The sequence below is a fragment of the Triticum urartu genome, chromosome 3 (genome assembly GCF_003073215.2).
Source record: "Triticum urartu cultivar G1812 chromosome 3, Tu2.1, whole genome shotgun sequence".
Taxonomy (NCBI): domain Eukaryota; kingdom Viridiplantae; phylum Streptophyta; class Magnoliopsida; order Poales; family Poaceae; genus Triticum; species Triticum urartu.
The window spans coordinates 663782597-663853347 of NC_053024.1; the positions used below are offsets into that span (position 1 = coordinate 663782597).

General features: G+C 45.1%; 5 protein-coding genes across 5 annotated transcripts; 2 read left to right on the forward strand and 3 right to left on the reverse strand.

The window, feature by feature from the left end:
• Positions 1-27928: 27928 nt before the first annotated feature.
• LOC125545769 (transcription factor bHLH77-like) lies at positions 27929-31089 on the forward strand. The gene is made up of 8 exons (XM_048709803.1): positions 27929-29192; positions 29286-29498; positions 29601-29666; positions 29752-29820; positions 29911-29985; positions 30095-30331; positions 30416-30506; positions 30609-31089. The coding sequence occupies exons 1-8, from the start codon at positions 28629-28631 to the stop codon at positions 30644-30646; spliced, it is 1353 nt and encodes a 450-aa protein (XP_048565760.1). The 5' UTR covers positions 27929-28628; the 3' UTR covers positions 30647-31089.
• Positions 31090-38892: 7803 nt separating this feature from the next.
• LOC125545771 (AP-4 complex subunit epsilon-like) lies at positions 38893-46349 on the reverse strand. The gene is made up of 11 exons (XM_048709804.1): positions 45547-46349; positions 44814-44999; positions 44471-44686; positions 44265-44375; positions 43637-43834; positions 43391-43522; positions 43001-43057; positions 42804-42920; positions 42062-42139; positions 41189-41332; positions 38893-40436 (listed from the first exon to the last, which is right to left on the reverse strand). The coding sequence occupies exons 1-11, from the start codon at positions 46147-46149 to the stop codon at positions 39411-39413; spliced, it is 2868 nt and encodes a 955-aa protein (XP_048565761.1). The 5' UTR covers positions 46150-46349; the 3' UTR covers positions 38893-39410.
• An 821-nt stretch (positions 46350-47170) lies between these two features.
• LOC125545772 lies at positions 47171-53326 on the reverse strand. Its single transcript, XM_048709805.1, has 14 exons — positions 53168-53326; positions 52044-52583; positions 51919-51953; positions 51758-51836; positions 51573-51651; positions 51225-51305; positions 50985-51115; positions 50452-50505; positions 50006-50165; positions 49263-49482; positions 48757-48864; positions 48491-48616; positions 48261-48312; positions 47171-47797 (listed from the first exon to the last, which is right to left on the reverse strand). The coding sequence occupies exons 2-14, from the start codon at positions 52512-52514 to the stop codon at positions 47645-47647; spliced, it is 1749 nt and encodes a 582-aa protein (XP_048565762.1). The 5' UTR covers positions 52515-52583; positions 53168-53326; the 3' UTR covers positions 47171-47644.
• A 3887-nt stretch (positions 53327-57213) lies between these two features.
• Positions 57214-59942, forward strand: LOC125547127 (ras-related protein RABC1-like). Its single transcript, XM_048711129.1, has 7 exons — positions 57214-57337; positions 57431-57619; positions 57757-57825; positions 58332-58397; positions 58800-58921; positions 59083-59211; positions 59550-59942. Exons 1-7 carry the CDS (start codon positions 57214-57216, stop codon positions 59655-59657), a joined length of 807 nt encoding a protein of 268 aa, XP_048567086.1. The 3' UTR covers positions 59658-59942.
• Positions 59943-66517: 6575 nt separating this feature from the next.
• Positions 66518-69091, reverse strand: LOC125545773. The gene is made up of 5 exons (XM_048709806.1): positions 68659-69091; positions 68469-68574; positions 67753-67954; positions 67001-67072; positions 66518-66884 (listed from the first exon to the last, which is right to left on the reverse strand). The coding sequence occupies exons 1-5, from the start codon at positions 69015-69017 to the stop codon at positions 66718-66720; spliced, it is 906 nt and encodes a 301-aa protein (XP_048565763.1). The 5' UTR covers positions 69018-69091; the 3' UTR covers positions 66518-66717.
• Positions 69092-70751: the final 1660 nt, after the last annotated feature.

Below are 70751 nucleotides of genomic sequence, written 5' to 3' on the forward strand. Positions count from 1 at the left end.
TTGTCTGAGATTCAACTCCTTCTGTGTGAAAATGTACTTCAAACTTTCATGATCTGTGTACACCTCACAATGATTACCAATGAGAAAATGTCTCCATGTTTGCAAAGCATGCACTACGGTTGCTAACTCCAAATTATGCGTAGCATAATTCAACTCATGAGGCTTCAGTTGTCTTGAGGCATATAAAACAACTCTCCCTTCCTGCATAAGCACTGCTCCAAGTCCTCGACGTGAAGCGTCGCAATACACCTCATAATCTTTGGTCTGGTCTGGCAAAATTAACACTGGTGAGGTAACCAAGCGTTTCTTCAACTCCTGGAAACTAGCCTCACATTCCTCTGTCCATATGAATTTGGTACCCTTCTTTAACAACTCAGTCATAGGCTTCGCAATCTTTGAGAAATTTTCAATAAATCTCCGGTAGTATCCTGCGAGTCCAAGAAAACTCCGGATCTCTCCAACTATTGCTGGGGCTTCCCACTTGGTCACGGTTTCAACTTTAGCAGGATCAACTGCTATACCTTCTCCGGATATAACGTGTCCGAGGAATCCGACTACCTTCAACCAAAACTCACATTTGCTGAACTTGGCATATAATTGATGTTCTCTGAGCTTTCCAAGTACCAAACGCAAATGCTCCTTATATTCCTCTTCATTCTTTGAGTAAACCAGGATATCATCAATGAACACTATGACGAACTTATCCAAGAACTCCATAAACACTTTGTTCATCATGTTCATAAAATATGCAGGTGCGTTAGTCAGACCAAATGACATAACGGTATACTCGTACAGCCCATACCTGGTGGTAAAAGCTGTCTTCGGAATATCCTGTTCTCGAATCTTCAACTGGTGGTATCCTGATCGTAGATCGATCTTGGAAAATACCTTAGCTCCTTGCAATCGATCAAACAGATCATTGATCATTGGTAGTGGGTACTTGTTCTTGATCGTTACTTCATTCAATCCTCGATAATCAACAACCATCCTTAACGATCCATCCTTCTTCTCCACTAGAAGTACTGGCGATCCCCAAGGTGAAGAACTTGGGCGAATATATCCCTTATCCAGTAACTCCTTAATCTGCTTCTTAATTTCCACCAAATCCTTTGCTGGCATCCTATATGGTCTCTTTGATATTGGCCCTGTGCCTGGCAATAGCTCAATCAAAAACTCAATATCTCTATCCGGTGGCATGCCTGACAACTCTTCTGGAAATACTTCAGGGAAATCCCTTACCACTGGTACTTCCTCCTGCACAACTCCTATTAAGAAATTTACTTGAGTCCTCTTTGGCACATGCCGGGATACATACTTGATCCTTCTCCCTTGTGGGGTGGTAAGCAAAATTGACTTACTAGCACATTCTATATTTCCTTCATACTTTGATAACCAATCCATGCCTAATATCACATCCAATCCTTGGGATTCCAATACTATTAGGTCTGAGGGAAAAACATAGTTACCAATCCTTAATGATAACCGATCACACCATAGACTAGCCACATACTCTGCTCCAGGCGAGGTTACTAACATGGGTGACCTAAGGGCTTGGGTTGATAGGTTATACTTATCCACAAATCCCCGTGAGATTTATGAATGCGATGCACCAGTATCAAAAAGAACGAGTGCAATAAATGACTTAACCAAAAACTTACCTATTACTGCATCGGGCTGAGCTTCAACCTCCTCCACGCTAACGTGGTTCACCTGTCCCCTGTTGAAAGGGTTTGGCTTCTTCCCAGAACTTCCATTGCCATTTTGGCCTTCAGGACATTCATTGGCATAATGTCCGGTCTTCTGGCACTTAAAACAAGTGACTTGGCTCAGGTCCTTCTTGGCTGGGGTTGATGGGTTGGTGCGGTTCTGGACGTTGCTTCCTCCATTGCCATTACCATTCTTGGTGCCATTGTGATTGTGCGAGCTACCTCCTCCATGGGTATGCTGAAAATGTCCTCCCGGTCTAGGGGTAAAACGTGGCTTCTGCTGAGCTCCTGAATTGTACTTTCCTTGTCCATACTTCCTCTTGCGGTTCTCAATCTGCTGTTGCTTCCCTTCAATCATAAGAGCACGCACCGGGCCTGCAGCCAAGGAATAAACCCTGCGTCCCCTCCCCCCCCCGCCCACACCCTGTCCCGCCCCCCTCAGCCCACGTTTTACCCCTAGACCGGGAGGACATTTTCAGCATACCCATGGAGGAGGTAGCTCGCACAATCACAATGGCACCAAGAATGGTAATGGCAATGGAGGAAGCAACGGCCAGAACCGCACCAACCCATCAACCCCAGCCAAGAAGGACCTGAGCCAAGTCACTTGCTTTAAGTGTCAGAAGACCGGACATTATGCCAATGAATGTCCTGAAGGCCAAAATGGCAATGGAAGTTCTGGGAAGAAGCCAAACCCTTTCAACAGGGGACAGGTGAACCACGTTAGCGTGGAGGAGGTTGAAGCTCAGCCCGATGCAGTAATAGGTAAGTTTTTGGTTAAGTCATTTACTGCACTCGTTCTTTTTGATACTGGTGCATCGCATTCATACATCTCAAGGGGATTTGTGGATAAGTATAACCTATCAACCCAAGCCCTTAGGTCACCCATGTTAGTAACCTCGCCTGGAGCAGAGTATGTGGCTAGTCTATGGTGTGATCGGTTACCATTAAGGATTGGTAACTATGTTTTTCCCTCAGACCTAATAGTATTGGAATCTCAAGGATTGGATGTGATATTAGGCATGGATTGGTTATCAAAGTATGAAGGGAATATTGAATGTGCTAGTAAGTCAATTTTGCTTACCACCCCAGAAGGGAGAAGGATCAAGTATGTATCCCGGCATGTGCCAAAGAGGACTCAAGTAAATTGCCTAAGGAGTTGTGCAGGAGGAAGTACCAGTGGTAAGGGATTTCCCTGAAGTATTTCCAGAGGAGTTGCCAGGCATGCCACCGGATAGAGATATTGAGTTTTTGATTGAGCTATTGCCAGGCACAGGGCCAATATCAAAGAGACCATATAGGATGCCAGCAAAGGATTTGGTGGAAATTAAGAAGCAGATTAAGGAGTTACTGGATAAGGGATATATTCGCCCAAGTTCTTCACCTTGGGGATCGCCAGTACTTCTAGTGGAGAAGAAGGATGGATCGTTAAGGATGGTTGTTGATTATCGAGGATTGAATGAAGTAACGATCAAGAACAAGTACCCACTACCAATGATCAATGATCTGTTTGATCGATTGCAAGGAGCTAAGGTATTTTCCAAGATCGATCTGCGATCAGGATACCACCAGTTGAAGATTCGAGAACAGGATATTCCTAAGACAGCTTTTACCACCAGGTATGGGCTGTACGAGTATACCGTTATGTCATTTGGTCTGACTAACGCACCTGCATATTTTATGAACATGATGAACAAAGTGTTTATGGAGTTCTTGGATAAGTTCGTCATAGTGTTCATTGATGATATCCTGGTTTATTCAAAGAATGAAGAGGAACATAAGGAGCATTTGCGTTTGGTACTTGGAAAGCTCAGAGAACATCAATTATATGCCAAGTTCAGCAAATGTGAGTTTTGGTTGAAGGAAGTAGGATTCCTCGGACACGTTATATCTGGAGAAGGTATAGCAGTAGATCCGCTAAAGTTGAAACCGTGACCAAGTGGGAAGCCCCAACAACAGTTGGAGAGATCCGGAGTTTTCTTGGACTCGCAGGATACTACCGGAGATTTATTGAGAATTTCTCAAAGATTGCGAAGCCTATGACTGAGTTGTTGAAGAAGGATACCAAGTTCATATGGACAGAGGAATGTGAGGCTAGTTTCCAGGAGTTGAAGAAACGTTTGGTTACCTCACCAGTGTTGATTTTGCCAGACCAGACCAAGATTATGAGGTGTATTGCGACGCTTCACGTCGAGGACTTGGAGCAGTGCTTATGCAGGAAGGGAGAGTTGTTTCATATGCCTCAAGACAACTGAAGCCTCATGAGTTGAATTATGCTACGCATGATTTGGAGTTAGCAGCCGTAGTGCATGCTTTGAAAACATGGAGACATTTCTCATTGGAAATCATTGTGAGGTGTACACGGATCATAAGAGTTTGAAGTACATTTTCACACAGAAGGAGTAATCTCAGACAAAGGAGATGGTTGGAGCTTATCAAGGATTATGATATGAAATTGCATTATCACCCCGGAAAGGCTAATGTAGTAGCTGACGCATTAAGCCGTAAGAGCCATGTCAATACGTTAATGACGGGAGAAATACCAAGGGAGTTAGCCGAAAATCTTCGTGAACTATGTTTGGAAATAGTTCCGAGAGGCTATGTAGCAGCATTGGAGATTCAGTCAACTTTGATGGATAGAATCAGAGAAGCTCAGAAGACTGACAAGGAGATTGCCTCTATAAGGAGAAACTGAGCAAAGGAAAAGCTAAAGGATTTCGTGAGGATGAGCACGATACCCTATGGTTTGAAGACCGTGTTTACGTGCCCAATGACCCGGAGATCAGGAAGTTGATTTTGCAAGAGGCACACGATTCACCGTATTCAATTCACCCAGGAAATACCAAGATGTATTTGGATTTGAAGGATATTTTCTGGTGGACCGGAATGAAGAAGGATATTGCGGAGTATGTAGCAGTTTGTGATGTATGTCAGAAGAGTAAAGGCAGAGCATCAGAAGCCAGCAGGATTGTTACAACCATTGCCGATACCCGAATGGAAGTGGGATAAGCTAGGCATGGATTTTATCATGGGATTGCCCAGGACTCGTTCAGGCTATGACTCGATTTGGGTTGTAGTCGATCGATTGACGAAAGTAGCTCATTTCATCCCAGTAAAGACCACTTACACCAGTGCTAAGTTGGCAAAGATATACATGACCAGGATCGTATGTTTGCATGGAGTTCCAAGGAGTATCGTATCAGATAGAGGAACCCAGTTTACCTCAAAGTTCTGGAAGCAGTTGCACGAAACTTTGGGAACCAGGCTAGAATTCAGTACAGCTTTTCATCCACAGACAGATGGACAGACCGAGAGAGTCAATCAGATTTTGGAGGATATGCTGAGAGCTTGTGCGCTAGATTACGGATCTAGTTGGGACGATAATTTGCCATATGCAGAGTTCTCTTACAACAACAGTTACCAAACCAGTTTAAAGATGGCCCCTTTCGAAGCTTTGTACGGAAGGAGGTGCAGGACACCGCTGTCGTGGGACGAAGTTGGAGACCGCCAGTTGTTTGGACCTGACTTGATTAAAGAGTCTGAACAGAAGGTGAAGTTGATTCGCGATAGGCTCAAGGTAGCCCAGTCCAGACAGAAGAGTTATGCAGATTCTAAACGCAAGGAGACAGTTTACGAAGTCGGAGATAGAGCTTATCTTCGAGTATCTCCACTTCGGGGAACAAAGCGTTTTGGAGTTAAAGGGAAGTTAGCACCACGATTTGTAGGACCATATCGAGTTTTGGAGCGTATGGGAGAAGTGGCCTACAAGTTGGAATTGCCCGAAGGATTGTCAGGAGTTCATGATGTGTTCCACGTTTCCAGTTAAAGAAATGTCACGCGGAGATGGCTGACATACCGTTGAGAGATACAGTGCCTTTGGAAACTATTCAGTTGGATAACGATTTGACCTACGAGGAGAAACCAGTTAAGATCTCGAGTTTGCCAGCCGAGTTACCACGCAGCAAGGTTATCAAGTTTTGCCAAGTTTGTTTTTGTTGTTATTTGTTGGTTGGTTTTGTGGTTTTTGTGTGGGGTTTTTTGTTGGTTTTTGGGTTGGTTGTGGAGGTGTGTTGTGTTGTTGGTTTTGGTTTGTTTTTGTGGGGCGTTTTTTTTGTTGGGGTTGGTGTTTTGGTTTTGTTTTGTTTTCATGAAGCCAACCACAGCAGAGGGATGAAAGCGCACCTGGCGGCAAGAGGAAGATTTTCTCAAAGACCACCCTCACCTATTTTCTAGCCAACCCGAATCTCGAGGGCGAGATTCATCTTAAGGGGGGTAGGTTTGTAACATCCCAAATTTTCAATTTGGAATGTTATACATTAGATCATCTATGCATATCATATTTTATTTTGCATTTTGGTTGATCCTAGAAATTCTACGCAACTCAATGACCCACGGAGAGAGTTGGGGATTTCGTTATTTTCATATTTGAGTTTTCTCAAATTTTGAGAATAGGATCATTTGATTTTATTTATTTTATCATCAATTATTTCTATTATAAAAATATGAGAGAGGGAATAAAATGACTTTCTCAAAATAAAGAAATATTGAGGATTTAATAATAAAATAAAATAAGATTTTATTTCGGAGTTTTCCGGTGTTTTATTTGAATTTAGGAAAAATGTGCGTTTTTAAAAATTGCATCTAGGTCCCAAATAAATGTTCACCTTGTGCGGCTTGATTTTAGAAGCCCGTGAAAATTTCATTTCAGAATTTTTGGAGTCCGTTTAGTATTTCTTTTTATTTTTCTTCGAAGCGAAATAATTAAAAAAAATGCGAACCGACCTACGGGCCGTGTCCGACTAGGACTCCGGCCCGAGGTGGCCTTTATAAGCCGGGGACAGCCCCAGCCCCAGCCAAAACCCTAGCCGCGCCCCGCCCCCGCGCCGCCGCCGCCCGCCGCCGCCGCCGCCGAGGTTCGCCGCCGCCTCGACTTCCGTGCCAACGTTTTTTAAAAATCGGTTTTCATCGGTTTTTTTTTTAGTTTCGTTTTTTTAAATAGATCGGTTTTTTCAGTTTATTTAATTAGCGAGCGTCGTCCGTTTCGTTCGTTCTAGCGAGCGTTCGTCGTTTTTCTTTTTCTCGGATTAAATCCGCGATTTTTCTGATCGCGATTCCTGATCCGATTTTCGTTTTAGTATAACTTTTCGCTCGTTTATCGGAATCAGGCGATTCAAGCGCCTAGAGTTTCGTCTCGAAACCCTCTATCCGTTTAACAACTTAAACAAGTTTTGCTACTGTAAAATTTGCCTTAGATCCAGATTAGATAGAACGAAGTTGTTTTCTTTCGCCGTTTGACTTTCGTTGCTTCGTTCGATTTGATTCTTTTTGCCAACCGGAGTTCTTAAGTTGAACCTTCTGGTTAGATCTCTTATTTGAGTTTTACCCTGCATTAGATGAGTACTTATTGTATGCTTGTTTGTTTGTTTGCGATAGAATACCCGGAGTGCGCCGCTGTTACTTCGAATCTCTAGGTTTCGCGGATCATCAGCAAGGCAAGTAACACTTTGATCATACCTTTTCTACTACCCAGTTTTATTGCATTAGATCAATCCTCACACATTGCATGATTAGGATCTAATTAAATTGTGGGATGGGAAGTAGATGAGGTAGTACCTATTACCTGTTATTATCAAACCTTTGGGAGTTACTTCTACGTTTGCTTATTATGCCATGCTATGCTAGTAGACGTGGATTGGGTGAGTGATATCCATGACAGATGTGAGATTGTTAATTAATGGTTATCTAAGGTGGCAACTTAAACACACATCTGGGTGGATTGAGGCACCTGGGTATTCCAGGACTTGCCTGTTTTCTTTTGGACCGCCACCCAGGCTCAAAGGGATCATGAGACTATTCATACTAGAAACTTCCGTGTGCAGCCACAAGCTATTATGGGCTCTAGCATAGTTGACTAAGTCGTGCGAACTCTTACAGTGGTAGACTAGCAGATGTAGGGGATGTAGGTGGTACGGTCTACCCGATCGTAAGGTGCTAGCGCTTCTGAAAGACTATGTCTCGGTCATCCGTCTTCTCAAACACCATGTAGTGCGAGAAACCAAACGGAGGCGATCGAGTCTTGTGGGGAAAAGTGCGCAAACCTCTGCAGAGTGTAATAAACTAATCATGGTTAGCCGTGTCCCCGGTTATGGACATCTTGAGTATCTAGTACTTGGATTTTCATGTGAATCTCAACATGTTACTCTAAATTAATTTTGTTGGGTTTTAATGATGATGCTTAATTGGGATTGAGAATGCTGTCAACCATTCTCAATGTTTAACAACTACCATGATAGTTAAATAAATTTATTCCTTTGAAGTAGGGAAAAATTGGCTTTACGCAAAACTGTAACCATAGAGCTTTCCACCAGCCAAATATGCATATAGTATAGCTGTTTCATTCCATTACTCTCTATGTGTTACATTGCCAGCATATTCCATGTGCTGACCCGTTTCGGGCTGCAACGTTAATGTTGCAGACTTTTCAGATGACGATTAAGGAGTTTTTAGGTCGTGGTTCTATACTCAGTGATGCCGTTGGAGTTGATGGACTCACTTATCTTCCAAGCCTTCCGCTGTTATCGTTATTAGATGGCCTTAAGCCATATTTATTGTAATAAGTTCTCTTTGAGACACTCGATGTAATAAGTGTGTGATTGCTACTCTGCTATAAATCCTCCGAGTACTGTGTGGTGTCAGCATTACTGATCCAGGGATGACACCGGAGCACAGAGATCAGACTGTTTGAGGTCTGGTCGCTACAGAGATGGTATCAGAGCACACGCTGACTGTAGGACACGACCACTAAGCTAAAGACCTAGATCACTATTCACTCTCTTCTCTTCTGACCTCTCATCTTTTCTACTCTTTAGGATGGCGGATGCAAAACGATACAAGTTCACAACCATAGTGAAGATACACCGATGAAGAATGAAATCACTTCAGATCCTGAACATAGGAGTACCAAGCTTCACCGGAATAGCTTTCAGCTATTGATCTCCTTAACATTCTAGTAGTGATTGTGGGGGATCCATGAACTTGACACTAGTGACGGCAAAGTCTTCACAGGAACCTACGACGCCAACACATATGCGGGGTCCCATCGAAGAGATGATCGGCGCCCTATTAGACTGGAGTGCGAAGTTCAAGTCCACGAAGACGTTTCATGCCAGTCGAGCCAGCTGGAACCCAAGTTTGGTCTTTGACTTGTCACCAACATTAGAGCAACTCTCCGAAGAGGACTACGAGACTAGCCATGCCCACCGCGTATGGGACGCATTTGAGACGGGTGCAATATCTCCGCACTCTAATGTAGCGTCAAGTGTAGCGAAGGGCAGTCTACCAGACTTTGTGCTGTGAAGCCGCCAGAAGCAATGTGCGACTTCGGTGTATGCTATGTATCCAACCCGACCTAGCAGCGTAGGTAAGACCTAAATACTCTCAATTGCTAAGGCTTGTGCAATATATACCTGAGAGCTTAGTCGGTGGTCGAAGAACTACTGTCACATCTCTATCGGACGCAAATCGAAGCTAGCCAGGCATCTGATGCGGCGCTGTTACATTGAAGTAGAATTCTGTGAGCGAAGTAAGGTCGTAAGACTAGATAATCAAGGGAACTAGGTGAGACTCCTAAATAACTTCACATGACTAATCATCATGCGGATGATCAAGATCATGGCTGGCGGGACGCGGACATAAGTCATGAGGCGGGTATAGTCCCATAGAGCGGCCGAACCTGGTGAACATGCATGTCCCCTGTTCCTGGTGTCCCCATTACCTTAGTCGTAACAGTTCAGGACCCCTACGGGAATTTGCGTTTTGCCACCGTGACGAGTTGATGCCTGTTAATACGAGAGTACTCACTCAGGTCACCTAATCCGTGTTGGATTGGATGCTTTCATTATGTGAGTTAAAGAGGTTCTATTTAACTTCTCGAATGTACCTTCCTACCCTGAATGGAGACTCGTTACCTTTTCCATCCGCGGGACTTGAAACAGTATTTCAGCCCGGCAGGCGCCTTCCAGCGCCACCTGAATCGAGCGGCGGGCCCAGCGCGGTTGCGAGCAACTACTTTGATGCAGATCCAGAATGTTTCGCCAAGTCGCGTATAGATGGTTACTGAGTGAGCAAGAAGATGCGTACGCTATTTTGTGGGTGCTAACCGTTGGAGTGCAGAGTATCTGTGTGAACAAATTGCGATAGACGTCCTAGGCACTTCGGTTAACGCTTCCGCCTGGAGCCTTGACTATCATCTCGAGACCTGATGTTCCTATTTGGCCAATCGAGCTGATGAACATCTCTGATACCTTTCTCGACATCTTTGGTGACTGACTGGACATTGGATTTTTATATTCGTGTGACTCCAGGACCGCATACTCAGAGGAAGTAGACTACTTCGAATGACCATTTCGAAAATAGAATAGATGGTTCACCACGAAAGAAGGCTTTGATTTTGTGGTACAAAGAAAGGTTGGCTAGTTTGCTCATAATACATTCACATGATGTACTTTAGTCTGCTTTCCAGGAGGCGTTCACTCTCTATATCACCTACTATATATATATATGATTCCTCTCTGGCAGATTGTACTGTTATACGTGAAATATCTTTTTATCACAAATGGCGTAAAAGAGACTCGGTCAGGAATGAAGCTATAGGAAACATACGTGACGTTGTAACAGGGCTTCAATAATTCGATTAATTCCACATTCAAGTATTAGATTCTATAACGGATCACCTGAGAAATTATCTGTGTGCTCATCTTGCCTCAATTAGTGTACCATATATCTCGTAGTTGTACATGCGAGGAGCGGAGAGTTGGATCTGTCACATACTCTTATATAATGTTCCTCGCTTTATCTTCTCTACTCCAATAAACTATAATTACCAAGATTCTCAAGATCAAGACCATATAAATGCAAGAGTTTACATCAGTCTATTATTCTCGATAGTGCAATAAAAAAACATTTTAGAGCCCGTGCAACGCAAGGTGAACGTGCTACATTCCGAGCGTGTACTAACTAAATCGTATCAACAATATCCTATTTCGCACTAAGCTTGTACAATGCGTCTACAAGAATAAACTTTCCTGTCTATCTTCAATCTTTTATCGTTGTGGGTACCTAGCATCCATTAAAATATGGTTCCCTTACCAAAAACGGCGTAGTGTTAGCCATCTATTACTACACCAGACGATGGTTTCAAAGTTAGCTGAAGATATAGTCCTTAAAGAAGCGCATGCCATTGATGATGTAATTCTCGTATCCAATCCCACATACTCAAATCTCCAGACATTGAGCATTATTTCCAAGTCACTAATAAAAAAATGAGTCCCGAACTTTATGCATGCATTTGCTATATATTAGATTATATACGTACATATGTATATATACTATATATATTACATATATATATATAGTGAAAATAGGTTGTATACTCCTGAGAGTACGTACTCCCGCTCCTCATATACCACATAGATGAATCTTTTATACCTCTTTATTATTTTTAATATACTTCATTATTAACTACTAGATACCTTAAAATGATTTTCATGAAAAAAATTATGTGAGTCTACATATTTTTAAAGGTTTACATATATACTGATTTGTTCGTATGTGAAAAAGGTATATTGCAAAAAGTACGTCAAAAATGATATTTTTTTTCCACAAAACTCGTATTGGGGTATCCTAGAATATTTAATGAAGTATATTGAGAATGATAAAGAGGTATAATTAATGCGTCTACAGGGTATATTGAAGATGGGAGTAGCAAGCCTGACCCTCCGCTGCTCTAGCTCACCCGCCGCCGGAGTGACTTAAAAAAGATGGTGTAGAACCACCGGTACAATTTTCAGAAATAGGACTAATACACTCCACACTAACATATCGCGTAGCCGCTCGGATGATTCCCTCAAGTAGACCGAATTCTGGTTGCTTGACTGACCGCTATAATTCCTCGACACTTTACGGATGAATAAGAGTGTCCGAATCGATAGGATCTTGAGTGTAGCTAATGTGGCCATCAGACAGCATATTAGCGCAATGGTCGACCTGGACCAGATTATTGTAGTGGCAGGCCCCAAACCCGATCGGGCATAACCTCAGACTCTCTTCTGGCTTCCTGCACGTACGGAATGGGCGCCACGACGAGACTCCGGAGCAACCTTTGCCTTTCTAAGAGATGAACAAGCTCCACACGACTATGAGATACCTTCGTCCTACGGGCCTCTGTTTGAAAATATGGAGAGCGCAACTAAGCCGCAGCTGCAGTAGGAGCCACTGTCTTACGTCCTAGATGACTTCTTAAGGTCGAGCGCAGTCAGTTCAAGCTGACCTAAAGAATATGCGGTCAGCCCGTCATGCGATTAAAAATGCGCAGTTTGAATTGATACATCTGGGTCAAAGTTGCGGCACCTTATGAAACTAGGAATTGACCTTGAGGAGCGTGTCTGGTGCATTTGTAGTTATCCCTAGGCCATCAAAAGAGTTCCATACGGTATTGCCATCGTCACACTGGTAACGAACTAGACGGTAACACAATGACACGTTCGTTTTGTGATCTACGTTAGAGTGGACAGCGCGAGTTTGCAGATGTGATGGGGTTCGACCTGATGAACACGTGTGGCCCTCCAACGTGTCGACCGACCAAAGTAAACCCTGCTCCTTTATTCGCTCCAGCCGGTTTCACTCGTTTAAAGCTATGTTTCACGCGTATGGATTTCAACTGAGCAACATTACCTGGAATAAATCTCGAAGGTGTTTAAGATGGAATCAGTCAGAAGAAAGAGTTCTGTCCTGAGTTGTAAGATGAATGTAAAACTTAAGCTCTCACCCATCTGGACGAGGGGACCGAATGTAAAGAAAAGAAAGAAGGGGAAGCTGATCCCGAAAAAAAAGGGGCGTCGAGCACACCAATGTGCCGGGACAATGGAACAGACCAAGTGGGGGGAGACGAACAAACCGGAACAGGCGACCGGCCGGGCCTTCGCGTCATCGCAGAAGGGATCCCCACCTCATCTCACGGTGCATATACCTACAGCCTTCGACATGCCTTGACAGGTAAAGCCAGGAGCTACCAATTCCTCTATGAATCTCGGTGATCGTGCCCGGCGGGTCGACACCTGCGCCCTCCATGGACGCTAGTCGCAACTACAGTGGACTGTCTCTGAAACGTTACGGGTCATAGTGCCGATGCCTCGAAGAAAAGCGATTCAGAAGCTTTGTCATAGGCTCTATACGGTATGCCATGCTGTACCGCACCTGATGTGTGCCTTGCCACATATCTGGCAAGAGGGTACAAAGGTAATCTAGGAGTAGATCACCAGATAGCGGTCTAAATTATCCTTAGAGGAATAAGGATATGTTTCTCGGTTATGGAGGTGATAAAGAGTTCGACGTAAAGAGTTACGTCGATGCAAGCTTAACACCTATCCGGATAGCTCTGAGTAGAGATACCGGATACGTATAATGGAGCAACAATTTAGAATAGCTCCAAGTAGAACAGTTATTTGAAATGGCTCCAAATGTAGCGTAGTAGTTGCATCTACAAGATGACATAGAAATTTGCGAAGTACATACGGATCTGAATGTTGCAGACCCGTTGACTGAAACCTCTCTCACAAGCATAACATGATCAAACCCAGAACTCTTTGGGTGTTAGTCACATGGGGATGTGACCTTGAGTGTTAATCACATATCGATGTGAACTGGATTATTGACTCTAGTGCAAGTGGGAGACTATGAAATAGCCCATAGGAGTGTCTTAATTTAGATTGGGTCTTGTCCATCACATGATTCTCCTAATGATGTGATCCCGTTATCAACGACATCCAATGTCCATGGTCAGGAAACCGTAACCATCTATTGATCAACGAGCTAGTCAACTAGAGGCTTACTAGGGACATGGTGTTGTCTATGTATCCACACATGTATCTGAGTTTCCTATCAATACAATTATAGCATGGATAATAAACGATTATCATGAACAAGGAAATATAATAATAATCAATTTATTATTGCCTCTAGGGCATATTTCCAACAGATTTTGTTCAATATGCTTACCGTTACTAGTCCAATCTTGATTCGGCGGCATTGTGGGATGAAGCGGCCCGGACCGACCTTACACGTACTCTTACGTGAGACTGGTTCCACCGACTGACATGCACTAGTTGCATAAGGTGGCTAGCGGGTGTCTGTCTCTCCCACTTTAGTCGGATCGGATTCGATGAAAATGGTCCTTATGAAGGGTAAATAGCAATTGGCATATCACGTTGTGGTTTTGCGTAGGTAAGAAACGTTCTTGCTAGAAACCCATAGCAGCCACGTAAAACATGCAAACAACAATTAGAGGACGTCTAACTTGTTTTTGCAGGGTATGCTATGTGATGTGATATGGCCAAAAGGATGTGATGAATGATATATGTGATGTATGAGATTGATCATGTTCTTGTAATAGGAATCACGACTTGCATGTCGATGAGTATGACAACCGGCAGGAGCCATAGGAGTTGTCTTAATTTATGACCTGCGTGTCAACATAAACGTCATGTAATTACTTTACTTTATTGCTAATCGTTAGCTATAGTAGTAGAAGTAATAGTTGGCGAGGCAACTTCATGGAGACACGATGATGGAGATCATGATGATGGAGATCATGGTGTCATGCCGGTGACGATGATGATCATGGAGCCCCGAAGATGAAGATCAAAAGGAGCAAAGTGATGATGGCCATATCATGTCACTATTTGATTGCATGTGATGTTTATCATGTTTATACATCTTATTTGCTTAGAACGACGGTAGTAAATAAGATGATCCCTCACTAAAATTTCAAGAAGGTGTTCCCCCTAACTGTGCACCGTTGCGAAAGTTCGTCGTTTCGAAGCACCACGTGATGATCGGGTGTGATAGATTCTTACGTTCGAATACAACGGGTGTTGACGAGCCTAGCATGTACAGACATGGCCTCGGAACACATGCGAAACACTTAGGTTAACTTGACGAGCCTAGCATGTACAGACATGGCCTCAGAACACAAGAGACCGAAAGGTCGAGCATGAGTCGTATAGAAGATACGATCAACATGAAGATGTTCACCGATGTTGACTAGTCCGTCTCACGTGATGATCGGACACGGCCTAGTTGACTCGGATCATGTAATCACTTAGATGACTACAGGGATGTCTATCTGAGTGGGAGTTCATAAGATGAACTTAATTATCCTGAACATAGTCAAAAGGTCTTCGTAAATTATGTCGTAGCTCGCGCTTCAGTTCTACTGTTTAGTTATGTTCCTAGAGAAAATTTAGTTGAAAGTTGATAGTAGCAATTATGCGGACTAGGTCCGTAAACTGAGGATTGTCCTCATTGCTTCATAGAAGGCTTATGTCCTTAATGCACCACTCAGTGTGCTGAACCTCGAACATTGTCTGTGGATGTTGCGAACATCTGACATACACATTTTGATAACTACGTGATAGTTCAGTTAAACGGTTTAGAGTTGAGGCACCGAAGACGTTTTGAAACGTCGCGAAACATATGAGATGTTTCGAGGGCTGAAATTGGGATTTCAGGCTCGTGCCCACGTCAAGAGGTATAAGACCTCCGACGATTTTCTTAGCCTGCAAACTAAGGGAGAAAAGCTCAATTGTTGAGTTTGTGCTCAGATTGTCCGAGTACAACAATCATTTGAATCAAGTGGGAGTTGATCTTCCAAATGAGATAGTGATGTTTCTCTGAAGTCATTACCACCAAGCTGCAAGAGCTTCGTGATGAACTATAATGTATCGGGGACATATATGATGATCCTTGAGATATTCGCGATGTTTGACACCACAAAGGTAGAAATCAAGAAGGAGCATCAATTGTTGATGGTTTGTGAAACCACTAGTTTCAAGGAGGGCAAGGGCAAAAAGGGATGCTTCATGAAACGGCAAATCAGCTGCTGCTCTAGTGAAGAAACCCAAGGTTGAACCCAAACCCGAGACTAAGTGCTTTTGTAATAAGAGGAACAACCAGTGGAGCAGAATTACCCTAGATACTTGGTAGATGAGAAGGCAGGCAAGGTCGATATAAGTATATTGGATATACATTATGTTAATGTGTACTTTACTAGTACTCCTAGTAGCACCAGGGTATTAGATACTGGTTCGGTTGCTAAGTGTTAGTAACTCGAAATAAAAGCTACGGAATAAACGGAGACTAGCCAAAAGGTGAGATGACGATATGTGTTGGAAGTATTTCCATGGTTGATCAAATATCGTACGCTCCCTCTACCATCAAGATTGGTGTTTGCGTTGAGCATAGACATGGTTGGATTATGTCTATCGCAATACGGTTATTCATTTAAGGAGAGAGTAATGGTTACTCTGTTTATTTGAATAATACCTTCAATGGTCTTACACCTAAAATGAATGGTTTGTTGAATCTTGATTGTAGTGATACACATGTTCATGCCAAAAGATAGTAATGATAGTACCACCTACTTGTGGCACTGCCACGTAAGTCATATCGGTATAAAACGCATGAAGAAGCTCCATGTTGATGGATCTTTGGGCTCACTCGTTTTTGAAAAGTTTGAGACATGCGAACCATTTCTATTGGTGTATGTGCATGAAGAAACTCCATGCAAATGGACCGTTTGGACTCACTTGATTTTGAATCACTTGAGACATGCAAATCATACCACATGGGCAAGATGACTGAAAGCCTCGTTTCAGTAAAATGGAACTAGAAAGCAACTTGTTGGAAGTAATACATTTTGATGTGTACAGTCCAATGAGTGCTGAGGCATGTAGTGGATATCGTTATGTTCTTACTTCACAGATGATTTGTGTAGATATTGAGTATATTTACTTGATGAATCACGAGTCTGAATTATTGAAAGGTTCAAGTAATTTCAGAGTGAAGTTGAAAGATCGTCGTGACAAGAGAATAAAATGTCTATGATATGATCGTAGAGATGAATATCTGAATTACGAGTTTGGCACAGAATTAAGACGTTGTGAAAATTGTTTCACAACTAATACAGCCTGGAACACCATAGTGTGATGGTGTGTCCGAACATCATAAGTGCACCCTATTGGATATGATGCATACCATGATGTCTCTTATCGAATTACCACGATAGTTTATGGGTTAGGCATTAGAGACAACCACATTCACTTTAAATTGGGCACCACGTAATTCTGATGAGATGACACCGTATGAACTATGGTTTAGAGAAACCTAAGCTGTCATTTCTTAAAAAGTTTGGGGCTGCGACGCTTATGTGAAAAAGTTTCAGGCTGATAAGCTCGAACCCAAAGCGGATAAATGCATCTTCATAGGACACCCAAAACAGTTGGGTATACCTCCCGTCTCAGATCCGAAAGCAATAAGGGATTATTTCTAGAATCGGGTCCTTTCTCGAGGAAAAGTTTCTCTCGAAAGAATTGAGTGGGAGGATGGTGTTGACTTGATGAGGTTATTGAACCGTCTCTTTAGCTAGTGTGTGGCAGGGCACAGGAAGTTGTTCCTGTGGCACCTACACCAATTGAAGTGGAAGCTTATGATAGTGATCATGAAACTTCAGATCAAGTCACTACCAAACCTCGTGGGATGACAAGGATGCGTACTACTTCAGAGTGGTACGTAATTCTGTCTTGGAAGTCATGTTGCTAGAAAACAATGAACCTACGAGCTATGGAGAAGCGATGGTGGGCCCAGATTCCGATAAATGGCTCGAGGCCATAAAATCCGAGATAGGATCCATGTATGAAAACAAAGTGTAGACTTTGGAAGAACTACTTGATGGTCGTAAGGCTGTTAGGTACATATGGATTTTAAAAGGAAGACAGACAATGATGGTAAGTATCACCATTAAGAAAGCTCGACTTGTCGTTAAGATGTTTTCCGACAAGTTCAAGGAGTTGACTACGATGAGACTTTCTCAGTCGTAGCGATGCTAAGAATCTGTTGGAATTATATTAGCGATTACTGCATTATTTATGAAATCTTGCAGATAGGATGTCAAAACATTGTTTCCTCGACGATTTTCTTGAGGAAAGGTTGTATGTGATACAACCGGAAGGTTTTGTCAATCCTGAAAGATGCTAATAAGTATGCAAAGCTCCAGCAATCCTTCTAAGGACTGGAGTAAGCATCTCGGAGTTGGAATGTATGCTTTGATGAGATGATCAAAGATTTTGGGTTTATACAAAGTTTATGAGAAACTTGTATTTCCAAAGAAGTGAGTGGGAGTACTATAGAATTTCTGATGAGTATATGTTGTTGACATATTATGGATCAGAAATGATTTAGAATTTCTGGAAAGCATATAGGGTTATTTGGAAAGTGTTTTTCAATGAAAAGCCTGGATTAAGCTACTTGAACATTGAGCATCAAGATCTATAAGGATAGATCAAAACGCTTAATGGTACTTTCAAATGAGCACATACCTTGACATGATCTTGAAGGGGTTCAAGATGGATCAGTCAAAGAAGGAGTACTTACCTGACTTGTAAGGTATGAAGTTAAGACTTAAAGCTCGACCACGGCAGAAGAAAGAGAAAGGACGAATGTCGTCCCCTATGCTTTTGTCATAGGCTCTATACGGTATGCCATGCTGAGTACCGCACCTGATGTGTGCCTTGCCACATGTCTGGCAAGAGGGTACAAAGGTGATCCAGGAGTGGATCACTAGATAGCGGTCAAAAATTGTCCTTGGAGTAATAAGGACATGTTTCTCGATTATGGAGGTGATAAAGAGTTCGGCGTAAATGGTTACATCGATGCAAGCTTTAACACCTATCCGAATGACTCTAAGTAGCAAACCGGATACGTATAGTGGAGCAACCATTTGGAATAGCTCCAAGTGGAGCGTGGAAGCAGCATTTATAATATGATCTAGAGATTTGCGAAGTACATACGGATCTGAATGTTGCAGACCCGTTGACTCAAACCTCTCTCACAAGCATAACATGTTCAAACCCAGAACTCATCGAGTGTTAATCACATGATAATGTGAACTAGATTATTGACTCTAGTAAACTCTTTAGGTGTTAGTAACATGGGGATGTGACCTTGAGTGTTAATCATATATCGATGTGAACTGGATTATTGACTCTAGTGCAAGTGGTAGACTGTTGGAAATATGCCCTAGAGGCAATAATAAATTAGTTATTATTATATTTCCTTGTTCATGATAATCGTTTATTATCCATGCTAGAATTGTATTGATAGGAAACTCATATACATGTGTGGATACACAGACAACACCATGTCCCTAGTAAGCCTCTAGTATACTAGCTCGTTGATCAATAGATGGTTACGGTTTCCTGACCATGGACATTGGATGTCATTGATAACGGGATCACATTATTAGGAGAATGATGTGATGGACAAAGACCCAATCCTAAGCCTAGCACAAGATCATGTAGTTCGTATGCTAAAGCCTTTCTAATGTCAAGTATCATTTCCTTAGACCATGAGATTGTGCAACTCCCGGATACCGTAGGAGTGCTTTGGGTGTGCCAAACGTCACAACGTAACTGGGTGGCTATAAAGGTACACTACAGGTATCTCCGAAAGTGTCTGTTGGGTTGGCACGAATCGAGACTGGGATTTGTCACTCCGTGTGAACGGAGAGGTATCTTTGGGCCCACTCGGTAGGACATCATCATAATGTGCACAATGTGATCAAGGAGTTGATCACGGGATGATGTGTTACGAAACGAGTAAAGAGACTTGCCGGTAATGAGATTGAACAAGGTATCGGGATACCGACGATCGAATCTCGGGCAAGTATCGTACCGCTAGACAAAGGGAATTGTATACGGGATTGATTAAGTCCTTGACATCGTGGTTCATCCGATGAGATCATCGTGGAACATGTGGGAGCCAACATGGGTATCCAGATCCCGCTGTTGGTTATTGACCGGAGAGTCATCTCGGTCATATCTGCATGTCTCCTGAACCCGTAGGGTCTACACACTTAAGGTTCGGTGACGCTAGGGTTATAGAGATATTAGTATGCGGTAACACAAAAGTTGTTTGGAGTCCCGGATGAGATCCCGGACGTCACGAGGAGTTCCGGAATGGTCCGGAGGTAAAGATTTATATATGGGAAGTCTTGTTTTGGTCGCCGGAAAAGTTTCGTGCATTATCGGTATTGTACAGGGAGTGTCGAAAGGGGTCCGGGGTTCCACCAAGGGGGTCCACCTGCCCCGGGGGGCCACATGGGCTGTAGGGGTGTGCGCCTTGGCCTATATGGGCCAAGGGCACCCGCCCCAAGAGGCCCATGCGCCAAGAGATAAGAAGAAGGAAGAGTCCTAAAGGGGGAAGGCACCTCCTAGGTGCCTTGGGGAGGTGGGACTCCTCCCTGGCGGCACCCTTCCTTGGAGGAAGGGCCAAGGCTGCGCCCCCCCTCTCCCTTGGCCCTATATATAGTGGGGGGAAGGGAGGGCAGCCACACCTAAGCCCTGGCGCCTCCCTCTCCCTCCCATGACACATCTTCCTCCTCCCGCAGCGCTTGGCGAAGCCCTGTTGAAATCCCGCTACTTCCACCACCACGCCGTCGTGCTGCTGGATCTCCATCAACCTCTCCCCCCCTGCTGGATCAAGAAGGAGAAGACGTCGCTGCTCCGTACGTGTGTTGAACGCGGAGGTGCCGTCCGTTCGGCGCTAGGATCATCGGTGATTTGGATCACGACGAGTACGACTCCATCAACCCCGTTCTCTTGAACGCTTCCGCGCGCGATCTACAAGGGTATGTAGATCCACTCCTCCCTCGTTGCTAGATGACTCCATAGATTGATCTTGGTGAACACGTAGAAAAATTTTGAATTATTGCTACGTTCCCCAACAATTTGATGCTCATTAGGCCTAAAAACCTTATGCAAAAAATCAAGCATGAGATCTAGGATTTAGAATAGAGATCCTTAGAATGAAAACTTTCCTTTTTCACAACAAAAGAAATCTTAATCTTGACTATGCTTGATGCCCACAAATAAAAATACCATGTTTCATGCATGTATCTCCCAGTGAAACTTGATAACATAAATGAAACAACATGATGAGAGGAATCTGGAGATGGCACCAATTGATCTGCTAAGTGTCATATGTCGTTTCAAGGTAAAGAAGCGCGACTCATGTGAACTTGAGGTCATAGATAGTTGATACAAATGCTCAATGATTTCCTCTTTAAACCCAAAACAAAATACGTATTGCCCAATCCATGCGGCTGTACCACTCGGCAACACATAGCATGTGGAATGTAGAAGGAAATTGATGGGAAGCCTAGACATAGGCTAGTAGGGAATGTCGGACTGAAAATGTAACTTGAGCATTCAAGTGTGCATGCTACTGAGCTATGTAGTTTACCTAGTAAATTAACCAACCAGACAGAATTGATCATTGAGCAGAGTAGAGCTAGCAGCGATAGTCCGAGTTTTGAAATTCTCTAGCCACTGCACGCACGGTTCATGGTGGAATGTATGGAAGTTAGGCTAGCTTCAAAGTTAAATGATAAGTAACTCCTTCTTAGTGCACCTGCCAACATAGTTATTATATGCAAACATGATGCAACATGATTTTGCTTATGACGGTTACAAATATGATGCAACATAATTTTGTTAATGTCGGTTACAAATATGATGCAACATAATTTACTTAAGCTTAAGTATATGAGCAAAGTATAGAAATGTAACAGAGCAACCATTTCAAAGTTGCATCTCATTTAAGAAAGTGATGAGATGAAGGTAGGGCATGCTTATCGAATCTAAATGGACACAGTATTCAGCCCTTACAACCGGAGTATAGAAGCCTAGACCTTACTTATCCAATGACATGGTACGTGCAACAGAGAAACTTGATGCAGCAGCCCATCCTCCATTTTACAAACCTTTTGATGCAGCATTAGAAATTGTGTCATATGTAATGGCAATGTATTTCTTCCATTTTGGAAGTTATATTACGTATTTAGGTACATCTTATAGTTTGTCAATAACCAATGTGCCGTGATAATACAAAAATGATCTTGCATATGAAAACACTAACAGTGTACCGGCTATAGATCAATACTTACCATGAATTTCTCCAATCCATACCTCTTCTAGATAATAGCACAAAAGATGGGAGATGTTACAATAGAAGTACATGATGATGGCTGATCTGTTATCTCAAAAAGATACATAACAGAGGGCTAGATGATCCTGATTGAAGAAGTGGAAACAACAGAAGACATTATTTGTGAAAAAATCAACAATTACATATCCAATTAATTCTTGCCAGTAAAAGATCAAAGCTGGAACTACATATCTTACAACAGTACAGCCTAGAAGACTTATTAAACATGAGCCTTGTATCATAGATAGACGTTGATACTACATGATACCAGCTCATAGACAGTGATAATCAGAGAGCACACATCGAAGGAGCACGACAAGGGAGCAGAAAGTTGGATATTGAGGAGGCTGCGGGTGGCGCCGGAGAAGATTAGGGGTGGCTGGCCGGATAAGAAGACTCGCCGCTGGCGAACCAAGGCTAGGACAGGACATTAATAGAAACAAATTAAGCAGCAACATTTAACATCATTCCAAAATGAAGAACTTACGCAAGGTTAATGATAGATTTTTTATATTTGAATCTTACAAGATCAACAAATCTTCCTAGATGCTCCACATCAAATTTTTAACGGAACACCAATGCTTTAGAAAACCCTAAATTAGTTAACCTGCACATTGTGCACTCATACATAAGAGAAAACCCAAGAAGAGAGATCAAGCTATGCAATTCAAGTTACTAACATACTAATTAGTGACTGTATCTGGACAGAAAGTCTTATGTAAAAACATTTAAATAATACGCAGTAGTTTGCAAGGAGTATATACATACTATTTTTTTCAAATGGGGTATATAGAACTGATACTACTTTTGTTGCCTGCTCTCTGATTTTAGAGTAGCATGCTTTAATTCATTTATGACCTCTGCATTTTATTCAGAAACAAGCATGCACTTAGAAAGCAGAATTGAGGATGTCCTATAGTTAATTAGTTAGGGTACAATAGATCAATATGAGACCAAGATATGCTATACTTGACATTGCCTACGTAGTGTTTTCCAATTAATTCTTGCACAGGGCTATTGTTTCATCTAACATATCCTCTCTTTCTCCTTCTTAATAAGTAGTATAGTTGGTGACATATGTGAATGGATAATCATGTAGTATGTACCTCAGGTCAAACGAAGTTCCGCGGACGATGGAGTATGTGCAGACGGATTTCGGCGAATTCAACGGTGTACAACCACGGCGCTGTCGGAAACTTGAGGCACGGCAATGAGCCAAATAACTACAGATTATCCCAGAAAGTTAGAACACATAAAACTGTTTGACCTTGCAATAGAATAGAAAGGATTCAGTAATGTGCGCCTCTCTTTCTGTTCTCTCTCTCTTCCTCAACTATCTCTGTTTTTTCTCCACAAGATCAGATCAGTAGGAATTGAACCCTGTCTCAGCCTATTTGTTCCCTCTCTCTCGCTCTCTTTCTAGCGGTAGCGGCCAATAGTAGCTCCATCAAGCCATCTATCTAAATGTGCAGCAATCAACGCATCTCTCTGCTCTCTCTATCTCTCATCTCTCTGCACTCTCTCATCCTCACATATTTCTCCAGCAGAAGCGCCCAGCATGCCCTCTGCTCTTTCCCTAGAGCAGAAACTCAGCAGAAACCATCTGTATCCACTTGCCGCGGCGTCATCTCTACCTCCCCTAGATTCTCTATTTACTCGGATGTTAAAAAACTCGAGGGTGGAACGAACCTGTGCCGCCGTGGCGGATGTCAGGAACTTATGACACGACGATGTGGGAGCAACTTGCGATGCAATTGACGATGCCGGCAGCAACTTGCGATGTAACTGATTTGCTTTGGGTTGAGTTGTTCCTCTATGCATAGCAGCAATGTTCGGCCCGCGCTCCAGAAGATTTCCTCCTCCGCCTCGGTGTCCCGCTCCTCGACGATGATGAGGGCGCGGAGGTGGTCGATCTCGATGGCGAAGCGCTGGAGCTCCGTATGGACCTCAACCTTCTCCTTCTATAGGCGCCGCATCATGACCATGGCCTTGCTGGAGGCGCTGGCCGCGGCGAGGCGCTCCTCCTCCATCTCGCCCCACGGCGCCCGTGGTCTCCTCCTCCGCCTCCACCCTCGCCGCCCCTCTTCCTCCCCTTCTCCACCCCCCCCCCCCCTCCCCCCCCCCCCCCCCCCCCCCCCCCCCCCCCCCCCCCCCCCCCCCCCCCTCTTCTCCCCGCCATGCATCCACCTCACGGAGCGGCCCCGCCCCTCTTCTCCCTGCTTCCGCTTCACGGAGCGCCGCCGGAGGGGGGAGGGGGGCGGCCGGCAGGAGTTGGCGACGAGCTGGAGGTCGAGATGAGATCGGGAGGCAGTTTTTTCTTTCTTTTATCTCGACCATACCGGTTGACTTATTAGATGTACTACGGGTTTAATTATCAAAAGCACAGGGACCTTTTGGCAGAAAGCCTGCGACGGTGAACCCGGAGACTCAATCCGTGTTTTATTATTAGGGAGAGATAATGTGGATTTCTACAACTATTTATTCCGTATTTTTTGGAGGGTAAAGCCATGAGATCCTCGGAACGATATGCGGACTACTACTCGCGTAAGAGAAACCTACTTGGCCAATGTGTTTGAATATCCTCCAAAGGCAGATGCGCCACCAGACGATAGGCCAAGGATTCCATTTGGTAGGAGTTACTCGTACACAATTTGTTTCATTTTAGTTGACAAAAGTTGATAAGAAATTTTCTATAAGCTATTTTGCAATACGTTCGTGGCGGCGCTTCGGTGCTACCCTAGACAATGTCGAAGAGCTGACAACCTCGTGTTCTCCTTGGCTCTTTAGATCGACAAGTTTAGGGTTTGGTCGATGGTATCATCATTTTGGGAAGGTGAAGGCAATGTGTTGGCTGTTTGGTTCTCTGGCAGCACCTCTGACATAGTTAGTCGTCGATGCTTTAGGCGGGGTTCCACGGGGGCAGCTCATGAGCTTCCGTCTCATGGATGTGCACATCAGGATCCATGCAGTTTTACGGTGGCCTTCATCGGCAAATCTAGTGTCTGGACCGTCGATCCTTCTAGATCAACGTTGTCGACCTTTCTTCGTAGAGTTCCGGGAACGGTGCAGAACTCCAGTTGCGACAACAATTGGCGTGCCATCGGCATGTCGAGCCCGAAGAGGACGGATAAATCCCCAAGGACCACAGTGCAATTTTCCTTTTTGAGGGCTTTCTTTGCAATGCTGTTTTTTCATTACGGAGAAAAAAATATATTCTAAATTGAATTGTGTTCTACGGAAGGAGCAACAAGAGCAACAGCAAGTGGGCCGGCGTCAGGCGTCGTCCACTACTACACACAAGTGAGCGGTTGAATGCTGTCATTAGTGTGCACCGTGAAGTATTATTCATGTTCGAGGAGCACGTTTGTTGAACAAATCTCACAGACAGGCCAATCACAAATCCCCCACACTCGGCGCTCGTATTCCGTGCCGTCTGCGCGCCCGTACTCCCCTTTTGTTTGCGCATGCCTCCACACACGCAACTTCACGGTCTAGCATTCGCACGACCGCGATCCCCATTGATTTGATTAGCTCTCTCACGTGAAAAGATGGCGAGGGTAATAAGTGGAGGCATGTTAAAATCAGTTTATTTGAAAAGAAGATATTCCTACGCCCGTTCCAACAGAATTCCATAGCGCAAGTCATCGGGCCCGCTAAAAAGTTTTCAAAGACAATTGTGAAAATTCAGAGGAAAATGAAGGAGTTCACTCCTACGCGCCCGAGCGCTACAACGCTCCCCCCTGATTTCAACGGGTGAGGGGCCGGTGCGCCAAACCTTCTCCCTTCAATTACTTAAACAGGAAAGTTTTGACGCTGTCTGAAACCGGCCACTCCAACCCGTGCGCGTCAGATAGCCAAGCCCGAAAATGAAAGGGAAGAAGGAGATCAAACATGATTTTTGAGGCCCGCTGGAAAAAGAAGTGATCGGGCACAAGGGGTTGAAAACCCCAATCAATCAACCAAATCCAATGGGCTGCCGCTGCATCTTCGAGATAAAGAATGAGGGCGAGGCAACGAACGATGATGATTAAAAACCTTCTTGTTTTGTTGGCTAGGAACCGGTTGTGGTGGTGGTGGTGGTAGCGGTAGTAGGATCCAACCCAAAATTCTACTAGTACCGAGTATCCCTTGCGCCCCTCAATTCCTCGATTTAATGATTGGTTCATGGACGCCGTCGGCTCCATCATCAGGGACCATCGCCTTCTCACACCTCTCGGTTGGAAGCTTGGAAATATCCCCGGGTTCGGAAAAACGGGGCGCAAACAACCGTGTAAAATGATTTGTTATGTCCAAATGCTGCCATGTTTGTTTGCACTACTAGGCATTTTTTTATGTTTGCATGCGTCAATCAGGCCAACTCCACCGCACGGCCTCAAACGGACGTGCCTCTGTCCGTTGTGTCGTGAATGCGTCCAACACGCGGGCGCACCCCAATTAATGTCCGGGGTGGACGTGATTAAAAAAACATAAAAACTAAAATAAAATGTTGAAAAAGTAAATAAAAAAATATAAAAACATAAAACATAAATTAACCATCACGGTCACAAAACGGCCCAGTTCCACGGTTCACATTCTCATAATTAACATTAAAAAAACGCCGCCCGTGCGCTCCTGCCATGTCCGTCGATGCCGTGGCCGTCGCCGTCTTCAGTGCCCGCCGATGTCATCGTCGTCGCTGACGAGACAAACATAGTCCGGCGGCGTCCAGAGGTGGGACGACGGTCCATGGTACACGGGGGCGGGTTGGAAGGCGGCAGGTACCTGCACCACCTCCTCCCGTGGCGACGCGTCCCGCTCCGGTGACCGCGGCGGCGTGGGGCACCAATTCACGCCCCCCACGGCGTCTGCCATCTCCGGAGCCATGCACGATTAGCTCCGGTGCTGGCCCACCAGGCCCGGGTGAAACGCGGCCACCGGCTCCTCCTCCATCACCTCCTCCGCCCTCACCATCTCCAGCTCGGGGAAGGCGACGTCGCTGATCGCAGAGAGGGCCATTGTCTCCTCGAGGCCCGACCATTGGCACTCATCGTGCGTGTTCATGGAGTCCTCCATGACACATTGCATGAGCCGGGCCTCCTCCTCCGCTGTCATGCGAGGAGGTGGAGGTGGCGATGTAGATGGTGAAGGCGATGGCGTGGGCATGAGGCCGCGCACCCGCGTACGCCCACGCACCTCTCGACGTGGCCGCCGCGGCCCCGACGACGTGCCGGCGAAGAAAGAGGCGCGCTGCACGTTGTGCTCGTCCCTTAGCCATGTGTCCTAGAGCACGAAGTTGGGGGCGTACCTATCGTCGTGGAAGAGGTCGTCGGGAAGGAGGAGGCGGCGGCGCTCGATCTCCTCGCGCGCGCACGGCTGCTCGTCGAGACCGACGGGATCGGGACCCGGTCGGCGGAGAGGTGCCAGTTGTTGGGGAGGTGGACATTGCTCCACGAGACCGGCGTCCTCGTCTCCCAATAATACCGGCATACATCCGCGTTGATATACTGCCGGTTGCGCTCGCCGCCGGCCCTAGGACCGATGGTGAATGGGGCAGGCACGGGGCCCCGACGCGGTGGCGATGCGGCCTCCTCTTTCACGGAGCCGCGACGACGTCCCGGGGAGGAGCCGGTCTCACAGTCATACTTCCCCTTGCAGCCGTGGTTCCATAGCCCCATGGCTGCGAGGCGGCCGGCCGGCGAGTTGAGGACAGGGAGAGGCTAGGGTTTGGAGTGGGGCGTGTCGGGTTTCGAGGAGGCGGCGTGCTGGAATGGGGAGTGTGGATGACGACCGGTTCACGGCCTCCCCATTTAAGAAGGACGGCGACCGTTTGTATGGGCGGATGACAGGTGGGGCCGGCCGCACGTGCGCATTGATGTTGGCGGGTGGGAGGTAGATAGCCGCCTACCACGCGGCCCCGATGCAGACGAGCATCGTGTTCGTTTACTGTGCGCCGCGACTCAAACCCAGCGCATGTTTACGCTTGAAATGGATCGGCTTGGACACAAAACAAACCAAATGGGCTCAGGCCGTCGCGCGTTGGGCCGTTTGATTTATGCTTTTTACCCCAAACGAATTGGGACGGGTGGTGCGGTGGAGTTGGCCTCACCAAATGCAACGCACCCTTTTATTACCCCGCGGTGAGCTGACCTCTCTCCGTCCGGTGCTTGTGTCTCCAGCCGGCTTCTTCCTCCCCTCCTTGTTTCATGGCGGGGAAGGGTGGGGCGATGATGCCCATAGCCCGTCCAATTTGACCCATGCCGTCCTGGACCTATATCATACGCACACGCGCGCTCTCTACCGCTCCCACCACGCTCTCCCGCAACCTCGTCTCGTCCCGTCTTCTGCTTTTTGCTCGCCTGCGGTGGGAGGGAGCTTTTCGCTTTGGTTTAGGTGCTTCTTTCCCACTCACCACTTTCCCCCCTCTCTCCTCCGCCCTGCGTGCGGTGTCACGCACACCAAAAGCTCCTGCCTTTGCCTTATCTCAGCACCGGCACCACCCTGCCCCCGCCCCTAGTGGGATTTGGTGGGAGCTGCTCTGCTCGCTCCAGCTACTTGCCTCCCTCGCGCGCTTCTTTGCTCCGCTGGTGTCACTCTCGCCTCGTCACCGCACCTCACCTCGCCGCACCGCACCGCACGCACGCGCGCGCTCGCGGCGCTCTTCCCTTCTCCTCTCTTCCCGGTGGGCTCGGAATTCGGACTATTTCTTGGTTGCGTCTGCTTGGGGCGCGGCGAGCGGCGGATCTTTTGCGGAATTCCGGCGGGGAAAGGGCGGGGGATGAACTCGGGCAGCCGGACCAGCTGCCGCCGGCCACGGCGGGCTTCCTCAACCTCAACTGGGACAGCTCCATGGACGCCTCCCATCCGATGGCCTCCTCGCCGGCCTCCAACTCCGCGGCGGCCACCGAGGGGCTCGCGCTCCACGGGATCTCGCCGCGGCCGCAGCCGCACTACGGCGCCGGCGGCACGCCGCTCGGCTCGCCCACCAAGCTCAACCTCTCCATGATGGGCCAGTACCGCCACCACCACCACCACAGCCCCTACCCGCCGCCGCCGCCGCAGGTGGGCGGCGCCGGCCTGCCCACCCTGGAGAACCTCATGCCCATGGGCTCCCTCGACCAGTTCCTCGCCGACCCGGGCTTCGCCGAGCGCGCCGCCAGGCTCTCCGGGTTCGGCCCCGCGCAGTTCGGCCTCCCGGACGACGGCCCCGTCGGCGCGCTCAAGGAGCTGGAGCTCGGGAGCGCCCGGGACGACTCGTCGGTGTCCGATCCGGCGTCGGCCGGCGCCGGGATGGCGCTCAAGGGCGCCTCCGACGGCAATGCCAGGAAGCGGAAGGCCGGTGGCGGCGGCAGCAAGGGGAAGGGCAAGGACGCCTCCGTGTCCACCACCTCCGCCAAGGATCTCCTCGCCAAGGTACGCAAGACACATACAGATTTCTGCTCTGTTCTCGAAGGAGCGAGAGGTCGATCTCACCCTGCGAGCACCGCCGTCGCCGTGGCCGTGCAGGAGGACTCGGCGTCGAAGCGCTGCAGGTCCATGTCCATGGAGGAGGCGGAGGAGAATTCCGGCAAGGGGAAGGCCGCGCAGAGCAGCAGCGAGAACGGCGGGAGGAGGCAGGGCAAGGACGGCGCGTCCAAGCTCCCCGAGCCGCCCAAGGACTTCATCCACGTCCGGGCGCGGCGCGGCGAGGCCACGGACAGCCATAGCCTGGCCGAGAGGGTACGTACAATTCTCGGCCTCTCCCTCCCTTGCATTGTGTCAGATCATTTTCACGGCGGAGTAGAATTTCTCATGCCCTGCTTCGTCTTGTGCTGTGCTCAGGTGAGAAGAGAGAAGATCAGCCAGCGGATGAAGCTGCTGCAGGACCTGGTGCCCGGCTGCAACAAGGTACCTGCTCATCATTTCGCAATCGTTGCGATGTGCCTCGGTGTGCCCCCGGATTTGAGACCTGGAGAAATGTTGCCCGTTTCAGGTGGTGGGCAAGGCCGTGATGCTGGACGAGATCATCAACTACGTGCAGTCGCTGCAACGGCAAGTCGAGGTACACGCACGCCCCCATTGCCAACCAAAAACAGATCATGAATTGCCATCTGAAACACTTGTTGCCATTCGTGTCAACTTCTGCCTGCAGTTTCTGTCGATGAAGCTGGCGACGGTGAACCCGCAGCTGGACTTCAACAGCCTGCCCAGCCTCCTTGCCAAAGATGTGAGGACCAAGCATCTACTCCATATGCATGCATACATGCGCGCTCCCGTTGCCACATCCGGCTCAGCTCACTCACTCGTGTGCCGATTTTGGGTTGTGATGATGGCAGATGCAGCAGCAGTCGTGTGGGCAGCTGCAGCAGGGCTCGTCGCATTTCCCGCTGGACGCGTCGGGCGCGCCGCTCCCCTACATGGGGGGCCAGGGGAGCAGCGACCCTCTCGGCTGCGGCATGTCCGACGGCGGCGGCATGGGCGACGACCACGGCGCCATGCACCCGCTCGACCAGGCCTTCTGCCGCCCCATGGGCTCCCAGCAGCAGCACTTCCTCAGCGACGCCGCCTCTCAGGTAACACTTTTTTCTTGAAAAATTCATGTCGCAGCTTTGTTTTTGTAGATGCTGAACAATCTGTGATTGTAAACGTGTGTGCAGGTTGGGGCCTTCTGGCAGGATCTGCAGAGCGTGGTTCAGATGGACATGGGGCAGAGCCAGGAGATCGCCACCTCCTCCAACAGCTACGACGGTGAGTGCAAATCCAGTTTCAATTTCAGCCTGAATTCTGAAGATCGGCATCACTTTCAACCAAAGATCCGGATGCTGAATTTTGTTCGGTCCTGCCGATCAGGCTCGTTGCAGACGGTCCACATGAAAATGGAGCTTTGACATGATGATCGCCGGGGAGAAAGCTTGATCCGACTACCACCGACCGCCCTCGACGACCCCCGCTGTACATAGGGAGAAGCAAAGGCAGGCAGGCAGTCAGTCAAGCTTGCCATTGAACCATCCATGGAAGCGCTCTGAGATTCAACCTAACAGTGTTGGGCCCTTCTGGTGTAATGATTCTTTTGAACAAGAAAGGGACCCGGCCGTGCAACAGTAGCTTAGGCTAGCTCAGCGTATCATCATCATCATCATCATCTCCTTTCTTGTGCTAAGCTGCTAGCAAGATCGATGGGTACATAGCATGGCTTGCGCATGAATCCATCCTCGGCCACCCTTCGTGCCCATTCCCCCTCAAATGAGAGGGGATCGCATTGGAGATGTGTAATAGTATCATTTGTACTGCCATTATTATATATAATATATATATATTTCTAGCCTATAAATACCATTATTAAGAAGATCCTGCATACCAACCATCAGTATGCTAATCTAATATAAACACGCTGGTTTCGCTAATGAAATCGGAGCCCCTTGGAGAAGGCCAGGAGCCGGGATTGTGGCGGCTTCTTTGGAGCCAGGGCAGGCAAAGAGAGGGTGTGAGAGAGGACATGGACAGAAGGAACAAGCAAGTTGCTGAATGGGGCTGGGATTTGGGATTTGTGGGCGCCTTTCTAGCTGTTGGAATTGGACGGATGAGCAGCCGGACCCGGCGACGGGGACTGCACCGGCTCTGCCCGGCTGGGACACACACACACGCACACGCAGACGGTGGCTGTGCCGTGCCGTGCTGGGTGCTGATGAGGACGGCCTGTAGCTGCCCCATGATTACGAGTAAGTAAAGACGGCGGACTGGACTGATTCTACGCGCGTACTTGCAGTACATCAGACACGCCATTCACTGCGGATTGCCCTGCTCCTGTTCATCTGCGGCTCGCGCCAGTCAGTTAAAATGAGAGAGAGAGAGAGATCATCGGATCACCGCATTTACAACGCGGATCAGATGAGATCGGCACTGTCTCAGCCGACGACGACGACTGAAATGCTCTTCGTTTTGATAAAGCCGACGACGGACACGCAAGTGTTCTCTTTGTTGTTAACAAACATACATGCATCGCGGTCGATCGATCCATCTCGGCGTCGGTGCGTCCAAATCATCCAGGCTGTGTGCGATCGCGCATGCAGCTCGGCCGAGAGACGGGATCTGCCCGTCCCGGGCCGGAGGGGACGGACGGGCGCTCCTTGTCAAACCACACTGTCTGCGCGCGCTGTAGGCTGTAGGCTCCGAGAGAATCATGGCTAATCGGGGCGCCGGATCTCGGAGGCGATCGCAGGAGCAGTGATCGCTGCTCGCTAATTAATCCGAGCACTGCCGCCGCGACGTAATGCAGGTGTACATGACACTCCACGTCCAAATTACGCTTGATCATCACTACGTACCAAATAGCAATGCGGCAGGGGCCGTGGTAGTACAATATATACAGTGTGATGCGTGCTCCTGCTACGCATCATCTCGCAGGTTTAGACCTCTTTTGGTTCATAGGATAGGATTATCATAGGAATAGGAATTTTGTAGGAAATGAGATGACATGTATCTTAAATCCTATGAGTAGGAATAGGAAACGAGATGTCATTTGGTTGACATCAAAGGAATTTTTCCTATAAAATGTGAAGGATAGGAACCAATCCTATGTAGGAATAGGAATCTATTCCTATGAACCAAAGGGCTCTAAAGGAAAAAATCTTATAAGAATCCTATCCTCTAAACTTCCTATGAAATTCCTCCAAACCAAAGGAGGCCTTAGCAGGGTCACCATGACGGCTCCGACTCGTACACGGAAGCCCTTTTTTTAATACTCGATCTGTTCCAAATTACTTGTCGTGGTTTTAGTTCAAATTTGAACTGAAGAACGAAGGGAGTATATAGCAAGTTAAGTGTACTTCATTATGTATCGACCATTATATGGGCGATCAGATTTGGTGCTGCGTGCGCGTGTTGCTCGTGCGCTATTACCTTAATCATTCTTCGTCCGTCCTGTTCTTTTCCGTTTGCAAGGGACGTGCATGCCGGATTGGAGGAAGAGTGGGCTGAAATAATGTCGTGTTAGCTTGGAGGCAAAGGCTCGGAGGGCGTCACATTCGGAGAAAAGTTGTGGATTAGAGAGGAGGGACGACGGCCACGGCAATAAGGTCACACGTTTCGCTAGCATGGGCTGTTCGTTTCTATGTGTGGTTTCCAAGGACGACCATGCGTTACGTGGCTAGCCATGTCCGTTCAGACAGCCAGCCGATGATAACCTATCCCTGTGGGTATGGCTATACCTTTGCCTGTTGACATCACATCTTTTCATAGTAGTCTTTGAGGCACTTGTGCAATCATCTTTTCTCAAAACGGAATTTCGCCTTCCTTTATAATAAAAAAGGCACAAACGGTTGAACCAATACATAACGATGAGAAAATCATCGTACAAGTAGGTCCGAATGAAAAATAAAGAAGCACCGGGCGAGTGGCACAAGTGCCACTAACCGACGCCAAACATGAAAAGCAGTAGAGGCCACCCCTAACACACTACAATCAAGACAACTGAAGAGGACCAGAGCCGTGCTGCCAAGAGAAACCACCGTGCCACGAGGACCCGAACACACCGAGCCATCTCCGGAGAGGGCTCACTCAACATCGAGACAACCCCTCGCCCCGAGACGTGGAGCGCCGCTCCTGCCAAGAGATAACAAGGACCGAGAACGGAGACCACAAGGACACCTCTACAGAATAGGCGATCATCGGAACCACCCCTCGCCAAAGGCAAGGATGCACTACGCCAATGAGAGGGCAAACCTAACGCCATAAGCCATATGCAACCGAGAGGAACCGAGGGTCTACAACGACGGCCTCAAGAGGGTGATGACACCAGGTGTCATCGTCGTCGAGTCGGAGAGATGGACTAGGATTTTCACTTCGGACCCTTGGCACCTTGAGGGGACCCATAGCAATGTCCCCTAAAGGGAAGCGACATCCATAAGTGTCGTCGTTGCTGGTGCCGGAGCACAGAACTTTCGCTCAGACCCACACAAGTATTACCTGCGGACTCAAGTTACCGATCCAACCCATGAGGGGGAGCCGTGGCCTTTCGCGCTAGGCCTCCAGATCCAGACAGGGGATCGCCATTGCCGAAGCCACGACGACACCAGGGCCACCTGCCACCCCTCCCCTTGCTATTCATATAGCCAAGAGAAGGTGCCACCACCGCTGCCACGGTGCCCACCAGAGAGCCACTCGTGTAGCCTCACCCATCCAGGGTCGCCGCCTCATGTTGTTTTTGAAAGTTTAGAAGTGACCTTTTTGAATTTAACATTGGGGCTCGATTAAAGATGCCCTTAGTAACAAAACCAAGAGAGAAAAAACAAATAAAAGGTCAAAGTCACATTTATTTAGGCTGAGCACCCTCCCCCTCTGCTCACTACTTTCCTTAACCGCGCCATCTTGTGTACACGGTTAAGGACGGCAACCCCTTGTTCTCTATTCTCTTTATCTATGAAATGATACGTAATCGTTGCATATTCGTGAAAAAAAACTTTCTTTATCAATGTCAAATCTTGATGCTCTGTGCGTGTTTCACCTCTTCGCCATTTGTGGCTAGGTTGAGCGAGTCAAATCATGTGTCGTCGTAGAAAGTAATGATGGGTGTGGTTGCTGACCCATTAGATTGGCGTTGCAGGTCCAAAGACGTTTTATCGTCCAGCTTCGATCCTTTTATCGGCCATCTTCAATCCTTTTATCGGCCATCTTCAATCTTGTTCTATGAGTAGATCTAAAAAAAAAAAAAATCTTGTTCTACGAGTAGATCTCAAAAAAAAAAATCTTGTTCTACGAGTCTGACAGGTGAGGGAAGCGGATTTTTCCTAACTCGTTGCGCGCGCAACGTATATCTGAGCCACCCATCCATCCTTGATGTCAAATCAACAATGCAGCTGGTCCCATGCATGCATGTCAACAGCAATAGGCCCTATGCTAAAAATCTGACACGAGGTACAGAAGCCATCGGTGGGCTACCTCATCATATTTGCTAGCAAAATTAATATGTCACCATAGCTTCTAAATAAACTGTGCAAATTTGAATTTGTTTATGTATTTGAGTTTCTCACGGCTAGCTCTACGAAACAAGTCTAATATTGATATATTTCCAAAAAAGTTTCATAAACTTTTCATCAAAGTTCAGACAAGTTGTTTATAAAGTTCTTCGGTCCCAAATACATTTTCTAGGAAAGTTCTTTAATATTTCTAACAAAGTGCAGAAAACCTATTTATAAAGTTCTCCAGCTCCTGGTCCTGTTTATTTATCACTTGCAAATGAAAATGAAAGTTCTTCACTATGCCCAGCAAAGTTCCTCACTAAAAACACAGATAATCTTCTAAAAAACCATAGTTCAATTCCAGTTAAAAAAATGTGTAACAAAATTATCCAAACCTTATCTTGTTCTGAAGATCTTAGTGTCGGGAGTTCAAATATATATAAAGTTTTAAAAACAAATTTTGATTAAACTGTCAAAAGACAACTAAAAGTAACAAAGTTTTTGAAGAGAGAAAAGACAACCTAGCCATGCATGTGTACTGTAGCCATGCATGTGTCAGTCTTTGGGAAAGAAAAGAGAGGCAGAGAGGCATGCACATGCAAAAGGCCACGATCCATGCGGTTGAACAGCGGCTGTGATTCGGGTTGCGCACGCCTTATTCGACAGGTGAGGTATCTGAATACTAATGAGAATATACCTCTACATAGTATATTCTCAGAAAACTTTGTCAATGTCGAAACTCGGAATATTTGCTCATCCATATGCGCTGCGTGATTCTTCAGTACGCGTGCACATTGAACCCTGCGTTCGTATAATGAACAATGATCAAAACTGAACCAACCAGTACAAAAGTCACTTTGTGCATTTAAATACCGAACCGAAAAACCATACCGAAAATAAACCGATCCGAACCATTTGAACTTTGGCTTTTTATGGTATATACCTAATCAAATAAACCAAAGTAAAAAATAATTTTATATTTCTTGTGATGAACAACCATACAAGTTGTCATTTTTCTTATACATGAGTCAAATTCATTACTAAGAACATAATTTTTTCTTGTAACATAGTCATTTTTTGCTCTTTTTAAAATGCTAAGCAGTAAGCACGTCCATAACCATCAACAGATGAATCAATGCATGCATATAGCAATGCCCTACACTTATATATATAGTTATATACCATTTGTGTAAAACAGTAGTATGTGTTTTGAGTCATAAATTTGCAAATTATTATTACGTCATTTTCAAAGTCGCGTCAACTTTGGTTATCGTGGTATATATTGTAACCATACCGAAATAATTTGGTATATACTGAAACCGAACCGTACTTTAGTTTCATACCATATTTACCAAAATATTAATACCGTACAAACCAAAAACATATAAACCAAACCATGTAAACCGAATAAAGCGAACGCACAGAGTGCAGTACAAGAGAAGAGAAGGATGATTGTCTGCTCAATCAAAGCCATTTTTTGGTGTACCTCAAACACATGATTAGCTGGTACTGCACTGCACCGGATGAGCATCGACCGATCATGCGTTGCGTTGCGTTGGGCCCATCCGGAAGGGAAGGCGAGCTCCATTAATCCCCTCCCCGGCCGCTGCTGCTGCTGCTCCACCATACCAACCCGACGCCGCCGCCGCCGATGGCCCCGTTCGTGGCTGGCGTGATGCCGATCCCCCTCCTAACAAGCAATGCGGTGTCTCATCTCTCCGTAAGCAAGCGTGGCGGAGGCGATCCGCGCGCACGTCCCCGTCGTCGGAAGGCAATTCACCATTAGGTTTTACTACTACAGTTTATTACCGCTGCTGCTGCCGCTCTACGCGTGGTGCGGCGGCGCAGGGGAGGTCGACAGGTGGCCATGCATGGCCCGGGCCGGATCGGGAGCCTTGGCGGGGTGGGGGCGGCGGGGAGCCAGGGCTGCCGCTGCGTTCAGGGACGGGGGGGAGGGGGAGGGCCAGCCGCTTCTCCTGTGCCGATCGGCGGACTGTCCCTCCCCAGCGGCGGTCTGCCTGCGCCCGTTCGCTGCTGCGGCGACGTCTCTGCCCGTCGTACGTACGTGGACCAGATACGGCGTGGTGCGCGCAGCTTGCGCCTGTCTCCGTGCGTCTGCGGATTGCAGCTTACGCAGATTCCGCGGCGCTGCCAGTGATGCCGGCCGGCCGGCCGGCCCCTGGTGACAGTGATCATGATGATGTCGCCGATGGCCGGCCCCCGGCCGAGAGCGACGTACGGCGCCGCGGTCCTCGCGTCGCGTGGTACCCCCGCGCCGTGCCTACCTGGCGGCTGGTCCCCGTCCGTGCATGCATGCATCCATCGCTCGGTGTCATCTCCGGATACGACTCCGGGTCGAGACACACGCGCGGGCGCGCTCCCGTCGCCGTCGGCCTCGCCGCCTCGATCGCCGGCCGGCCGGCCACCGCTGCCTGCCCGATCCCGTCGGCGAGGCAGGCCCCGGCTCGTGGGACTCGCTCGGGCAGGGCGCGCGCCGGACGCCGGTACGGTCATGGCCGATGACAACTGTTGGCAACAGGGCGTGGGTGCGTGCATGATATGATGCGTCGCCTCGGCCGGTCTCGGGCCGCGTGACGGACCGACCGACCGACCGATCGCGCCATGCATGGATGGATGGATGAAGGGATATGGCGGTGATTTGAGATTTGAGATGTCGATCACGTATGTGTCGTGTGGGCCGTGGTGGATAGATAGATCATGCAAGTGATAACGTAGTACTCCGGTACGTGATTGGTGCCGTCGCTTCCATGATCGATCGGGGCTCGTCCAGATATGCAGTACGTGGTACGTACCGCCGGGTCTCTCTCTCACTCTCTCACGTGGTCTGCCGCTTGCTACTGCCTCCTCTCCTGCTGCTGCTGCTGACTGACCTGACCGGGTAGACTGGCACTGGCAGCCGGCCGGGTAACGGACGAACCCATCGTCGTCATGTACAACATGTACAGAGGCATATGCTACAGGAGTTCCACGGAGATGCTGCCAGAGCCTCACGTGCGTGCGCCTGCCCTGCATGTATACGCACGCCTTTTTCCTGTAAGCTGATTAGCCGATATACCAGTGTAAAAATAAACAGGCGCCTCGGACCATGCCCCAAGGGGTGCAACAGGCTTGAAACTGATCCATACAATATGGAGGTAAATCGCAAAATGAAGAATGGAGGCAGATCTTATGGTGTTTGCTTCTGCAATTTTCGATGATTGCTGGCATATGGCTTGCGATTTGGTTGTGTGCTGTTTGAGCACGCGCCTCGTGAAACAAACAGTGTAGCGCATGAATTACCAAAAAGTGCTGCTACACCCTTCGATCCGTATTTCTTGTTTTAGATTTATCTAGATGCGCACGACTAGTACAGACCCTAGTTTCGTTTGGATTGATGACGAGAAGGCACCTATTCCTTCATCTCTAATGGTGGACGGAAGCTAGAAAGCATTTGGAAACAGAGGAACGCGAGAGTGTTCGGATCGTGCCAAATCAAAAATGAACGGGAGACTGTGGACTTGATCTTCGACGACTTGGGCTATGGCAGGAGCATTTGGAGGACGACCTATATCTGAGTAGTAGAGTAGCATTAGGAGTGGGGTGGAGGCTTTGGTTGGGGTCAGCTTGTGACTACCAACTAGCACAATGTAAAAACTCTTGTACATATTTTCTCTCTTCTACAATATGGCTTACGATTTTCGATGATTGCTGGCATATGGCTTGCGATTTGGTCGTGCGCTGTTTGAGCACACGCCTCGTGAAACAAACAGTGTAGCGCATGAATTAGCAAAAAGTGCTGCTACTCCCTTCGATCCATATTTTTTGTTTTAGATTTATCTAGATACGCATGAGTAGTACAGACCCTAGTTCCGTTTGGATTGATGACGAGAAGGCACCTATTGCTTATTCTTGTAAGGATGCAAAGTGCAATAAAAAGAAAAAAATTGATACAGCATCTGCTTGACTAGTTATCTACATTATTATCTTGTCATCCTGTAGCCCAATCGCCGTGCTTCAATCAATACAGTACCGAGCGTCATCACGTTTATGCAACAAAAATGCAGTCAGGATTCATTTCTACAACCAACACTCCGTAGACCAAACTAGCCAAAGTCAACCCAGGTTTGAAAAATGCATGACGAAATTGGCAGCGCTTTAGCATGAACCCAACAAGGGAATAAAAAACTTCACAACAAGAGGCCACAACATGTCTCTTGCCAATGGCAAACTTACATCTTATTCCGTCCGGTTCTAAAAGGAATTGACAACACAAAAGTATTTTAGCTTTCCAGTGTCCAGTCTACTGTATATGTCCAATATATGGGTAGAATATCAAACATCGACTCGACACGACAGGCCGCCCCCCTCCCTCTCTGAGCTAAACAAAACAACGCTTCTGGACCCTCTGGCCTCATCATGTACAAATTACACATCATGTAATAAACACATGTACACACACACTAGTCTCAACAAGAAAATTTTGCCATGCGAAAAAACGCAACAGGAAAATTACCCCGCAGACACGTCTGCCCATCAACCTGCGCCCAACTAGGAGGGGAAAGGACATGCCTTGCGACTCAAAACCAAATACACCGCTCGCTCCTGTGCTGATCAAGCAGCCCTTCACCGACAAGACCATCTTGGGGGCAGACTCATTTTGCCCCAACTTGTGCACACTGCAAATCTGCGGTATATTCTAGCCTAGAAGGTCCTTGAAAAGATTTGGGTTGTTCCCTGTCGGAGTCACGCCAACCTGCCTGGCGGTGGCGTCCTTCTGCAACGCATCTTGAAGGCTATGGCCCTTTTTCGCCGTCGCTCCTTTTTGTGCGGGTTCTGTGGATGCACTGGTGGCTCCAGTTTGTACATCATCCGAGAAGATGGACATAAGGTCTGGTGTGTTGGAAGCGCTGGGAGCTGAGGTTCCAGAAAGCGCGGGAGAGGCTGATGCTGGTCCAAGGAGCCCATCTAACTGTGAGAAGGGGTCAGCGGATGGAGCACTTGATGAAACAGGCTCTTCACCCAGATCCAACAGATCTGGTGGTGGGGCAGCAGGGGTTACTTGCTCCTTAGCAGGCTGAGGTGTTACTTTCTCAGTCGAGGAACTCTCTTTTGCTGCCTTCCGACCAGCATGTCCCTTGCGATTAGGTTTAGCAGCTGAGGAACCAAAAAGTGAAGCAGCCAGCCGTTGCTTTTCTGCTGAAACTTCTGTTCCCTGCTGCTGACTCTTAGAACCATACGAGGACTCCCTTGCCTGTGAAGTTACCAACCCTCCCCCGTCAGAGTTGGAACCCCCATTGGCTGCTTGTTGGCTAGAGGTCGAGCTTGAAGGTGTAGAAGAGGAGGCATATGATTCCCTTCCCCATTTCTTTTGAACCCCATCAAGACGAAGTTTGGCACCAAATTCACCAGAAACTGCATTGCCTGATTGCTGGGACCTTGCCTGATGATGGTCTTCCCTATAGTGACTTGGTTCTGGAACTGGAACAAGGTCAGTAGTCGGCAGGGAAACACTACTTTGTGAGGTTGCTGTGGGTAGTGAAGGTTTAGGTAGCTCATAGGCTTCAAATCTAAGAGCATGAGCAGATGTCTCATGTTGGTCTTGGGCTCTGTAGTTACCAACACTTACAACGCCTGAGCGTTCACTTTCAGGAATGTAAGGTGTCGCGCCATTTTCCAAGGCTTGCTGCACATAACTGTTCAGAAATGTGAGGTTTTTATCGACCTGCAACATAAATTAATATTCTTAGATTTATATTATTAGATAATTTCAGAACATTGTGCAGAGAAGCTAAATCACAATAAATGCATCTATTTTTCGATGCCAACACTTGCAAATGAGTCGTTTACATTGAGACTAAAGTAAACAAATTCACAACAAAAGCATGTTTATCCTGGTTTCCATGATACCTTAGGTAAAAAAAATAAGACCACATTTGGGTTAATTACATTTTGTTGCAGTTTTATTTACTCTGGATGCTATATGGTCTGCTTCATCTTTTGGCTAAGGCTTCTTTTGGCATTTTGGTGAATTGCAGTAATCTTGTTTGGTTGAATCATGTTTACATATTTCACTGTTTCGCAACTTGTCAAAGTACTTCATTAAGATGAGACTAATGTGAGTAGAAAACCATTGGATAATGTAATTTATCAAACTTTAGTTTGACTAGTCAACAGAATAAACTTCTAGCAACTTCTTAGCACAAGCCCTTTAAAAAGCTTTGTTTAAAAAATCTACGCCTACTTGCAGTCAAAACATCCAATATATGCCACAACATATCCCAAATTATGCTGCCCAACTGTCCTTGGGTTTTCATAGGAGTCCTCCATCCGAACTTTCAGATGCCCCAAAAATATAGTGCACAGGACACAACTTAAAATCAGGTCGCTTTTTATACTATTAAAAACAAACATTTCCTAATTAAATAAACAGAACAATCGAAGTACCAAGCTTAGTACAAAAAAGCATAACATTACCTCAATATCTTCACAGCTTGCATCTATGGGCATCACACTTTCAACAGCCTGTTTGTCCAAGCCTAGTAAGGCTTGTACCTCATATGCACGCTGCTGCAAGTCTGTTGAATGTGAAGATGATAGTTCATCTACCAATGACTGAAACTGCAAACAGCAATAGGACAGATTTATAAAATATTAGAAATACAAACAAGATAAAGGTACCAAACCTACAAATAAGAGTTCTTTTAACTTATCGAAGAGCTTTAGTCTGAACCAAAGTTGACAATTTCTTTACTGCGCCTTCGCTAAAAGGTGGACAATATTTACATTACATGCATTCCAATGTTTTCTTCTCACATGAAATTATTTCCTTTACATCATTCAGCATTGAATCATGTACCAGACCAAGCAGTGGTTTTACTTCTTTACAACCATACTGTTACCATCACGAGAAAGAATTCAGGGAAAAGGTTGTCATACAGTTACACAAAAAAGGCACTGTACTATGACAACATAGATGACAAACTGACCATACTTCAGTTTTCTTTTAGTTGTTGGTGCTCAAACATCATACTGCAAAATGATCTCACCAAGAATCTGTGCTATGCTCAAATTAATAATAAATGAAAAGCGGAACAACTGCCTGCCCACAAAGGCAAATGCGCCAAGGATGAACCTTGGATATGCATGTCAATGTAATATAACAGAACTCTAGGCAACACAGTTTCTACTAACTTACCAACCATTGTTATACTTGTGAAAACAATATGTATCTCTTTCAGTGCACATGCAAAGCTTTTGTCTGAACCATAATTTGGCTCAAAAACATTCAACAACCAATGACGAGAAATGTTTAAATGAGGCTAAAAGAATGTGCATATTTTCATTTACCTCAGGCAACATATCAGACTTCCTTCCAACAGCAATTTCAAATGCAAATATCTTCAAAATTGCCGAGACTGCATAACCCTTGAAGAAGCGGAAAAGAACACATGTCAAGTAAAAAATATGTATATAAGCAACACAACATAGATTTGTACAACAACGGAAGTGGAAATAATAGCTTGCTTGAATATAAAGCATGCCATAATGTGGTTAGATTAGATGAAGCAGCTTCAATCATGGCATATAAAATTGACGGTCATGCATATTTGTGAAACTCAAAGGGAATACATATTTAACTTGGTACTTGATCAAAGTCGATAGTATTAGTAATACTCCCTCTGTTTTGATTTAGTCTGAATATTAGCTTTGTCTTAAGTCCGACTTTATAAAGTTTAACTATGTTTATAGAAAATAAAAGAAAAAATTAAAATAACGAATATATGGTACGAAAATATGTTCAATGATCAATCCAATAGTATTGATTTGGAATTGTAGATGTCAATACACACTTGGTCAAAATTTACAAAGTTTGAATTCAGCAAATATGCAAAGTAAATAAAAACAGAGGGAGTATTGAATAGCTATGCTGTAAATGTTTTGATTATAACAGATATGTACAACATGAAGTACTTTGTAAATTGCAAAAACTGTTCCTGAATGGTAAATGGACACTACAACCAAATATAACAGGTACTATTTCAGCTTGACCAAAGCAACTACAACTGTGTTAGGCAAAAAAAGAGCATACCCTGACAGTGTCATCAGTTGGGTGGGCCTCTGCCACATCACATAACTTCCCGATGATATAAGAAGCAGGATGCTTCCCATCTGCTGTTCCGTATTCCCCCAAAACCCAGCATATGATCTGAAAGTAAAGGGAAACGATATAAATTACCTCCCAAAACTCACCTTGGGATAGAAAGAAAAAACAAACCAATCAATTACCTGCAAAAATGAGGACGGAAGCTTTGGCTCCCCCAGAATCCGGAGATAGGAATTGACCTGTTAAAGAAGGAGAGAGTTATATAACTGATCAAGCAGTGAGAAAATCCTAAAACAAAGAATCGTGCATCCAGTTGAGGAGGCTCCTAGAGTATTGTTGGCATACTCCACAATATCAAGCACAACAACATAGCAGCAACTGAAGCATAAATAACATTTAATTTCCCTCCAGCACCCAATGTGGCCAATTCAGTGCGAACATTCTTTTTCCATCCCAAGATATATAGCTCATTAGCTGATCATGACAGTTAAAACTGCCCATACTAGCAGTATCACGTTTAGCATTAACAAACTCAGCTGCTAGGGGTTACAGGAATAGTTGAGAGTACATACAGCTGATGATCTCAATTGACTATCAGCACCTTCATCCTCCTCTCCAAATCCTTCAGCGATAAGCCGCATTAAATTGTGTGCAACTCTAATGTTGACAAGGTCCCCAGCATGCTCAAAGACTTTGTTCATGGTCTGGAAAATAATAGAAGGAATTAATGGACCTTCTAAAAAGTAAAAATTAAGCAACCACCGCATGAAAATTACATCAAGTGCTTGACAAGAAATACACAGATACTCATAGATTACCTGAATGAACCACTGATTGCTGGGCGCAAATTGTTCTGCTAGCTCAACACAACGTGATGCAATTTCTGCCTTATAATGGTGATCAGTTATGCTGATCATATACTCGATCATCCGATCAACAATCACTTCAACATTAGTTGATTTTGTCATCTTATAAAGAAGCTCAAAGGTCTTGCGCTTCAGAGTGTCATCAGGGTCCTATTCATAAGAGCATCTAACGGGTGAGAAATCGGAATACTAATGAGAAAATACAAAAACAGAAATGCTGATGCAATTACATGCATCGAACAAGACCACGGATAATAACTGAAATGGATATGACATAATGGCAAATAAACTAGGTAGAGTGGTAACTGGTAAGCACATTGAATCAAACAATTTGATATAGCTTTTACCTCACTATAATTACTTCCTCCTAGAGTTGATACAAGGGAACATGAAAATGAACAGCATGTCACCATTTCCAACAAAATTAAGTTCAGCAGCCGGAACATGATTTTAATGAAGGATTTTACATTAATTTTATTGCACCAAGCAACAAATATATTTGATATGGATGGCATCAGCATAATAGACAGCCTATTAATTGAAATATATTCTTAAGATGATAAGTTTTCACATTCCTCACCTCTAAGCAATCAATAACAGCCAGTTGGTGCTGTTCTGCAATATCAGGATTTATTTTTATTAGTCTTCCAAGAGCATCAATGCCCATGTACTTCAGATTATGGCTATCACTCTGCAAACAGGATTGGGGCAAGCAAGCGTTAGCTTAGTGAGGTAACAATCATAGTATCATGAAAGTATTTATTTTTCCCTAAAAAATGTCAAGACCTTCAAAAATTTCGATGTTGTTTCAGCAGCAGCGTCTAGCATCTTAGAGTTTGGGAAAATGCATGATACACAGCATATGCATTCATACAATATCGCATTGCCAATGTTGCTCGCTGTGTCACCCTTCCTGAATATGTCACCCAAGACAGTGTACATATGACCACTCGCTGACTTGTCACCGCTACCCAGCACAGCAAGTATTTTCAATAGTTTTATCTGAAAATAGCAACAGAAAAATCAGAGGAAATACGATGGTGCCAATTAAAGAACCCCAAATCAGAACCTACCTATTAACCTAGCATCACTGAACACATCGACCAAGTAAAAAGTAAAGCTCACAGACCTGAATAAATGGTGCGGGCATTTGATGGTAATCGTAGGAAGTTGGAAGCCTCCTCTCTGCAACTTGTTTGAGGATGTTAACAAAACTAACAACTAAGTCCTTGTACGCGTTTGGATCTTCCAAAATCAGGTCATAGAGTGGGCACAGAGTTGCACCCATCACCCCAGGATCATTATCACAGAGTCTCTGCAAAACAATAAGCACCACTACTCAAAACCCATCTCATAAATAATAACGCATTTACATCTGCTAAGAGTTCCTAAAAATCCCAACGAAGCACTCTGGTTGCTTATCAGAGCTCCCTCTATGTCATGGTCTGAGATCAAAAAAATTGCTCTATCCTACATTAAATATAAACGGTAAATTGCATTGAACAGATACAAAAGGTGCATATTCAGGCTTAATGAACCCACATCTTTGCACCAGAATTGCAACACGAGACATGAAAGACCTAAGGTGTGTAGAACTCACATTTAACGTCCAGTTCAAGCTCAATAGATGCAATGGCAATAGCTAGTTGCTGCAACTCAAAATATAAATTGAACATATACAAAACATGAAACTTTAGCACGATTAACAGTAGCGCATGTTCCTTTGAGCACGATAAAATAACAGTACCCCATGCGCCTCTGGGATAATAAGCTACGGCATGAGAGGGACAAATTATTCTACTTCTATTGTAGTTGGGGAAAGAAATTCTAATTTGAACATGAGGTAAAATGTTTGGGGGGACCTTGCGGAAGTTGGAGACGAGGTGGGAAACGGAGGAAGGGGATCGCTGGTAGAAGCGGTGGAGCGCCATGACGGCCTTCTTCCTGACGGCCTCCTTGGGGTGCGCGAGAAGATCGACGACCTGGGGCAGCACGGCGGGGATGGCCTCCTCCCCGATGAGGCGGCTGGCGGCGGTGAGCGCGGCGCAGACGACGAGGTAGTTGTCGGACCTGAGGTCCTTCTGGATGGTGTTGACGACGAGGATGACGAGGTCGTGGCGCTCGTCGATGAAGAGCGCGACGGCGAGGTAGCCGGTGCGCTTGAGCGGGAGGGACTCGTCGTGGGTCATCTTGACGGCGTGGATGTGGCCGAAGGAGGCGTCGTGGCCGAGCATCTCGGCGTAGACGAGGCGGAGGAGGAGCTCCTTCATCTTGCGGCGCGGCACGTCGGGGTCGGCGAGGCGGCGCTTGAGGTGGTCGAGCTCGCGGGAGATGATGCGGTCCTCCTCCGCCTTGGAGCGCGCCTCGCCGATGGACTTGACCAGGTCCAGGAACTCCTTCGACTGCCCCCACCCGCCCTGCGACCCCATCGCCAGCTCCCGCCCGATCGTCCGGAGCTGCTCCATTGCGTGCGTGCGTGCGTGCGTCCGCCCGCCGGGACACGCGGGGGCCGGTGGGTCGCCGCCGGTGAGGGGGCGGGGGGAGTGTGAGATCTGGATCGGGCGGGGGCAGGGGGGAGGTGGGTTTCGTCTCGGGGTAGAAGGGGATCGGCCTGGTTTTCTTTCTTCTTTGCCTTTCTTTTTTGTTTTGTTTTTTTGCCTGGGTTGTTTTGCTTTCTCCAAGGGAGGCCTTGTTCTATTCATCTATTGTGCACCGGTTTGCAAAAAGAAATCATTTTTGGATGGAGAAATTTGTGAACTAGTAGAAATGTGTTTAATAATTGCACATATGGCAAGGGTGCAGTTGGCACTTAGTGTGTGCAAGGAGGGGGCTTTTATGATTGTACATGTGACAAGCGTGCAGTTGGTACTCGTGTCGCGGAGGGTGAAGCACCGGCGGTGAGGAGGAGTACTGTCAAGGGGCGGGTATGGGGAAAGGGAACAAGGGCGGCAACAGCCACAGCATGAGCGAGGGGGAGGGTGTGTGCGCACGTGTTAAGGGGGCAATGTCGGCGGCAACATGCGTGGAGGGGGGGGGGGGGAGATAACAAAAGTGTATAATCAATCATATATCACATAAAGCATGTAAAACAAAAGACATAGAACATAGGGCTGCCAAGAGGAAGCCAGGCAAGCCAGAAAGTTACTTGTGATGGAGAGAAAGGGGATAAAGTGGCCAAGTGGCAGCAAACAGCTCTGGTCATTGTATTATTCACGAATGAACACCCTTAGGGCATGGCCAATGCATAGCCTCAGGGTGATGCCTCTCATGCCATGTAGGATCGGATAACAGAAAAAACAGGTTCGGATGGGGAAGCGGGATCCTCTTCATCAGGAGGGTGCTTAGAGACAAAAAATGTGGTCCAGTGCATAAAGTTGAAAAACTTAAAATGGAGAGGAGGGATGCACGTGTAGTGAGAGTCACTTTCCATTTTTTTTGATGAGGTCACTAGTAGTAGCTTGCATTGGGGAGAAAAATCAACACATATGCTTCAAATTACTTTTTTATCATGAGGCATATGTATCCATATGCCACCATTGTACATGCCCTAATTCAACAGTACAATAGTTTCAGTAAATAATAACATTTGCATGACCAAAAAAAAATCATCTTACAGTTTCCAGTACAAAACTCGCAGAACTCAAGCATGCCATACCATGGACACTATTTGTAGGCAACAACCATAGTGAGCTACTGAGTTCACAGTGCAGTAGCCTGTCCAGCAGTGAGCTCCCTCATGATATTAGTTTTATCGGCTGATAAGGCGCAAAACCCTCAGGTGACCTCACACTGCACTAGCCTCGCCTCCGGCACTTGACTTGCTACAGGTAATAATTTACAGCTGATAATTTGCTTGTCTTTCTAGCTAGTAAGCTACCGATCGGCCAATGTTTCAACAACTTCCAAAAGGAGCGAAAGCCACCGGGGTATACTGGTTGCGGAGAGACCTCGCTGAGATGCTTAATCCGCTTCCCCGAGCCCATCACTGCCATCCCCTCTTTTGCTGATCGCAGACATACCGCCACGTTTCTTGCCGCCGCCAGATGCCGCCTCCGCATTTTTCCTCAACACGGCGCCGGGTGAGGGATACGGTCTTTGTTGGAACAGAGGTCCCTGTTAATCAAAGCGTAGAAAGAAGACTCGTTATTCTCAGTAGGGGATACTATATTATTAGCGGCTGATCTATATCTGGAATCACATGCATTGTGGTTCTTTAGGGAGATCCCATGTGCGATGACTTAACAGATCAAGAGACATGGGAACTGTGCACTGAAGTACAAACTAACAGTAATTAACAAGCGCTACCCAGTTTCCTTGGCTCAAGTAACCATGCTACATGGAAGCCTGATTCTAACATCTCACATAAGACGTCCTAGATCATTTCATTTGGCAGTCCTACATCATTTGGCACGATGAAGGTGGAGCAGGCGGTAAGGTTTGCTCCCAGAAAAACAGTATGTTATGCTACATCGGGTGTCTATGCACCGAAATAAATACTTAACATTTAAATGAAGTCAGAGGGTACACAAGTATAGTCAAGACTAGATAGAGGGAAGTTGCAAATCAGATGACGTACAGATGCAGTTGTATCCGCTGCTCGCGGCTGTACACCCTTCAGGCCAACAACCCTGACAAAGAAAGAGGATTAAGTTGTTAGTCCAGGGACAGTTAACTTAATATATACCTGCATTTTTCCTTGATTGGCCAAGCTAGACTGAAGCACATCGCAACTAGTAACCACAACTGCCAGGAAGATTATAAATTTAACTGAAATAATAAGCTTCCAGGAAGAGAGAGATCATGTACCAGCCACCCCGTGGAGCATCTGAGTAAGAGCTTGGATCCATTGGGTCAAGCTCATCCTCCTCAGCACGACCTCTTTTTCGGTTATCTTTTTTGTTTGCTTTACCTGAAGGGGGTTTTGAATTTGATCTGCACATATATGACACTCAGTAAATAATATGATGCTTGTGTGCTCAAGTATATGATGGGTGGAAATAGGTTAGCAGTATAAACTAGAAGCATAACCGATTAGGCTACCATTTGATGTGTCAAATGCAAATCTCATTTACCTGTCCTTAGCTGCGATGTTTCCTTGACTTTTGGGAACATTGGTACAACTTGAGGGCACGATATTGTTCGAGTAAGACGGATACTGTTGAAAAGGCAGATTTTGAACCCTGCAACATGAATCACAAGCCAACATTAGCTAGATTTCTTAAATTGTTTATTTGTTACATTTGGCAAGTGTATTGGTTGTTATACTATAATATATACACAGAAAATGGAAATTATGTAGCCGTTGTGTTGTATCATCTGAAAATGAAAATTGGTTCAGGCTTGGCTTTTGCTCGCCATAGTCGCCGTCAAAATATACACAGAAAACAGACATAAGTCAGATCTGATGTTTGATTACAAGTGCATCTGCGATGATATAGCTATTAGTTTGAAAATGCATATGAATCCAAAGTATGTGTGCTTTCAGATAAGATCATGCCATCCACACGATAGAGATAACTCCCACAAGAACTTCAGGATATTTACTCTACCTTACAAGATTAGATTATCAGCAGAGTACCTTGTGCAGTGATTGCAATATCCCCACGGCTGGACAAGACCGACTCCCCAGCCACCACAGCCTGAACATCTTTGTATGTGAGGGTTCCAAAGATCAGTATTTTGAGTGGTCGGCTGAACTGCAACAACGGTGGATGCTTGTGGCACAATAACTGGGTTCACAGAAGTAGGTGGCTCCCACTGTGTTGCCTGTGTCTTTGTGTTATAGTAGTATTTCTGGCCTAAAATAATGCACAAACCATATCAATGTGTCACCAAGAAAGTACTCCTTCCGTTGAGAAATATGTGGGGTTTTAGAAAGCACATAGACAAACTTCTCTAACTTTGACTACTAACACATCTATCAAAATGGCAGTAATAGATCTGTCACAAAATTATTTTCATGACATGACAACTTATAATATCATACTGTGTATTCATATGAAAAGGAAAAGTTATTCAAATAGCATCATATATTGTTGACGAGCATGATTTAAGCCACAGGTGTTTCTCTGGCCAAATGACGGTTGAATTTTACTTAAGCTGCATATTATATGTAACAAGTCAGCTTGAAATTTATAAAATTTGTGTCTTAACTTGTTTTCGTCCTTGGAATAGCAGAAGATTTGTTTTGGAATATTCCAAGAGTTCAGAGACAAAACAGTGACATATTTCATTCTAACAAATATGTTGAACTAAAACTACGACAAGTATTTTGGAACGGAGGGAGTGGTTAATACAATAATAATAATAATAATACAACACCTGTTGATTTGTCAAGTGCCTCCTCCCAATTTTCTGGCAATGATGGAGCAGCTTGATGCTGCACGGTATTCACGGTACCACCGGGACGATCCCATTGGGTTACTCCGGTGCTTTGGTTGTAGAAATAAGAAGCACCAGTCGTTGGATCCTTCGTCTCGGCCTAAAATAAAATAAGTTAATGCAGGGGAAAGAACTGTTGCTACTATCAACTCACCATAGATATAGCAAATATACAGCACAGCTGTTGAAAGATACCACATATACTTGCATGTCGAGGTTAGCAAATGAGAAGTAATAAACTGATGTCTCCAGATACACGTTTGTTAAATAACAAATGTACTGTAAATTGACCGAGAAAATTAGGGAGGCTATGTGCATCAGCTAGAAAAATTATTAACCACCTCACAGGAACATGTATGTACAAGAAAAGATTAGCATATACTCACCCAACCAGGAGGCAAATCTTGGGCAGATTTGTTGTGGCCTTCTTGAGAATTTGCCTGGAATCAGTGGTACAAGCACAAAGTGAATGCATGAGATAAGGATCAACTTGTGCATTTGGATTCTCAGAAGAGAAGTTTATACTGCTTAATACCAAAGACAGAAGGCAAGTTTTTATGTGTTTCAATAGACCAATAAGAGAAAAATATCACTGTTGGTACAAAATAGCAAATTTCCAATAAATTTTTTGAATTCATTTATAGGTGGCAGTGTAGTCAGAATATTTTTATTTGCCACATAACTTTGGTATTTCTATGTCTTTACATTTTCTCTCCATCTAAGTGACTCGTGCACACAGACCCAACATGACATCAATTGTTTTCTGTCTATATAATTGAATAATACTAAGATGGTGCTAGTACTAGTTCGAGGTTTTTCCATCTGACAGCATTCAGTTTGTAACATCCATGCATCCTTTCTACCAGAAAGAGAAGGAAAGTAAATGTAACATAAAGAAAAAGTTACGATTGTAAGTTACATTTTGTTTAGCCATGATGTTATCATTTGCTTCCTTGTCTTTAAGAATTCCCCTTGCTTTTAACCTCTGCTTCAGAAACTCGGGGAGACCGTCATCACCTTCTGCTTTCTCAGCATCATCTTTTGGTTTATCTAAAGGAAAAAAAACATTATTTGGCATAGTTGAAAGAAGCAGGTAATATAGAGAAAAGAGGCATGTAATACCACTAAACAGTGAGTAACTTAGAAAGAGGTGGCATACTCATTTGAGCACTTGACAAATTTCCAGCATAATAAGCACCACCTCCTGGTACACCATAGCCATTGCCAATCTCAACATTGCCTGTGAGCATGCTTAATCATCAGCTTTAGCAAAGAGCTGCCTCACTTTGACAATGTAACCAACAATATGTTATACAGAACAGGTACGTAACATAAGGAAATGACACCAAAATGTTAACACAAAATAAAACTGAGACTAATTCTCGATAGAATTAAAAATACTAATCACTGGATTAAAGAGGTACTTACACACTTTAGAAGTGTGAAACTGAAAAGAAGAGGAGAATAAAAATAGACAAATAGAGTATTAATATGGAAGAATAATGACCATTATCTGGATGAAGTGACTTTCCCCTTTTATTTGCCATCTCTGCACGATGGTCAACCGTCATCTTCAGCAAGTGTTCCTAAATAATCAAGATAACAAAGCTGAACTAACTAAAGAAATTCAAATTTCAATGAAGACCAAATTTAGGAGAAAATGACACAAAAAAAGGATTATAAATTACTCACCTTCAGTGCATTAGGGTCGCGCCGGCTCGAAAGTATGTCCTCCCCATATTCTGCAGGGTCGTTTGTTGATTTTGCTTGCCTAAATGAAAATGTGCACAGAAAACAGCTTCGTCAAGCAGCGGCGGACAAGCAGCACAGAAGGAAACGGTGGAGAAACAAACCTTTGATTTTGTATTACTTGCTGCGTCTCAATGTCCTGGTTATCATATAGACAGCCAAACAGCCAGTTAAAAACAGAAACGTAAGTGCAGGTACAGTCTAGTTTTTCTGGAGGATATATGAATACCTGTTCGTGAAGAACAGCCTCTTGCACAGCAGATTCGATGTTTGCCGCACTTCCATTGTGGTTAGCAACCACATGAGCGCTCTGATGGCCATTGAGATCTGGTTGTCCATTCCCAGCTTCTGCGGTAACACTAGGAGTACTTTGAGCGGGAGCAAAAGGCATTTTAGGCTGTGTAGCATAGAAGGGGCCTGCTGTATTTTGATTGCTGCCATTATTGGGTCTGGTGTCGTATGGTGTTGGATAAGCATGTGGATGTGGACTAGGATGAAAATGTTGTGTTGCATAGTACATGTTTGCTCCATTTTGATTGTTACCACCATTAGGTCTGGTATCATATGGTGCTGGATAAGCATGTGGGCGTGGGGTAGGTTGAAATTGTGGAGGATGCTGAAATTGTGGAGGAGGATTTGGAGGTGGTGGCTGCCATGCTCCAACACCAGGAGGTAATGGCTGACTCTGAGAGTTGTTCATCGGTACGCAGCAGGTAAAGTTGATGCGTGACTTCCCAAATCTCCACCAGCTTAAGTTCGCTAAACAGATCTGCAACACAATGCAATCAGTGTAGCAACATCAGCACACAATTAGCTTCACAGCAATTGCCATTTGGTATTGAAATCGAACTCATGTGTTTCTATGGACCCATACAATCCTAATGTAAATGTAGGAGTATACAATTAGAGGGTGTTCAGTTCATGTACTGACACTGTCAGGCCTATTGCAAGCTTGCTTCACTGCATAATTTCTTTACATCTTTGATTTACTTTTTATCCGTGCACATTGAAACCTATGAACAGAAACCGCACCTGCGCCGATATCACCACGTCTAAGTTACTATTAATCTGTCCCAAAACATAAACCCTAACACCCAAATTTCACGAAGATGCAGAGAAAATCAACAGGGCTGTTAGGCTTGTCACCACACCTAATTATATGATGACGATACCAAACGCAATAATCAGATATTAGAGCCCAAAACCGCCTCTGTAGGATGCCTGCGCGTCTTTGAGCGCCTGGAGCTCGTAGCTAGGGCGCAACTACACGATTCCCAGCGGTCAAAGTGTTGGAAGGTTCGAGTAAACACGGAGATCGAACGGGCGAGGAGGAGGGAAGGGGAGAGGGCGTACCTTTTCACCGGCGAACTGCGCGGCGGCCGCGTGCCTCCGGTGCCGAGCGGGTGACGGCCGGCGGTGGGGGAGGGATAGAAGGGCACGACGGGTCGGGTGTTGTTCCTGCCGCGAGCCGGTAGCCGGTAGACGGTTCCCTACGGTTTTCTCTGCCGTCAGATCACAGCCGCTGCTTGGTTCAACAGCCAAGATGGCTTAGCGTTTGCGAGGTAAGAGCATCTCTAGCAGATCTTGTATAACTATGGTGAAGTGCATTTTTCCGGCAGTTTTATGAGATGGCCCAAAAAGACGGCTCGAGCAGGTCCGCTAAAAAAGAAACCCGGCCCGTAAATTATTTGTGGGAGGCACACAAACCGCCCGCGGTTTCGGTATATTATACCGGATCTGGAACGATTCAGGGTTCACATCCTGCTTTTCTACCATCCGCCTCCACCGCGATTCCCCTACTTCGACAAAACCTCTAGCTGTGATTTGCGCCGCGTTTAACCATCGACAGTTGCTAGAGATGGCGTCAACGGGTGCCGGGCGTGGTGGCTGTGAGGGGTTCGGAAGGCTCGGCGGTGACCCGTCCCACAAGCGACGCAAATGATGCGAAGGACGGGAGCTCCTTCCTCTGCCCGCCGGTGGACGAACGACGGAGGGAGCAGGCACGGACCCGCGGCGCCCACTCCCGCAGCACCGACACTTGGGCGTGGGAGAATTTCAATCGCCTCAACCGCATCTTCTCCCCCGTGCTCAAGCGTCTCCGGGAGGCGGAGAAGGCGTGGTGGGAGGCCAAGGAGGTCGTCGCCGCCGGAGACGAAGCTGCGACCACGCACATGATACGTCTCCAACGTATCTATAATTTTTTATTGTTTCATGCTATTACATTATCTGTTTTGGATGTTTAATGGGCTTTAATATGCACTTTTATATTATTTTGGGGACTAACCTATTAATTGGAGGCCCAGTGCCAATTTCTGTTTTTTTGCTTATTTTAGTGTTTCATAGAAAAGGAATATCAAACGAAATCCAAATAAAACGGAACCTTCGCGGGGATCTTTCTTGGAACAAACGCAAACCATGAGACTTGGAGTGGAAGTCTGGAACTCCGCGAAGCTTCCACGAGGCAGGAGGGCGCGCCCAGGGGGGTAGGCGCGCCCCCCACCCTCGTGGGCCCCACGGAGCTCCACCGACGCACTTCTTCCACCTACATATATTCTTATACCCTAAAAACATCGGGGGGGCACGAAACCACTTTTCCACCACCGCAACCTTCCGTACCCGTTAGATCCCATCTGGGGCCTTTTCCGGTGATCTGCCAGAGGGGGATTCGATCACGGAGGGCTTCTACATCAACAACATAGCCTCTCCGATGATGTGTGAGTAGTTTACCACAGACCTTCGGGTCCATAGTTATTAGCTAGATGGCTTCTTCTCTTTCTTTAGTTCTCAATACAAAGTTCTCCTCGATGTTCTTGGAGATCTATTCAATGTAATACTTTTTGCGGTGTGTTTGCCGAGATCCGATGTATTGTGGATTTATGATCAATTTTAATTGTGAACAATATTTGGTTCTTCTCTGGATTCGTATATGCATGATTTGATATCTTTGCAAGTCTCTTCGAATTGTCGGTTTAGTTTGGCCTACTAGATTGATCTTTCTTGCAATGGGAGAAGTGCTTAGCTTTGGGTTCAATCTTGCGGTGTACTTTCCCAGTGACAATAGGGGCAACAATGCACGTATTGTATTGTTGCCATCAAGGATAAAAATATGGGGGTTATATCATATTGCTTGAGTTTATCCCTCTACATCATGTCATCTTGCCTAAAGCGTTACTCTGTTCTTATGAACTTAATACTCTAGATGCATGCTGGATAGCGATCGATGTGTGGAGTAATAGTAGTAGATGCAGAATCGTTTCGGTCTACTTAACACGGACGTGATGCCTATATTTTATAATCATTGCATAGGTATTCTCATAACTATGTGCTCTTTTATCAATTGCTCGGCAGTAATTTGTTCACCCACCGCAATACTTGTTATCATGAGAGAAGCCACTAGTGAAACCTATGGCCCCCGGGTCTCTTTCCTATTATATTGCATCTCTTTTATTTACATCGCATCTTGTTACTATTTTGTTATCTATACAACAAAAATATCAAAGATATTTACCTTACTACCTTTATCATATCTCACTTTCGCAAGTGACCATGAAGGGATTGACAACCCCTTTATCGCGTTGGTTGCGAGGTTCTTGATTGTTTGTGCAGGTACTAGGTGACCTGCGTGTTATCTCCTACTGGATTGATACCTTGGTTCTCAAAACCTGAGGGAAATACCTACGCTACTTTGTTGCATCACCCTTTCCTCTTCAAGGGAAAACCAACGCATGCTCAAGATGTAGCAAGAAGGATTTCTGGCGCTGTTGCCGAGGAGATCTACGCTCAAGTCAAGACATACCAAGTACCCATCATAAACTCTTCTCCCTCGCATTACATTATTTGGCATTTTCCTCTCGTTTTCCTATCCCCCACTTCACCCTTGTCGTTTTATTCGCCCTTTTCTGTTCGCCTCTTTTCGCTTGCCTCTTGTGTGCCTGTTTGCCCTGATGGTCTTGCCTAAAAGCGTTGATCCTCACCTTAGAAGGTTGAAAGAAATGGAGAACAACGTTAGAAGCTTTATGTCTTTGCAATTTGAGTATAATAATTTCTTCAAAAACGAGCTTAAAGAACAAAAAAATTATGGAGTACATGAATAAAGAGTTCGATGATATGTCTAAAGAATTTTATGGCTTGAAATCTCGGTTTGCTCATCTTGAAAATTTAGTAGGTCAAATTTCGGATAAGCAAGCCACCTTAGTTAATAAGATGGCCGCTAAACTCGAGGATCTACATGATAATAATGATGAAGATCTAAAAGTGATTGATGTGTCTCATATTAAATCTTTGCTTTTCAATATGAATCTTGATAAAGATGAGACTGGAGATGAGTCAACTTTAGTTAAAAGGTGTTCCAATGATTCAGAGTTTTTAGATCTTGATAATAAAAGTGGGATTGGAGAGGTCAAAACTTTACTTAGCGATGAACCCAGTATTTTAGATTTCAAGGAATTTAATTATGATAATTGTTCTTTGATAGATTGCATTTCTTTGTTGCAATCCGTGTTAAATTCTCCTCATGCTTATGATCAAAATAAAGCTTTTACTAAACATATTGTTGATGCTTTAATGCAATCTTATGAAGAAAATCTTGAACTAGAAGTTTCTATCCCTAGAAAACTTTATGATGAGTGAGAACCTACTATTAAAATTAAGATTAAATATTATGAATGCTATGCTTTGTGTGATTTGGGTGTTAGTGTTTCCACGATTCCCAAAACTTTGTGTGATGTGTTAGGTTTCCGCGAATTTGATGATTGTTCTTTAAATTTGCACCTTGCAGATTCCACCATTAAGAAACTAATGACTCACAAGTATGGGGGATCTATCGTAGTCCTTTCGATAAGTAAGAGTGTCGAACCCAATGAGGAGCAGAAGGAAATGATAAGCAATTTTCAGTAAGGTATTCTCTGCAAGCACTAAAATTATCGGTAACAGATAGTTTTGTGATAAGGTAATTTGTAACAGGTAACATGTAATAAAAGTAAATAAGGTGCAACAAGATGGCCCAATCCTTTTTGTAGCAAAGGACAAGTCTGGACAAACTCTTATATAAAGGAAATCACTCCCGAGGACACAGGGAATTATCGTCAAGCTAGTTTTCATCACGCTCATATGATTCGCGTTTGGTACTTTGATAATTTGATATGTGGGTGGACATACTATCTCTCCTTTGTTACGAAGTTATTTCTGAGAGTTCGCTTTTTGACCAGGACTGGCTAATAAAGGCGAAGTTGATTCGGTGTTCGGCCCCCCTCCCTGAGGATTTGGAAAATCCGGTATTGGAAAAGATGCTCCAGACCGCACCTTGCCCGGAGCTCTTGAAGGAAGATACTGTGGAGGATAATGCGGGCGGACGCGGGCCCCCAACGCTGCCCATTCTAGCCGAGGGAGCGAGCGTCTCCATGAAGGAAGACAACCAGAAGAGGAAAAAGACTGCGCCCGAGGATTCGGAAGCCGAAGCTTCCAAACGAGAGAAGAAATCTCCCACAGAGGGTCATACCTTGAGGGACGCCGTTGCCGCACAAAGTCCGCGGGAGGATCAATTCTCCCGCGAGTCGTAAGTGACCCGAAATACTTTAATAGTACAGATATGTCATCTTTTTCTTCTGAGAAGATAACCACCGCATATATTTTTGCAGTTCGGGCCTTGGCCCCTCTCGTCGACGGCGTCGTCCTCTCAGGCGCAGGCGCAGCCGGACTTCGATTACCTGTTCAAGCTCCTCCTCATCGGCGACTCCGGCGTCGGCAAGAGCAGTCTCCTCCTCCGATTCACATCCGACTCATTCGAGGACCTATCCCCAACCATCGGTACGCACATCCCTAATTTCTTTCTTTCTTTCCCCCATCTAATCAAATCGAATCGAATCCAATCCAATCCAATCAAACCCATGGAATCCCTAATTGGATCCCTGATGAGATGAGATGAGATGCAATTGCAATTGCAGGCGTGGACTTCAAGGTGAAGATGGTTAACATTGCCGGCAAGAAGCTCAAGCTCGCCGTCTGGGACACCGGTACCCTACTCCCATCTCCACTAGTTTCTTACATTGAACCGTCTCCGATTGCTTAGGCCCACTCCACTCCGCTCGCATGTCATGTCATGTGAAACTACACTACATATACTCTGTTTCTCCAATCTCTTCACTACTCTCTGCTTGCTTTTTTAATTCTAGTATACTGTAAAATTGTCCTGTCCTGTCCTGTCCTCCCCTGCCCTCACTCCTCAGTAAAATTATTTCATTGCATTGCATTGGGGTGGAGGGTCATCTAGGATGTTATCCTCTAAACAAAGTAGAGCAAGGAAGAATAGTCCCTGGTTCCAAGCTTTTAGTGTTATGTCACATCTAACACATGACAATTTTGACCGCCTGATACTTTTGTAGAATTTCCCCTTTCTTTTGTTTCCGAGTAGATTATGTGTGCAATGCGATTCAGTTTTTTTCTCGTTTTCTTAGATGCCCCAGTTTACCCTTTTGAGTTCTCATGATTTAGCTGCTGATGCCGTGTGCCTCTTGTGCAGCTGGACAGGAACGGTTTAGGACCTTGACCAGCTCTTACTACAGAGGGGCACAAGGGATCATCATGGGTAATATGTTTACCGTCTCATACTCCTTCCTTTCTTCTCCCCGTCCTATGTATGTATATTCATGCAACTTGATGGCACATTAAATAGCCTAGTTTTGCAACCAAACTACTCTGTCAATTGCCTTATACAGTATTATCAAAACTACACATCAGCTTAAGATTCAGTTATAGATGATTAAGACTTTCGTGACAGAAAATTACTGCATCTATAGAGCATCCTTTCAGGCTTGTTGCAACTTTTGAGATCCTCATACAAGGAGGGTACAACAGTTTTTCACTACATGGGGTCGCAAAGCCTTTTTTTTTGTTGCTGTTTCTTTTATTTGTGTGTTCCTTGCTGGGTTCTAACGAGCTGTCTAATTTGGAGAAATGCCACTTAATGAACGTCTCGTCTGTTTTCCAGTGTACGATGTTACTCGCCGAGAAACATTCACCAATCTCTCTGACATATGGGCCAAGGAAATTGACCTGTATTCGACCAACCAGGACTGTATAAAGATGCTTGTCGGAAACAAAGTGGACAAGGTACCGCTTCTGTCCACACCTCTACATTCTTATGTCACTTATCTGTATTTGTGTCGAGGCATGCTGCATAGTAGGTTTCTCGGGTGGATGTTTTTTTTCCTGTCTGTGTTTAGAGTTGACTTGAGAGCAGAGCTGAATGTGGATAATGCTTGGTTTGGCAGGAAAGTGAGAGGGCTGTCACCAAGAAGGAAGGCATTGACTTTGCCAGGGAGTATGGGTGTTTATTTCTGGAATGCAGTGCGAAAACCAAAGTGAACGTGGAGCAGTGCTTTGAGGAGCTTGTGCTCAAGGTATGTATACATGATGTTGTGACTTCCAGCTCTCGATTCCTTCTGTATCTGGCATGGTTGTACTACTGTGAAACTGCCCTTCAAACGGCTATTCATGCATCAAGGCGTGTCCGTGCACACTAGTGGAATGCTGCTTGTTCTGTTTATGTGTCTAGAAAAGGACCGGTATAAATTAGCTCTTGTTGGTCGGTCTTGTTACTTACACGTGGAACACTCTCACAGATAGAATAGAAATATTTACTAGTGCAGATGATTCAGTATAAATTTTCTGTATTGAATGGAGTTTTTCTTTCCCATGTGTTGAAACTGACATGAATGTTGCCCGCACGATGGTGCAGATATTGGACACGCCGAGCCTGTTGGCGGATGCATCCTCTGGGGCGAAGAAGAACATCTTCAAGCAGAAGGCGCCAGAGGCTGATGCTGCGGCGAGCGGCTGCTGTTGATTTCATTCACGCATGCTAATCCCGGACATCTATCTATGATCTATCTTAGTGGAGGATGGATGACAACGTTTGTTGGAGAAAGTGATGATATCTAGGCAGCTTGTTTGTTTCTGCCGGTTTTATTTCGCTTTTGTGTTGCTGTATATGAATCAGTCAGTCGGTCGGTCGGTCAATGCTCCTCATGTTGAAGTTGAATCTGAAAACAAAACACAGTACCTTGGCAGCTTTCAGCTCTCTCTATAATGTACGTACGTATTATTAAGAAAAGCTCTATAAATTTAGTCACGAGGAAACAATTGATTTGTGCTGAAATTTAGTTTATAAAATCATCCAGGTGAGCTCGTGCATACAAACAGACGTGGTCGAGTTCCTATACTAGGCTAATCAGTTTTCTGTTACATCAAGTTTGTATGCATCAACTCTATCAATCTGAACTCGTGCTTGCAGAGAGACATCAAGTCCATCAGTTCGGAATTATTTGTCCTTGGACATTATTTTTTTGTTCCTTGAGAACATGTTTGGACAGTTGCATGTTCGGACAAGTACATGTCTCCCTCTAAACACGTTCAGAGAAGATGAATTTTTTTGCATGCTCAGACAAGTTCTCCCTCCGTAAAGGAATATAAGAGCGTTTAGATCAGATCACTAAAGTAGTAATCTAAACAACACTCTTATATTTCTTCACCGGACGACGGAGGGAGTACATGTCTTGATTTTTGCATCTTCAGACAAGTTCCTTTCAAAATGGCTCAGAGAATATTCCTGCATTTTGCATGTCTCAGTTCAATTTTGCTCAATTCCAGCACTGTGCATGAACCAACAGTTGCTCTCAGTTCAATTTTGCTCAATTCAACCAACTGCCATTAGTTTAGGGTTCAAATGAAAATGACAAACAGTACGCTCGCTCAGATTATTGCCAAGACCACAGAAGGTGCACTGCATCTGCATGAGAGGAAGGGTGGCACGAGCTGCTTCAGGAAGCCAAGGTCGTTCGTTCCTGTGTCTTGTCCATCTGCGCTGGCGCAGGAAGCCGTTCCACAACTCTGACAAAGTACAATAACAACCCAACTGATGGACAACAAGGAGTTCTTGACCGCATACATACTATATTACTGGAGCTTGCAAATGCGTTTAATGATCCGCAGTTTCTACCTCCCCATGGGGATGTACCTGAATGAGTAGAAGGTGGTTTCTCATTGTCAGAAGAGTCAGCCACAAGACCTACAGAACCTGTCGGTGAAGAATCCCAAGCAGTCAAGCAGGCCTCGCAGCTGCGCAATCTCATTCATAGGCAGAGACACAGCGGTAGAGATCGTGGTAGAGACATATCTGCTGATGAAGAGCGGACACCACCACCCGTGGAAGCCGAGTGTAGTGTCGACGAAGAGCAGCGAGTCGACGTAGAGCGGCATGTTAAAGCCACCGGCGGCGGAGTCGGCGTAGATCGACGATCACCATGTACGGAAGCCGCCAGAGGAGTCCTCCTCGATGTAGGGCGGTCACCATCACGTGCGGAAGCCATCAAATAAGTCGTTGTAGAGCGGCCACATCCGTGCGCGGAAGCCGCGAGAGGAGTCGACGTAAAGCGGCCACTACCACATGCAAAAGCCGTAAGAGGAGTCGACGTAGAGCGGGCACTACCACCATGAATAGATGCCGCGAGAGGAGTCGACGAATAGCGACCAACACAGCCTGCTGAAGACGCCGTATGTAGGCGACATCACAGACGGACGAGGACCAAACACCGAGCGACGACGTATGTGCGAGATGGTGCCAATGTAGGGAACACCGTGGAAAATCAGGGACGTTTTATCTCTCTGTGCATCAACAATAACATTTCTTCTAAACATATAGCAAAATAAAGCCAGCTGATTGCAGAAATAGCAACGAAAGACTTGTAGAACTATCAAGTCACATAGCTTTGCAATCACTAGTAATAGAACTAATAAATATAGTAGTAGAAATGTGTCTAGGCTTACTAGCTGCTCAACCCTGACAGGAATGGTACAACACCCTGGACTGGAATGCAAAGAGAATAAGTAAGACATGAGCTATAAGAAGAAGACCCAATTAAGAGGGGTATGATGAAGTTGAGTTGCCAATTAAGAAGAAGATCCACAGCGTTGCTATCAACCATCTCATAAATACATACATGATTTTATTTTACTTACGCCACAGCCATCATCTGTTTCATAATACTACTACATAGCATAGCATAACATAGGAGCTGCTGCTCTCCACTTTCGCCACAGATCCGGAGCTTCTGCCCAACGGCCTTATTTTCGCAGATTTGGCGTCTCCTTGCTGTGGATGACCCCGGGCTCGCGCCGAGCCAGGAGAGTGGGGTGAGGAAGGCAGAGTTATTTGTCTCGATTCCAGATATCTTTTGGGCGCTATGAGGGCCATCGCCTGGAACTGCCGAGGTATGGGCAGAAGCCTTGGCAGTGAGAGGATGCTCTATCTTGCCAACTTGATGCGGTCTACGAAGACACAGGTAACATTTGTTTCAGAAATCAAGTCTTCCAAAGTCCGTTCTGTCGATCTTGTTAATAGGTTTGATGTTGCCAACGGCTTTGTTGTTCCTTCTAGAGGTGCCTCAGGTGGCCTTTGGCTTATGTGGACCGATGAGCTCAAAGTTTCTGTGCATGCTGTTGCTTTTCACTATATTTTAGCAAATGTAGTTCATGCAGCTTCAGGGGTCAACTTTTGTCTTATTTGTATATATGGCGACCCGTATCACAGGCAGACTAATGCCATCTGGGACCAAGTTGCTGATTTTGTCTATGATAACCTAGGAAAGCCCATGGTTTGTATGGGGGACCTTAATGATATCCTTTATGATGTGGATGCGTGTAATGGTAATATCAACTTCTATCCTATGAATGCTTTCAGGTCTCTTGTTAAAAATTGTGGGCTGTTTGATATTGGTTATAGTGGTCCTGCTTATACTTGGCGTGGTAGGCAACATACTTCTAAGCCCATTCATAGACGTCTTGATCGATACTTGGTCAATTCTGATTGGTGCGCTTTTTATCCTAATACTAAAGTGCTGAATCTTCCTATTATTCTTGGTGACCATGCTCCCATTTTAATTTCCTCGGAAGGTAAACTTGTTAGGCCTAGACAATCTTTTAAATTTGAAAACTGGTGGCTTATGGAAAAAGATTTTCACTCTTTTGCTAAAAATAATTGGATTTCTAGTTCCCTGACCTCTTTTGCTGCAAAGTCATCTTCTTTGGCAGGATCTTTAAAAGTCTGGTGCAAGAAGAAAAAACCTCTCCAACAAGAACTTGCTGAGCTAGAATCCAGAATCAAGGATTTGCAACAGCTGCCTCTCCACCAACAGGACCATGTTTTGGAAAGTACTCTTACTAATAGGTATGAACTTACGCTTTCCAAACTCAATCAGTTTTACAGGCAAAGAAGTAAAAAGTCTTGGGCTGTAAAAGGTGATCGCAACACAAAATTCTTCCATCAGACTGTGCTCAAACGTAGAAAAAGAAATACTATTTGTTCTATCAAAGATGAGCATGACAATATTCATTTCAAACCGGAGGCCATGATGCAAACGTTTGTTAATTATTTCAGACACATATTTTCCTCTCTTAACACTTACGCTGGCAGGCCTTTTTCTTCCCCTATTTGGACTAATGACAACAATGATCCTACTTATTCTATTCCGGACAAGACTGAACTTTTGCGGATTCTTAAAGACATGAAGCTTAATGCTTCTCCTGGTCCTAATGGGTTCAATGTAGAATTTTATTTAGCTACTTGGGATTGGATTGGGGATGAGGTAACTCAGCTTGTCACTCACTTCTATAATACTGCTACACTTCCCCCTCACATCAATGATACCAATATTGCTCTTATCCCTAAGAAGTTGGTTCCTCTTGTGCCCATGGACTACCGTCCTATTAGTCTTTGTAATGTGCTTTATAAAATCATTGCTAAGTCTCTTGCGAATAGACTTAAGCATCATCTTCCTGATTACATTGACCAAGCTCAACAAGCATTTATTGAGGGTAGACGTATTAGTGACAATATTATCATTGCTCAGGAAATTGCTCACTCGTTTTCTCTTAAATCCTGGAAATATGATGCCTTTATGCTTAAGATTGACCTTGCCAAAGCTTTTGATCGTTTAGAATGGAATTTCATTGTTTCTGCTCTGGCTCGTAAAGGGCTGCATGGTCATTTTGTTAATTTGGTTCATGCATGCATCTCATCTCCCTCATTCTCTGTTCTCATTAATGGCCAACCCTCTCCTAAATTTAAGAGCTTCAAAGGAATACGACAAGGCTGTCCCATGTCTCCTTACTTGTTTGTTCTTACAATTAATGAACTTTCCATCTTGCTTAATGAAGCTTTGCAGGCTAACCAATTGCAGGGAATTTCTCTTGGACCAAACTGCCCCTCTGTCCATTCTCTTCTATTTGCAGATGATCTTCTGGTGTGTGGGCACGCTACTTATCAGGAGGCTCAGACGATGGCCAGTCTTATTCAACACTTTTGTGCTCTTTCTGGTCAAACTCCTAACTGGAATAAATCTGCCATTCTCTTTAGCAATCATGTTTCTCAGAATATTATTAATGATATTAAGCAAGTCTTTCCTGTTGCTAATCTTGATGCTAATTTCACTCATCTTGGTCATCCTCTAATTTTGCCTGCTAAGAATAGGGGTGCTGCTTATAACTTTTTTTAAATAAGCTCCCCTCTTATAAAGCTAACATGCTATCTCATGCTGCCCGTCTTGAACTTATTCGCTGTCTTTTCTGCTATCCCTGTTTACTATATGGCAAACATTCTGTTTTCAAAAAAATTTATTGCCAAGCTCACTTCTATCATTATGATTTTTTGGTGGACAGGGATTAGAGAAACAGATTCTAAAAGGAGTCTTTGTCTCAGAGCATGGAAGGATATTACCAACTCCAAGTCTAAAGGTGGTCTTGGAATCAGAAATCTAAAAGCCGTCAATGAGAGTCTTATTCTTGCTGCGGCTTGAAGGTTAGCTAAAAACCCCTCCTCCCAATTATATTGTGTTCTTCAAACCAAATATTTTTCTATCACTTCTATTTGGAAAGCTACTAATAATCCACCTAAATCTGCCTTTTGGTCTTTCATTTCAAAAATGCTTCCTAAACTTAAAGAGCATGCCTTCTATCAACTCACCCAAGGTAATGTTTCTATTTGGAGCATGCCTTGGTGCAATCTTTGGAACTCTATTCATGATTTTCTCATTCCTCAACCATCAGGCTTTATTTATCCCTCCTTGGTTAGGGATCTTTGGCAGCCTGGGCAAAGGCAATGGAACCGTCAGCTCATTTTCTCTTTTTTTCAGCAACCTTTGGCTACTCAGATTATCAACATTGAGATTCTCGATGATGATAATGCTGATATTCTTTGTTGGCCTTTGGCTCCCAATGGTATTTGCTCTTCCAAAGCTGCTTATAAACTTTGCTTACAAGACATTCATACTAATCCTAGAACTGCTCCTCTGGATGTTCCTTTGGATTTGAAAGCTTTTCTTAAAACTATTTGGAAGCAGAAAGATTTATTGCCCAAGGTTAAAACTTTTGCTTGGAGGATGCTTAGCAAAGCTTTGCCCACAGGAATGAGAGCAGGCCATTTTTCTATTCAAATTTCGCAGAATTGTTGTAGATGTGCTCAGCAAGAAGATGAGTTTCACCTTTTCTTTCTTTGTGACTTTGCTAGAGCGGCCTGGTTCTCTGCTCCTTGGTTTCTTAGATCTGACATCCTTGTGCAAGGTCACTCTTCAATGCATTCCCTTCTGATTCACTTTGCTTCTATGGGCCATCCTTATGCATCTTTGCAAAATATTTTCAATTTTATGTGGTGCATTTGGAAGGCTAGAAATGATTTCCTCTTTGAGAGGAAATTTTCTTTTCCCTACCAAATTAAAATTGCTGCTACTAGTTTGAATAATATTCTCCAAGAGGAGATTCTGCCTTCTACTAATATTCAGTCTTTGCAGGCTTCTCAACCTGATAATTCTCCTCTTCCTAAGCAAGGCAATACTCTCAAATCAGACCTTCTCATTAATGGTGCTAAAGTGTTTTCTGATGCTGCTTTCAGAACTTCTAGAGTTCCAAGATTTCAGCAAGGTCAATTGCGCACATGTGTGGGAGTTTACTTTTGTCTTCTTCTAATAGGGAAATAAATATTCAGGTTTAAGCTTCAGGCCCTTCGACGGACACTCCTCTTCAAGCTGAAGCAATTGCTCTTGCTTGTGCAGCTCAATTGGCGGCTTGCCTTAACATTCAAACTCCTACTTTTTTAACTGATTCTCTTTCTCTTGCCACTGTTGCTGCTGCCAGGAATATTGCTCACTCTTCCACTCCTTGGAATATTAGAAAAGAAGTGGCTTCTTTTGTAAACTCTACTTCTAATCTTAATCCCCAAGTTTTTCATATTTCTAGGAATTTGAATGGGGTGGCTCACAATTTAGCTCATCAAGTTTTTCAAATGGCTGGAGGACCTACACTCAATTGCTCTTCTCACTCTCATGTCACTGAATCATGTCCTGTAGCTGCCTCTCTTGTTGATTTTAATTTTGTAGGAATTCAGCTTCATAAGGTGTATTGCTTTTAGGAGAAAGTTGACAGCTCTGGGAAGTTCCTCATCTCAACATGATATGATGGTCTATGCTCGGTTGTTGGAAAGAAGGAGATTGCTGTCAAAGCTGGAATTTTCTTTTCCCCTTCTCTTCCTTTGTTTCTTAGGACATGCTGTTCTTCAGCAAGGATCTTGTTCCTTGCTCTCTCATATGTCTTTATTCAGCTCTTCTTTCTTTACATCTGCAGTTCTTCTTTCTCTTTATTCTAGCAGATGGTGTAATCTCAACTGTAAAATGTTCTGTGAGCTGAATATATTGGTATCTTCGGGTGCCTTTCTCTGTTCAAAAAAAAAGGGCATTCCACCCGGGAAGACATAATTAATATGCAGCAGCACAACCAACAACCTAAGGCATGTCATCATATTACAAGTCTTTCGTATCCACAAATGATATATAGATTGAGTGCTCAGCCAGCTCTGGTCATCATTTTCCAAACGCAAATTTTTCTGGCGATGGATGCAGCACTTCAGACTGAAGATAGCACATTTGACAAACACACTCTGCCTTGTAATGTCCACACGGAAATGCTTTCCCCACACAAGGAACCTCGCTATCAACAAGACGGTTGCATGTATTGCAAAGGCAATCCGCTGAAAAAACAAAGACACTAAGTCAACAAACATGCACAATAAGCAAGAGAACAATTGTGCACTTGTGTTCTGTCATCAATCAAAGGATATATAAAAAAGAGGAAGCGAGGACATACAACTGCCATCACGACGAGTTCCCCACCCAAGATGAAGGCCAAACAAACTGTAGGCTTCAGTAACTGGCTCATCTGTATGTAAAACAAACACAAGCAAGGAAATAAACAAAGCGGAGTCAGCATAGAAAATGCATGGTGTAACAGCAAAGGCACTAACAAGGTAGGTCCATGAATATATATTTTTATAAAGCAAAGTAATAACCTAGCTAGTGGAACAATATGGAATAAAGACCAGGAGCCTAGCTAGGTTTGTAACAACAGCCATCTTGATTGTACCAGGAAAGATCCCATAAACAAGTACCCCCTCCGTCCCACAATATAAGACGTTTTTGCTTGCAAAAAATCTTATATGGTGGGACGGAGGGAGTATGTATCAGTCACCTCATGCACAAAAAAGAGAAGAAGAAAAAGGGAAATACCACAAGTTTATCCCAATTGAACAATCCAAAAAAAATGCATAATAATTGTAAAAACATTGCAAGTACCTCAGATTCACCACACCCCAGAAAGACAACATAAACAAGTTTCAAAACAGTGGTCACCAGAGCACATTTTAATGAATATAAATATACAATAAGCTAAGGTGGTTTTCGGCATCAAGCACTAGCTACCTTCCTGTATATGATTATGTTGACATGCATGCCACATGGTGGTTGGTTGGGTTTTAACACTGAAAGAGATTTGAGCTTCCAGATCCAACATGTGGTATGTATGATATGTGATGAATGAAGATAGCAATAGTACATACATACCTAGCGGGGTGCACGAAACAACTCCTTGAAAACCATCTTTGGTAACAAGCTCATAAAAGAAGAGAGTTGGTCTAGGGGGCAGTAAGGAGAAGTAGCTGGAGTGCTTGGGGCTAGCGACGAAGTTGCCATGAGTCCAGCAAGAGCCATTGTGAGGACTGCTGTACCTGGTCACCTTGCCAGGGGCAGGTACGTACTCATTTTCCTGGGCAACCAACGAACCAACCAAGCAACCATGGAAAATGGAATGAGTACATGTAGCAATAAGTAAGGTAAAACAAAAGCAGAACAAAATGACTGAATGACTAGGGTTAAGTTGTTCAGTTTTGCAGTTTCTACTTAAAAAAAACTTGTAAGTATATGCCAGTCAGTGGCCACAAACATCATCTTGTCGGGATAACTGTTTTATATATGATATGACAGTAGGAGCGATCAAAATTGAAATTGTTTGAAGGCCGCTTGACTTGAGATTTTGTAAGAGTTATTAATGATTGCATATAAGGATGGGGTTGTTTGGTTGTGGGACAAATTTGCCAAATGCTAGAGACGACAAAATGAGGTTATCCATTTTAATCAGTGTGCACATAGATAGATACTCCCTCCGTCCCAAAATTCTTGTCTTAGATTTGTCTAGATACGGGTGTATCGATACATGGATGGGAAGCAAGCAGCAAGCTGCAAAAGAGCAAAGTGAGAGGAGTAGAAATATACATACATACCGGATGATTTAGGTTATAGTGGCGAAGGCATTCCTCCATGACAAGTTGATGATCTTGAGCTGCTGCTACCTCGGAGGGGCTCGGCATCATCATCATCATCATAGAACTATCAAGATTTACAAGATAAACACGGATGAGTTAGTTAGGTAGGAGGAGTAGGGAGATGTGAAGGTTAATAATGTCTTGTTACCTGTTCCAGTTGTGTTCCAACCTGTCGAATTGCTCAGGCTCTGGAGCAGGCTCAGGCTGTAGGGATGATGGTAGGCAACGGGACAAGATGAGGGACCAGAGGGGCGACGACGAAGCTGCAGGGAGCGGCGGCGAGGGCGAAGGCTCCGACGAGAGCGAGGCCAACTCCGAGAGCAAGGCCTCCCTCTTGGCAATCAGATCAAGAGCATCCGGAGAAAGGCTAAGGCTGAGGCGAGGCCCCATCGCCTCCCCTTCCGCGGCCGCGACCTTGGCCTTGGCCTTGGCCTTGGCCTTGGCCTTGGCTGACTGGCGCGCTCCCCTTCCGACGACGGCCTCCCCTTCCGCGGCGGCGCCGGCCATCTCTCTCGCTCCGATTGGGGATTGGGGATTTTTTTTTGTTGGCTAGGGTTTGCGTCCGTGCGATTCGGCCACAGACAGACAGAGTAAAGTAAATAGACGACACGGCGGAGGAGACCGAGTCGGCCCAAAATAAACCAACACACGGACCGAGACGGCCCACGACCCGAGTCGGCCCACGACCCGAGTCGGCCCACGACTCGAGACCTAGCTCCTGCCGCCGACCACCATCTCCGTCTTTTGGACTCAGTCCATGCAGGAGTGACACCAGAAATGAATGCATCCCTAAATGCTGCACACACGGGTGATGAAGTTAAAAGGGCTTTGTTCCAAATGTTCCCATCCAAAGCGCCCGGACCCGATGTATTTCCCGCTCACTTTTTTCAGAAGCATTGGGATGTTTATGGTGAAGAGGTAATTAAAGCTGTTATCCGTATTGTGGAAGGGGTTGAGAGTGTTGAATGTATCAACAACACGTTTCTGGTATTCATACCAAAGGTGAAAAATCCTACATCTCTAACTCAATTCCGACCCATAAGCTTATACAATGTTCTTTACAAAATAGCTTCAAAAGTCATTTCCAATCGTCTCAAGGAGATTTTGCCAGATATTATATCACCGGAGCAATCTGCTTTTGTTCTGGGTAGGTTAATCACTGATAACATCATAATGGCGTATGAATGTTTGCACTTTATGAAGAGAAACAAGGCTCTTAAGCATCGTCATTGCGCTTTGAAATTGGACATGATGAAGGCCTATGATAGAGTGGAATGGGAGTACCTAGAAACTATAATGCTCAAATTGGGCTTCTCAGGTGTTTGGGTAAACAGAGTAATGAGCATGGTGAAGTCAGTTTCGTTCTCGGTTCTGTTTAATGGTAAGAAATTGGAGGATTTTAAACCTTCAAGAGGTATTCGGCAGGGAGACCCGATATCACCCTACCTTTTCTTGTTAGCGGCAGAGGGCCTTTCAGGCCTCCTCAAATCAAGAGATCAGTCATCGCATGTTGGTGGAATTCAGGTGGCCCCCACGGCACCTCCAGTTAACCACCTCTTATTTGCTAATGATAGCCTGCTGTTTTTCAAGGCTAATGGTGCAGGGGCGACAGAGGTGTCAAACTTACTGAACTCTTATTGTCAAGCTTCAGGGCAGAGGATCAATAACAGTAAATCTTCGGTGTTTTTCAGCAAAGGATGCCCGGAAGTGGTCAGAGGTGAGGTAAAGGACATCCTCAATGTACAAACAGAGACACTAAATGAAAAGTATTTGGGGATGCCTTCTGATGTAGGAGCATCGAAAACTGGAGCTTTCAAATATCTAAAGGATAAACTTTGGAGCAAGGTGACGGGGTGGATTGAGAAGGCAATTTCAGCTGCGGGCAAGGAGATTTTGATCAAATCAATAGCACAGGCGGTGCCGGTTTTCTCGATGTCATGCTTCAAGCTGCCGAGGGGTCTGTGTGAACACCTAAACAAACTGATTCGTCAATTCTTATTGGGGCAGTAAGGCCGGGCAACGAAAACCTCATTGGGTGTCATGGAGCACTATGACACAACCAAAAAAATGTGGAGGTCTGGGGTTCAGAGATCTCGAGTTATTCAATGTTGCACTCTTGGCACGACAGGCTTGGAGAATCCTGACAATTTCTGAATCCTTATGTGCACAACTACTCAAAGCAATCTACTTCCCAGAAGGAAATATTCTTACTGCCGCCTTGGGGACACATCCATCTCAAGT

Bases quoted from the DNA above. Each gene is read 5' to 3' on its own strand.
- LOC125545773 (XM_048709806.1), bottom strand. From the start codon at position 69,017: ATGGCCGGCGCCGCCGCGGAAGGGGAGGCCGTCGTCGGAAGGGGAGCG. The intron at 68,575-68,658 runs GTAACAAGACAT...AAATCTTGATAG, and splicing joins TTGGAACACAACTGGAACAG to TTCTATGATGATGATGATGA. The intron at 67,073-67,752 runs GTATGTATGTAC...TTTTACATACAG, and splicing joins TGTTTCGTGCACCCCGCTAG to ATGAGCCAGTTACTGAAGCC.
- LOC125545771 (XM_048709804.1), bottom strand. From the start codon at position 46,149: ATGGAGCAGCTCCGGACGATCGGGCGGGAGCTGGCGATGGGGTCGCAG. The intron at 44,376-44,470 runs GTCTTGACATTT...TCCTGTTTGCAG, and splicing joins CAACATCGAAATTTTTGAAG to AGTGATAGCCATAATCTGAA. The intron at 43,835-44,264 runs GTGAGGAATGTG...TCTTATGAATAG, and splicing joins CTGTTATTGATTGCTTAGAG to GACCCTGATGACACTCTGAA.
- LOC125545772 (XM_048709805.1), bottom strand. From the start codon at position 52,514: ATGAACAACTCTCAGAGTCAGCCATTACCTCCTGGTGTTGGAGCATGG. The intron at 51,954-52,043 runs GTATTCATATAT...TATGATAACCAG, and splicing joins AGGCTGTTCTTCACGAACAG to GACATTGAGACGCAGCAAGT. The intron at 48,617-48,756 runs GTAAATGAGATT...ATATATGTGCAG, and splicing joins AACATCGCAGCTAAGGACAG to ATCAAATTCAAAACCCCCTT.
- LOC125545769 (XM_048709803.1), top strand. From the start codon at position 28,629: ATGGACGCCTCCCATCCGATGGCCTCCTCGCCGGCCTCCAACTCCGCG. The intron at 29,667-29,751 runs GTACCTGCTCAT...TGCCCGTTTCAG, and splicing joins TGGTGCCCGGCTGCAACAAG to GTGGTGGGCAAGGCCGTGAT. The intron at 29,986-30,094 runs GTGAGGACCAAG...TGATGATGGCAG, and splicing joins CCAGCCTCCTTGCCAAAGAT to ATGCAGCAGCAGTCGTGTGG.
- LOC125547127 (XM_048711129.1), top strand. From the start codon at position 57,214: ATGAAGGAAGACAACCAGAAGAGGAAAAAGACTGCGCCCGAGGATTCG. The intron at 57,338-57,430 runs GTCCGCGGGAGG...TGAGAAGATAAC, and splicing joins GGACGCCGTTGCCGCACAAA to CACCGCATATATTTTTGCAG. The intron at 57,826-58,331 runs GTACCCTACTCC...CCTCTTGTGCAG, and splicing joins GCTCGCCGTCTGGGACACCG to CTGGACAGGAACGGTTTAGG.